Source organism: Hyla sarda, chromosome 11 (assembly GCF_029499605.1).
Source record: "Hyla sarda isolate aHylSar1 chromosome 11, aHylSar1.hap1, whole genome shotgun sequence".
NCBI lineage: Eukaryota > Metazoa > Chordata > Amphibia > Anura > Hylidae > Hyla > Hyla sarda.
Genome location: NC_079199.1, coordinates 100,891,932 through 100,964,020, shown reverse-complemented (window position 1 = coordinate 100,964,020; position 72,089 = coordinate 100,891,932). Strand labels below are relative to the sequence as shown.

Sequence of the window (72,089 nt, the reverse complement as noted above, 5' to 3'; positions counted from 1 at the left end):
GCACAGAGGATTTCAGGACGGCAGCAGCACAGAGGATTTCAGGACGGCAGAGCAGAGGATTTCAGGACGGCAGAGCAGAGGATTTCAGGACGGCAGAGCAGAGGATTTCAGGACGGCAGAGCAGAGAATTTCAGGACGGCAGCACGCAGAGGATTTCAGGACGGCAGCACGCAGAGGATTTCAGGACGGCAGCACGCAGAGGATTTCAGGACGGCAGCACGCAGAGGATTTCAGGACGGCAGCACGCAGAGGATTTCAGGACGGCAGCAGAGCAGAGGATTTCAGGACGGCAGCAGAGCAGAGGATTTCAGGACGGCAGCAGAGCAGAGGATTTCAGGACGGCGGCAGAGCAGAGGATTTCAGGACGGCGGCAGACAGAGGATTTCAGGACGGCAGCGCAGAGGATTTCAGGACGGCGGCGGGGCAGGGGATTTCAGGACGGCGGCGGGGCAGGGGATTTCAGGACGGCGGCGGGGCAGGAGATTTCAGGACGGCAGCGTGTTTTGTTTTATTTAGGGAGGGGGCTGTGACGTATCATCATGTGATGAGAGAAAGGGAATAAGTGACAGCAAGAGGAGAGCTTCACGGCAGCGCGGGGGGAGTCCACAGGGCGGCAGCATCATGTGATGAAGAAAGGAAAATAAGTTGTGGGGGGGGCTTCACAGCAGCACAGAGGATATCAGGACAGCAATGTGTTTGTTACTTAGGGAGGGGACTGTGAGGTGTCATCCTGGAGTAATGTCAGTGTCATGTGAGGAAGAAAGGGGAACAAGTGACAATAGGAGGAATAGATTCACAGCAGCACAGAGGATGTCAGGACGGCAGCAGCACAGAGGATGTCAGGACGGCAGCAGCACAGAGGATGTCAGGACGGCAGCAGCACAGAGGATGTCAGGACGGCAGCAGCACAGAGGATGTCAGGACGGCAGCAGCACAGAGGATGTCAGGACGGCAGCAGCACAGAGGATGTCAGGACGGCAGCAGCACAGAGGATGTCAGGACGGCAGCAGCACAGAGGATGTCAGGGCAGCAGTGTGTTTATGTTCCTTAGGGAGGGGACTGTGATCCTGTGGTGAGTTCAGTGTCATGTGCTGAGGAAAGGAGGAGCAAGCGACAGACGAGCTTCACAGCAGCACAGAGGATTTCAGGATATCGGTGCGGACAGGCTGTTTTGGGGCGATGTTCCTCTTTCCTCCACACATTGTGCTGACATCGCCCCCAGGATAATACGTTCCTTCCCTCCTCCTCACATGACTCTGACCAGTGACGGCTGCTCAGCAGCACAGAGGACTTCAGCACAGGCTCAGGTCTGGGTGGTCCCTGTCTGTTCATACGATGATGTTTATGAGGAGGTTGGGGTTGGAAGGAGCAGCACAGAGGATTTTAGGATAGCAGCGTGTTTAGGATACTCGGGGGGGTTCTGTGACGTATTATCCTGGGGTGATGTGAGGAGGAAAGAGGAGGAAGTTACAGGAGGAGGAGGAGGAGGAGAGCTTCACAGCAGCACAGAGGATGTCAGGATAACAGGGTGTTCATACTGTTTAGGGGACTTTTCCGTATATCCTCCGGGGGGGGGGGGGGGGATGATCCTCTTTCCTCCTCACAGGACACAGACTTCACCCCAGGATAATACGTCACATTCCTCTCCCTAAATGACACAAACCCACTGCTATCCTGAAATCCCCTGTGCTGCTGTCCTGAAGTCCTCTGTGCTGCTGTGCACACGGCTTCTCCTGATCTCACTTCTTCCTCTTTTCTTTTGACAAGTGACCGTTGGAGAAGAGATTCACAGCAGCACAGAGGATTTCAGGATGGTGTTTTATCTTATTTAGAGAGGGGGACTGTGAGGAGGAAAGCGGAACATGTTAGCAGCACAGAGGAATTAAAGGGATACTCCGCCCCCAAAGGATCCTACCCCAGCGGCGGGACCCCCGCGATCTCCCTTCTGCACCCGGCGTTCGTTTAAAGCGTCAGGTGCAGCGCCAGAGGCTCGTGACATCACGGCCACGCCCCCTCAGTGCAAGTTTATGGGAGGGGGCTTGAATTGAGGGGGCAAGGCGTGATGTCACGAGGGGGCGGGGCCGTGTCTTCACGATCCTCCTCATCCCCAGTCATCAGGCGCAGAGCGAAGCTTGGTCCGTGCACAGATGACGGTGCTGCAGGAGAGATCGCGGGGGTCCCTTGGATAGGGGATAAGATGTCTAGGGGCGGAGTACCCCTTTAAGCACAGGCACCTATATAGGTCTGGGTGGTCCCTGTGTGGTGATGAGGAGGAGAATAGAGGCGAGCGGCGCTCACAGGCTGCTGGTGGAAGGAACAGAGTGCACAGCAGCACAGAGGATTTCAGGTTAGCAGTGTGTTTATGTTTAGATAGGGGACTGTGATGTGTCAGCTCCTCCCCTTCACAGCAGCACAGAGGATTTCAGGATAGCAGCGTGTATTGTGATTGGGGGAGCGATGTCAGCACAGAGGATTTCAGGAGAGGATTGTGCACAGATTACCATTGTACAGCGTTGCTCTTCTCAGGATCTCTGCTTGCTGTGAGTGGTAGTGTTTTTTATTTTTTTTAATTTTTTTTTTTATCCAATCAGGTAATAAGGCAGTGTTTTCCCAACCAGGGTGCCTCCAGCTGTTGCAAAACTACAACTCCCGGCATGCCCGGACAGCCAACGGCTGTCCGGGCATGCTGGGAGTTGTAGTTTTGCAGCAGCTGGAGGCACCCTGGCTGGGAAAACACTGATCTAGAGGGTATTCACGTACAGACTGGGTTTACTTGAAGACACAAGGTTATAAAGGCTGCCTGGGCATGCTGGGAGTTGTAGTTTTGCAACAGCTGGAGGCACCCTGGTTGGGAAACGCTGCAGTAAGGAATGTTCTGATTTGTTGACCGCAAGCAGAGACCACGTTTTTGCCTGCGGTCGGGAAACCGCATACGGCCGAAAACGAAGCCGACCGGAGGCTGCGGTTCACTCCGGTCGGCTCATAGACTTGTATTAAATACGGTTCCCGAATACGGCTGAGTGCGGGCGCCGCAATTTAGCCCCGCCCCCCTCCTCCAAACCGTATACGGGAACCGTATTTAAGAAATCGTGGTGTGAACCCAGCCTTAGAGGTGAAGCTCTGTAGCAGCAGTAACTCTAGGAGGCGCTGTTGTCATTGCTGTGAGCTGTAACGCCCCCGCTCTCTCTCGGCAGGTCCTTCTTCTGGCTGGTGTCCGTCCTCTTCTCCTCTCTCATCTGGTTCATCTCCGTCCAGGTCAGTAATAAGGATGACTCCAGCCTGCAGTACGGACTGCTCATCTTCGGGGCCGCCATCTCTGTCCTGCTGCAGGAAGCCTTCCGATACGGCTACTACAGGCTGCTCAAGTAAGTCACCGCACCCATAGAATACCGCCATTCAGTGCATACAATAAACCCCACCCCTTCACCACTGGCAGCAGCACCGTACAACTTTCCTCTACTGGATGAAGCCTTGTCTCCCTACCCACCCCCCAGCACCATCCCTCTCCCTCAGGTAGCTGTGATTAGTCCTGTCCCATCCCCTCCCCACTGGCAATGACATTTCCCCTTCCCCCAACACCTCTCCTCCCCACTGACAGTATTATTCTCCCCCCCCCCCCCACACCTCTCCTCCCCACTGTCAGTATTATTCTCCCCCTCCCCCCACACCTCTCCTCCCCACTGTCAGTATTATTCTCCCCCCCCCCACACCTCTCCTCACCACTGACAGTATTATTCCCCCCCCCATACCTCTCCTCCCCACTGTCAGTATTATTCTCCCCCCCCCCATACCTCTCCTCCCCACTGACAGTATTATTCTCCCCCCACACCTCTCCTCCCCACTGACAGTATTATTCTCCCCCCACACCTCTCCTCCCCACTGACAGTATTATTCTCCCCCCCCCCCACACCTCTCCTCCCCACTGTCAGTATTATTCTCCCCCCACACCTCTCCTCCCCACTGTCAGTATTATTCCCCCCCCCCCCACTGCCAGTATTATTCTCCCCCCACACCTCTCCTCCCCACTGGCTGTATATTCTCCACCCCCACACCTCTCCTCCCCACTGACAGTATTATTCTCCCCCCACACCTCTCCTCCCCACTGACAGTATTATTCTCCCCCCACACCTCTCCTCCCCACTGACAGTATTATTCTCCCCCCACACCTCTCCTCCCCACTGTCAGTATTATTCTCCCCCCACACCTCTCCTCCCCACTGGCTGTATATTCTCCACCCCCACACCTCTCCTCCCCACTGACAGTATTATTCTCCACCCCCACACCTCTCCTCCCCACTGACAGTATTATTCTCCCCCCACACCTCTCCTCCCCACTGACAGTATTATTCTCCCCCCACACCTCTCCTCCCCACTGTCAGTATTATTCTCCCCCCACACCTCTCCTCTCCACTGACAGTATTATTCTCCCCCCACACCTCTCCTCCCCACTGTCAGTATTATTCTCCCCCCACACCTCTCCTCCCCACTGACAGTATTATTCTCCCCCCACACCTCTCCTCCCCACTGGCAGTAACATTCTCCATCAACACAGGAGGGTCAAAATAAGGTTATAGGTTAAATTTGATGGTCTTTTTTTCAACCTTAAAGGGGTACTCCGTTGCCCCGGCATTCGGAACATTTTGTCGCAGCGGGGGGGGGTCGTGACGTCACGGCAACGCCCCTTGTGATGCCACTCCCCCCTCAATGCAAGTCTATGGGAGGGGGCGTGGCCATGACGTCACTACTCCCGCCGCCGGCACCCAGCGTTCTAAATGAACACCGGGTGATGCACTGAGATTGTGGGGGTCTCAGCTAGAACACTTGTGTTGTGGGGGGTTTTGTTTTTTAAATCGACTGGTGCGAGAAAGTTATACAGATCTGTAAATGACTTCCATTTAAAGGGGTGCCCCGGCCCTAAGACATATTATCACTTATACACTTGCATTGAGCAGGCGGGGCGTGATGTCACAAGGGGGCGGACCTCTCCTGCTCTGGACAGTTCCTGACATGGACAGAGGTGTCAGCAGAGAGCAACCTTGGTCAGACTGGAAAGAACTGCACAACTTCCTCTGGAGCATACAGCAGCTAATAAGTATTGTATAAGTTTCTGGCACCAGTTGATTTAAAAATAAAATTGTTTTCCCCCGGAGTACCCCTTTAAAACGTCTCCTTACCCCTGTGACTGATGCTTCTGTTTTCCCTCAGGAAGGCGGACGAGGGTCTGGCCACCATCAGTGAGGACGGCCGATCGCCCATCTCTATCCAGCAGATGGCTTACGGTGAGCAGATCCCCCCTGTAGGATCGGGGTCACCTCAGATCTGGCTCCTGCGCTCATCTTTTGTCCTGTCTCCCTTAGTGTCCGGCTTCTCCTTCGGGATCATCAGCGGAGTCTTTTCCGTCATCAATATCCTGGCAGACGCCGTCGGTCCCGGAATCGTGGGCGTGCACGGAGATTCCCAGTATTATTTCCTAACTTCAGGTAACTTGTATATAAGGCGAAACTTCTGCAGAATTTTTTTTTTTTTATATTTATTTATCAATGTTTTAAAGACACAAAAATCACAAAAATAAGTAAAAAATACAAAGTACACATACAAAAAAATATTCATATACTGCATACAGGGCTTTATTGGGGAAAGAGGCAATTTTATTTTAGACTCTTATTGAAAATATTTTTTTTATACTTTTACCTGTTAAATTATGCTACTGTACATCTGTATTGCAGCATAGTATAATGGTCAGTATTAGAGATGAGCGAATTTACAGTAAATTTGATTCGTCATGAACTTCTCGGCTCGGCAGTTCTCTAATCGGCAGAGTTATTAATGTTTAAATTGACAGTGGTCAGATGTGCACAAAATGCACAGGTCCTGAAGGTGAAAATGGGCTGGGGTTAAAGGGGTATTCCAGGAAAAAACTTTTTTTTTTTATATATCAACTGGTTCCAGAATTAAACAGATTTGGAAATTACTTCTATTAAAAAATCTTAATCCTTTCAGTACTTATGAGCTTCTGAAGTTTAGGTTGTTCTTTTCTGTCTAAGTGCTCTCTGATGGCACCTGTCTCGGGAAACGCCCAGTTTAGAAGCAAATCCCCATAGCAAACCTCTTCTAAACTGGGCGGTTCCCGAGACACGTGTCATCAGAGAGCACTTAGACAGAAAAGAACAACCTTAACTTCAGAAGCTCATAAGTACTGAAAGGATTAAGATTTTTTAATAGAAGTAATCTACAAATCTGTTTAACTTTCTGGAGCCAGTTGATATATAAAAAAAAAGTTTTTTCCTGGATAACCCCTTCAAGTTCCATCTAACGTGATCCGCTGCCTTTTCGAGTGCCGCAGTATCTCACCATCCGCCATTGCTTCCTTGCAGCATTCCTGACCATGGCGATTGTATTCCTGCACACCTTCTGGGGCATCATCTTCTTTGCAGCCTGTGAAAAGCGGAAACCCTTTCACATCGTAGGCGTGGTCTTGAGCCACTTCATTACCTCCGGGTTGGTGAGTCCCTTTGGCGCGGCCTGGACATGCTGGGAGTTGTAGTCGCGGCGACGGTCAGAGAACTTTTTGTCCTCATTTTGTCTTTCTTTCAGACGTTCCTGAACCCATGGTACGAGGCCAGCCTGATCCCTATCTACGTCATCACACTGGGCATGGGAGTATGGGCCTTTGTGGCTGCCGGAGGCAACCACCACAACATACGCAAATGCCTTGCTTGTAAGTAGGGGGGGTGTTTTATTTATTTTTTAGTATTTTTATTTATTATATAAATGTTTTTTTATTTTTTTTTATTATAATTTTTTTTTTTTTTTGGGTGTAATTTCTGTTTCACTATTTCCAAGATCTCTTTTGTTGTCAGCGAATTGGAACATTCTTGTTCACGTTCTTAATACTTCTCACAGCTGAGGGTTCGTTACAAAGTGCCACCAGTCTAAACAATCCATCTGGACTTCAGGTAAAAGGGGTATTCCGGCTTTTTACATCAGGATGGGGATGTATGATCGCAGGGGACCCCCCGCGTTCTCGGTGCAGCCCCCTTCACACCCCTTCCCATAGACATGAATGGAGGGGGGCGTGGCGTCACTAGGGGGCGTGGTCGTGACATCATTTCACTGTCTCCGAGGCAGCGCCAGGCATGGAATGACGGGGGCTGCACAGAGATCGCACAGGACTCCTGCTATCATACATCTTATCCGCTATCCTTTAGATTGGGGATAAGATGTGTAAAGCCGAGATACCCCTTTAGCACATTATACCTGCACTAATACATTGTAACAAACTCTCTGGGAGAATTTCGCTTCAACTTTGTTTAGCTTATAGATCGGTGGACATCCAGATGTTGCAAAACTACAACTCCCAGCATGCCCAGACAGCCAACGGCTGTCTGGGCATGCTGGGAGTTGTAGTTTTGCAACATCTGGAGGGCCACCGGCTGGAGACAAAGCTTATAGATGGTCTAGACTGGATATGTTTTGTAACAATGTTTCAGCTGTGAGAAGTATCAGGTCCGCAGAGGTTTCAGTCACCGGCTCTGATCCAGAATGTTCCCTATATGTAATTCAATCACACGAATACACTTGGAGGTTTGCAGTTCCTTTATAGGGGGCCCAGTAAAGGTGCCCACCTGAGTTAACGTCTGTGGAGGTCTTCAGCACTTGTGATATACAGTGATGGTTGTGGGGATCTTTCTGCACTTATTGTTGTATTGAAGAACACTACATTGATGGCTGATAACAGGGAACAATAGATTGCATGCAACAAAATACCACACTTTAAATGGATACTCCAGATTTTAAAGACTTATCCCCATTCATAGGTCTCTGACCCCCTGCAATCTCCAGAACAGGGTCCCAAATCATGGTCTGCACGTACTTAAAGGGGTGGAAAACTTTAAAAAAAATAAAAAATCAACTGGTGCCAGAAAGTTAAACAGATTTGTAAATGACTTCTATTAAAAAATCTTAATCCTTCCAGTACTTATTAGCTGCTGAATACCACAGAGGAAATTCTTTTCTTTTTGGAACACTGTGCTCTCTGCTGACGTCATGACCACAGTGCTCTCTGCTGACATCTCTGTCCATTTTAGGAACTGTCCAGAGCAGCATAGGTTTTCTATGGGGATTTTCTCCTACTCTGGACGGTTCCTAAAATGGACAGAGATGTCAGCAGAGAGCACTGTGGTCATGACGTCAGCAGAGAGCTCTGGGTTCCAAAAAGAAAAGAATTTCCTCTGTAGTAGTCGGCAGCTAATAAGTACTGGAAGGATTATGATTTTACCAGAGTACAGCACTCGTGTGTCTCTGTCGCACCTATAGACAATGCCTGAAGCCCGCGCCGACCCCATGCAGCTAGGAGATTCGGGTGCTGTTCTGGAGATGACGGAGGCTTCCATAAGGTTGGACCCCCTACATTCAGACAATTATCCCCTTTCCTGTGTATAGGGGATAGGTTTTTAAACATTGGAGTACCCCTTAAGGTTAACTGTCCCCCTCCAAGGAGAACGACCAGAATAAAATATTAGTATCTATATCCCCTCTGCAGGTTTTATGCAGGTGAAATTTTGTAACATGTATTGTATATTTGTCATTTAGTCTCTGTTTTCAAGACCTCTGCTTGCTGTTACTGACTGGAAACACTTAGTGTTTACATTAAAGGAGTAGTCTGGGGAGCTGAGCTTATCAGACACTTATCCCCTATCCACAAGATTGGGGGGGACTGACCGGTGGGACTCCCCTGTGATCTTGTATACGGGGCCCCCATCTATTTACCCGTCCTCAGCACCCTCTGTCCCCCACTTTCCTGGAAAAGCACAAGGGACGGCTTGCTCAGTCAATAACCGGCTGTTGCAGGACTTTGCTGTAGCCAAAGATGGGTAAGCAGACGATGCCCCGTACAGGAGATCATGGGGGTCCAAGCAGTCGGACCCCCCACAATCAGACAATTATCCCCTATCTTGTGGATAAGGAAAAAGTGTTTTAAGTTCAGTTCCCTGGACTACCCCTTTAAGAGAGGGAGCATCAATACATATTCAGTGCTTCTCACACCTGAGGGTTTGCTTCAGATCATTTACAATCCAGGCAAAACCTTATGCAATGTCCGCAGAGGATTTGAAAACGAGAATATCGGACGTCATAAATATGTCCTATCCCTTCAGGAAGTATCTAGAATCCTGAGGCTGCACTTATGATCTCTATAGAGAAACATGTCCTGGTCAGATGGATCCAGATCTATAGAGAAACATGACCTGGTCAGATGGATCCAGATCTCTATAGAGAACCATGACCTGGTCAGATGGATCCAGATCTCTATAGAGAAACATGTCCTGGTCAGATGGATCCAGATCTCTATAGAGAAACATGTCCTGGTCAGATGGATCCAGATCTCTATAGAGAAACATGACCTGGTCAGATGGATCCAGATCTCTATAGAGAAACATGGCCTGGTCAGATGGATCCAGATCTCTATAGAGAAACATGACCTGGTCAGATGGATCCAGATCTCTATAGAGAAACATGACCTGGTCAGATGGATCCAGATCTCTATAGAGAAACATGACCTGGTCAGATGGATCCAGATCTCTATAGAGAAACATGACCTGGTCAGATGGATCCAGATCTCTATAGAGAAACATGACCTGGTCAGATGGATCCAGATCTATAGAGAAACATGTCCTGGTCAGATGGATCCAGATCTCTATAGAGAAACATGACCTGGTCAGATGGATCCAGATCTCTATAGAGAAACATGTCCTGGTCAGATGGATCCAGATCTCTATAGAGAAACATGGCCTGGTCAGATGGATCCAGATCTCTATGGAGAAACATGGTCTGGTCAGATGGATCTAGATCTCTATAGAGAAACATGGCCTGGTCAGATGGATCCAGATCTCTATAGAGAAACATGGCCTGGTCAGATGGAACCAGATCTCTATAGAGAAACATGTCCTGGTCAGATGGATCCAGATCTCTATGGAGAAACATGGCCTGGTCAGATGGATCCAGATCTCTATAGAGAAACATGGCCTGGTCAGATGGATCTAGATCTCTATAGAGAAACATGTCCTGGTCAGATGGATCCAGATCTCTATAGAGAAACATGTCCTGGTCAGATGGATCCAGATCTCTATAGAGAAACATGTCCTGGTCAGATGGATCCAGATCTCTATGGAGAAACATGGCCTGGTCAGATGGATCCAGATCTCTATAGAGAAACATGGCCTGGTCAGATGGATCTAGATCTCTATAGAGAAACATGTCCTGGTCAGATGGATCCAGATCTCTATAGAGAAACATGTCCTGGTCAGATGGATCCAGATCTCTATAGGGAAACATGACCTGGTCAGATGGATCCAGATCTCTATAGAGAAACATGACCTGGTCAGATGGATCCAGATCTCTATAGAGAAACATGTCCTGGTCAGATGGACCCAGATCTCTATAGAGAAACATGGCCTGGTCAGATGGATCCAGATCTCTATGGAGAAACATGGCCTGGTCAGATGGACCCAGATCTCTATAGAGAAACATGTCCTGGTCAGATGGACCCAGATCTCTATAGAGAAACATGTCCTGGTCAGATGGACCCAGATCTCTGTGGAGAAACATGGCCTGGTCAGATGGACCCAGATCTCTATAGAGAAACATGTCCTGGTCAGATGGATCCAGATCTCTATAGAGAAACATGTCCTGGTCAGATGGATCCAGATCTCTATAGAGAAACATGGCCTGGTCAGATGGATCTAGATCTCTATAGAGAAACATGGCCTGGTCAGATGGATCCAGATCTCTATAGAGAAACATGGCCTGGTCAGATGGATCCAGATTATCACCTGATAGAATCTATGCCACAATCAATTGCTGCAGTTTTGAAGGCCAAAGGAAATCCACCATAGCACTAGATGGAGAGATCTAATAATGGGGATTCTCAGTGTAAATAAATGATCATTGCTGTAGATGGTGATAAGAATCCACACAAACACGGGAGGCTTTGGGCCTGTAACATCTCTCAGCATAGAAGTAAGAAAATAATACAATTTTAAGGAACTTCTATATATTTTTAGGTCGTTCTCCTTTAGCATTAACCCCTTTGCTGCCTGCTAGACATGTAGGGAGTGAGGAGAGTCTAGGGCAGTGGTCTTCAACCTGCGGAGCTCCAGATGTTGCAAAACTACAGCTCCCAGCATGCCCGGACAGCCAACGGCTGTCCGGGCATGCTGGGAGTTGTAGTTTTGCAACATCTGGAGGTCTGCAGGTTGAAGACCACTGGTCTAGGGGATGGGAATAGTCTCTTGCAGGCAGCACAGGGGTCCCCGTATATCCCCCACATTTTCCCCATCACCGTCATGTTGCAGGATCAGCCTGCGCCCGAGCCGCTTATGGCTTAGAAGGTAAAACAGAAACTGTTTTGTTTCTGCAGGCGAACGGCAAGAGAGTAACCAGGTTATGGTATATTCTGCTCTTCAGGTGCCCAATGAGGACTGAGGCCCAGCTCAGCTGCCGTGCAGCCACGAACAGACACTAACTGAGTCACCATTCAAGTGCTCCTCTCTCCCAGAAGCCGGCCCCCTCTTTTCTATTCGTCCCCATTCCCATCCCCTCCCCCCTCGTCCCAGACGATAAGACGGACCCGTTGTTCCTCATATTTTCGTTCCTTCAGTTTGCCTCGTTCCTTCAGTTTGCCTCCAGCTCCTTCCGTCCTGTGTGCCGGCTCTGGGCCTACTCAGGCTGTGGGGGCAATCTGGAATTGCTCATCATGTATTGACAACCGGTATAATATATGGTCGACAGACCATGTGCTGCTCCACTGGGATCTTCAAGTGGTCTACGGCTTTTTTTTCTTCTTTACTTTTAATAGTCATCCACGACGAGGGAGGAAGCGGAGAATGGTTTGCTCCAAGGAGGTCTTCGCTTGGTGAATAAGGATTTTTGGACCTTTAAACTAATTTTTTGTTTTTTTTTTATTTTGTTTTGGTTTTTCAGCATTTTCCAATCGCTTTTTTTTGTATGCATTATTCTTCTACCAGGATTTAACTTACTGTAACACTTATTTTACAGAAGGATCATCTGTCCGCACTGACATATTAACAGTACTTACCGAACCTCATAAGATGTGTCAGGATTTATTATGGTGCCGCATCCGAATTATTATAAGTTTCATTTAATTCAGTCTTTTTAGCTTTCTCATAAATGGCAGAGAGCGCCATCTATAGGCTATTTGCTTTAGCTGCCAACGTAGCCTTGGGAGTTTCCATTGTGGAAGCCGAATCCTTTAATTTAAACCTACATAAAATTTGAGTAACTTTGTGAATACTTTGCTTTACTGTTTTTTGTGCCAATTAAATTTTTTGTTATTTTTAATTATTCGGTTCCAGGGCGCCTTTCTGCTGGTTACAGTTGGCAGTTTAGTTCCACCCCATCAGTCATGTGACCTAAGAACTTTTATTGTTTAAAGGGGTACTCCGCTGACTCATTGTTCGGAACATTTTGTTCCGAACGCTGGGTGCCGGTGGTGGGGTTTGTGACGTCACACCACACCCCCTCAATGCAAGTCTATGGGAGCGTGTGTGGCAACTGTCACACCCCCTCCCATAGACTTGCATTGAGGGGCGTGTGGTGTGAGATCACGAGGGGGCGTGGCCGTGATGTCACGAACCCCACGCCAGCGTTCTAAACGAATGCTGGGTGCTGCACAGAGATTTTGGGGTTCCCAGCTGCAGTACCCCCACAGTCAGACATCTTTTCCCCTATCCTTTGGATAGGGGATAAGATGTCTAGTGGCGGAGTACCCTTTTAGGGTACGTTCACACGAGCAGACCCGCAGCGTATTTTACACTGCAGATCCGCCACTGAAGGACCGCTGCGTGGTGGCTTTACATGTGCCTGCACGGAGCGTTGCCGTGTGCGCGTTGCCGTGCATGCGCTTTGTGCTCGCACACATCGTGGGCGCTCCCCCTGCTTCATGAGCTAGGCCGAGAGCTGCCGCGATGTGCAAGTATACTGCGACTCGCACATCCAGTGTGTCTGCTCTTAGCAGCGTATTGTCGCTCTGTGCAGGCGCATGTAAAGCCACCATGCAGGGGTCCATCAGTGGCGGATCTGCAGTGTAAAATACGCTGTGGGTCCGCTCGTGTGAACATATCCTTAAGCTTCCTTAGTGCACTGCTCTTCAGTAGCAGCTTAGCTCCCCCCCCCCATCAGTCATGTGACCTAACAAACAGCTGTTATTGTGTATCTAGCCTAAGCTCCTTCAGCACACTGCTTTTTGGTGTCAGTTTAGCTCCACCCCATTAGTCATGTGACCTAACAGCTTTTATTGTGTAACGCTCCTAAGCTCCCTTAGTGTACCTCCCTTTGGTAGCAGGCAGCATTGTACCACTCCTCTTCATTAGACATCTGACCTAACAGCAGAGTTTTTATTTTGTGTCCATCACCTGGCAACACGGACCGGCCAACCATGTGTACCAAAGCCTCCATCCCCACAGATGCAGTTGGGGGGAGAGAAGTATGTTGAAATTTAACTACCCAGTTAACATCTCCATTTGGTGGGGAGGGGGGGGGAGAGGCTCCACCAGAGGAGCCTGACAATGGTTTATCCCATTGCCTACATGTGGTTGCATTGCCGAGCCAAGCATTCCTGTGTATGGAGGGATTGGGAGTGATGGCTGTCTAATATGTATGCCTACCTTTACTGCCACCTAAGCTCCCACAGTACTTTAATTTTTGGTAACCGACAGTAGTTTAGCTCCATTTCCATAAGGCATGTGACCCAACAGCTAAGCTTTTACCATGTAACTGCCACCTAAGCTCCCACAGTGCACTTCACTTAGGTAACAAACAGCAGTTTAGTTCCACCCCATCAATCATGTGACCTATTAACAGCTTTTACTGTATAACTCACCTAAGCTCCCTCAGTGCACTGCTCTTTGGCAACAGTTTAGCTCCACCCCATCAGTCATGTGATCTATTAACAGCTTTTATTGTGTAGCTCATCTAAGCTCCCTTAGTGCACTGCTCTTCGTTAAGTTTATTCCCATCCGATTAGTCATGTGACCTAACTACTAACTGCTCTTATTGTGTAACTCGCCAAAAAGCAGTGTACTGAGGGAGCTTAGGTCAGTTAAACAATAAAAGCAGTTAGTTAGCTCCACCTCATCAGTCATGTGACCTAAACTGTTACCAAAGGGCCGTGCACTTAGGGAGCTTAGGTGAGTTACCCAATAATAGCTGTTAAGTTAGGCCACATGACTGATGGGGTGGAGCTAAGCTGTTACCTAAGCGCCCCCCCCATACACTGCTTTTGGTAACAGTTTAGCTTCACCCCATCAGTCATGTGATCTATTAACAGCTTTTATTGTGTAGCTCATCTAAGCTCCCTTAGTGCACTGCTCTTCGTTAAGTTTATTCCCATCCGATTAGTCATGTGACCTAACTACTAACTGCTCTTATTGTGTAACTCGCCAAAAAGCAGTGTACTGAGGGAGCTTAGGTCAGTTAAACAATAAGAGCAGTTAGTTAGCTCCACCCCATCAGTCATGTGACCTATTAACAGCTTTTATTGTATAACTCACCTAAGCTCCCTCAGTGCACCGCTCTTTGGCAACAGTTTAGCTCCACCCCATTAGACATGTGACCTAACAGCTAAGCTGTTTACTCGTGTAGCGGTCCCCTGCGCTCCCACGATGCACTGCTCTTTTATTTACAGGAAACCAGCAGAATTTCCAATTTCAGTTTAGACAGGAAGGGAGAAGAAAATATTTTCAAACTCCAAAATCTGTACAAGAGCCGTAAAGCAAAGGATTTATACGGGGGCTCAACATTTTGGGTAGATTTAAATTGGAAATCGGTGTTAGTTTTCTCTTTTATTTCAGGGGGTACCCAAATAAGAGTACCTGAGGAGGTTTTTAGGGGACTTGGTAAAGGTGCTTGTCCCATATGGGCGCTTTTATGGTGGTCATATTGGCTCTTTCCAAGGGTTCCACAGCTTTGAGCCAGTGGTCTCCAAACTGTGTCCCTCCAGTGATTGCAAAACTACAACTCCCAGCATGCCCGGACAGCCAACGGCTGTCCGGGCATGCTGGGAGTTGTAGTTTGGCAATGCTCTATTACAAGTTAAATGCCTGTCTAATCTAAAGTAGATCCATCGCCTGCTTAATATTCATGGTTGAACAAAATGTCCGCCTGCATGTTATGTGTTTAAATCAGCTTTCCCATGGCGACCGGGCTTGGCTCAGCTTTCCCATGGCGACCGGGCTTGGCTCAGCTTTCCCATGGCGACATACACACCAGGTTTCATATTAGCAGAGTGGAATGAGAAATTAAAGCTGAGCTGTGATTGGTTTCTAAGGTCATGTTTGAACAAAATGGCCACCTCCATGTTTCCCATAGCAACAGAGCACAGCTCAGCTTTCCCATGGCGACCGGGCACAGCTCAGCTTTCCCATGGCGACCGGGCACAGCTCAGCCTTCCCATGGCGACCGGGCACAGCTCGGCCCTTCCCATGGCGACCGGGCACAGCTCGGCCCTTCCCATGGCGACCGGGCACAGCTCGGCCCTTCCCATGGCGACCGGGCACAGCTCGGCCCTTCCCATGGCGACCGGGCACAGCTCGGCCCTTCCCATGGCGACCGGGCACAGCTCGGCCCTTCCCATGGCGACCGGGCACAGCTCGGCCCTTCCCATGGCGACCGGGCACAGCTCGGCCCTTCCCATGGCGACCGGGCACAGCTCGGCCCTTCCCATGGCGACCGGGCACAGCTCGGCCCTTCCCATGGCGACCGGGCACAGCTCGGCCCTTCCCATGGCGACCGGGCACAGCTCGGCCCTTCCCATGGCGACCGGGCACAGCTCGGCCCTTCCCATGGCGACCGGGCACAGCTCGGCCCTTCCCATGGCGACCGGGCACAGCTCGGCCCTTCCCATGGCGACCGGGCACAGCTCGGCCCTTCCCATGGCGACCGGGCACAGCTCGGCCCTTCCCATGGCGACCGGGCACAGCTCGGCCCTTCCCATGGCGACCGGGCACAGCTCGGCCCTTCCCATGGCGACCGGGCACAGCTCGGCCCTTCCCATGGCGACCGGGCACAGCTCGGCCCTTCCCATGGCGACCGGGCACAGCTCGGCCCTTCCCATGGCGACCGGGCACAGCTCGGCCCTTCCCATGGCGACCGGGCACAGCTGCACAAACACAGTGTTTCATATTACTAGGCCGGAATGAGAAATGAAAGCTGAGCTGTGATTGGTTGCTAGGGGAAAGCGGTTGCTATGGGCAACTACGAACCTCTTTTTACAATAAATCTCTCCGTAGGTTCTTTTTGCCCTCCTTTTCATGGAGGATCATGTGTAAAAGGGATTGTCCACCCAGGGCAAGACCTTCTATTGACAATAGCCGACCGTGCTACCAGTGTGTCCTCCACAATTGGGTCCTCCAGAGGGAGAGACGCTCTTTAAAGTGTCCGAGCAAGAGAGCAACATCCCCACTAACTCACCGATTCAGAATTAGAAAAACATGGCCGCTTTCTTCCAATAACAGCGCCACTCTTATCTTCAGTTTGCGTGAGGTATTGCAGCTCAGTTCCATTAAAGCAAATTGAGCCGAGTTGTAATACCGCACACAACCTTAGAACAGGGGTGGTGCTGAGGAGAGACTACAGACTGGGATTATCACTATGATAGTGATCTATAGTGCTGTCAGCTCAGGTCACTACCCCAGTGATAGGGCCAAGACATGTGGCCATGATACACCAGACTAAGGCCGTGTTCACATCACGATTTTTACATCTGCTTATTTCATAGAATTTTATACTTAAAGGGGTACTCCGGTGGAAAACTTTTTATTTATTTATTTTTATTTTTTTAATCAACTGTTGCCAGAAAGTTAACCAAATTTGTAAATTACTTCTTTTAAAAATTAATCCTTCCAGTACTTATCAGCTGCTGAATACTACAGAGTAAATTCTTTTCTTTTTGGAGCACAGTGCTCTCTGCTGACATCTCTGTTCATTTTAGGAACTGTCCGGAGCAGCATATGTTTTCTATGGGGATTTTGTCCTATCCTGGACAGTTCCTAAAATGGACAGAGATGTCAGCAGAGAGCACTGTGGTCATGATGTCAGCAGAGAGCTCTGTGTTCCAAAAAGAAAAGAATTTCCTCTGTAGTATTCAGCAGCTAATAAGTACTGGAAGGATTAAGATTTTTTTTTTATAGAAGTAATTTACAAATCTGTTTAACTTTCTGGCACCAGTTGATTTAAAAAAAAAAAAATTGATTGATTTTAATTGATCGAAACGCACAGCGATGCAATTTACATAGACAATAATTTTTTTTTTAAAAGTACAGGATTTAAATTGGGACGAAAAGTCGTGACTATCCGACGTAAAAACGGGACTAAACGGGTCCAGGCGTTGCTTAGAAGTCAATGGATACGTCTAGATCAGTGTTTCCCAACCAGGGTGCCTCCAGCTGTTGCAAAACGACAACTCCCAGCATGCCCGGACAGCCTAAAACTGTCCGGGCATGCTGGGAATTGTTGTTTTGCAACAGCTGGACGCACCCTGGTTGGGAAATGTGTACAATGGCCTTATGACTCTCTGTTGACTCCGGATGTCAGAGGAGAGATCAGTCGAGCAAGTGTCCCCCTGCAGAATAAAATGTCTATGCGGGGATGGGGAGTGCATGCTGGGAATTGTTGTTTTGCAACAGCTGGACGCACCCTGGTTGGGAAATATGTGTACGATGGCCTTATGACTCTCCGGTGACTCCGCATGTCAGAAGAGAGAAGGGTCGAGCAAGTGTCCCCCTGCAGAATAAAATGTGTATGCGGGGATGGGGAGTGCATTCTGGTAGTTGTTGTAGTTCTGCAACAGCTGGAGGTCTCATATATTCGTATATGTAGACTTTTAAGAAAAAAATTGCCATGCTCTGGCGGCCCATGTTCACACGCTGTTTTTGGAGACGTTAGCGGTTGCAAAAAAACGGACCAAAAGCAAAAAATAAATAAAAATTAAAAAATGAATTTAAATAGAGCACTAAAAACAGTGTGTGAGAGCTGCCTATAGACTGTCCCCTTTGACCCTCAGTTCCCAATGTACTAAAGGCTACAGGCGCTCAAGCTGCCTTGTACGTGTTGTGCATATTTTTTAAACCCTTAAGGACGCAGCTCATTTTCACCCTATGGACGCAGCACTTTTTCTTTGCAATTCTGACCACTGTCACTTTATATATTAATAACTCTGGGGATGCTTTTACCTTTTTTATTCTGATTCCGAGATTTGTTTTTTCGTGACCTATTCTTTAACATAGTGGTAAATTTTTGTCATTATTTGCATCCTTTGTTGGTGAAAAATCCCAAAATTTCATGAAAATTTTGAAAATTTTTCATTTTTCTAACTTTGAAGCTCTCTGCTTGTAAGGAAAATGGATATTCCCAATAAATTATATATTGATTCACAAATACAATATGTCTACTTTACGTTTGCATCATAAAGTTGAGATGTTTTTACTTTTTGAAGACATCAGAGGGCTTCAAAGTTTAGCAGCAATTTTCAAATTTTTCCCGAAAAATTTCAAAATCTGAATTTTTCAGGGACCAGTTCAGTTTGAAGTGGATTTGAGACCTTTTCTGTGATAAATACCCCATAAATTACCCCATTATAGAAACTAAACCCCTCAAAGTATTCAAAATGACATTCAGAAAGTTTAACCCTTTAGGTGTTTTAGAGGAATAGCAGCAAAGTGAAGGAGAAAATTCAAAATCTTCATTTTTTACACTCGAATGTTCTTGTAGAGCCATTTTTTGAATTTTTACATGGGGTAAAAGAAAGAAAGAAAGGAAATACCTCATGTATATGTAAAGTTCTCTGAGGGTGCACTAGGGGGCTCAGAAGGGAAGGAGTGACAATGGGATTTTGGAGAGTGAATTTTGCTCCAATGATTTTTGGGGTGCATGTCACATTTAGGAAGCCCCTATGGTGCCAAAACAGCAAAAAAAAAAATACATGGCATACTATTTTGGAAACGACACCCCTCAAGGAATGTAACAAGGGGTCTAGTGAACCTTAACACCTCACAGGTGTAACGACTTTTCGGTAAAGTCTGATGTGTAAATTATTTTTTTTTTGTTCACTAAAATGCTGGCTTTTCCACAAATTTTACATTTTTGAAAGGGGTAATAAGAGAAAATGTCGTCCCCACCCCCCCCCCCCCCCCCCCAAATGTGTAACTCCATTTCTTCTGAGTATGGAAATACTCCATGTGTGGATGTCACGTGCTCTGCGGACGCACTACAATGCTAAGAGAAGGAGCTCCATTGGGCTTTTGGAGAAAGGATTTGTTTCGAATGGAAGTCGCGGGCCATGTGCGCTTACAAAGCCTTCATGGTGCCAGAACAGTGGTAACACCCCCCCCCCCCCCCCACACACACACACGTGACCCAATTTTGGAAACTACACCCCTCACGGAATGTAATAAGGAGTGGAGTGAGCATTTACACCCCACTGGTGTTTGACAGATCTTTGGAACAGTGGGCTGTGCACATGAAAAATTACATGTGGGGTGTAAATGCTCACTGTTCCCCTTATTACATTACATGAGGGGTTTAGTTTCCAAAATGGGGTCACATGTGGGGGGGGGGGTTCCACTGTTCTGGCACCATGGTGGCTTTGTAAACACGTGGCCTTCAATTCCGGACAAATTTTCTCTCCAAAAGCCCAATCGCGCTCCTTCTGAGCATTGTAGTTTGCCTGCAGAGCACTTTACATCCACATATGGGGTTACAAATTTTGGGGGGCTCTTTTTCCTATTTTTGCTTGAGAAAATGAAAAATTTAGTGAAAATTATCATTTTCTTTTTTCATTTTCCCATCCAACTTTAAGGAAAATTTGTCAAACACCTGTGGGGTGTTATGGCTCACTATACCCCTTGTTATATTCCGTGAGGGGTGCGGTTTCCGAAATGGGGTCATATGTGGGTATTTATTTTTTTGCGTTTGTCAGAACCGCTGTAAAATCAACCACCCCCGTGCAAATCACCAATTTAGGCCTCAAATGTACATAGTGCGCTCTCACTCCTGAGCCTTGTTGTGCACCTGCAGAGCATTTTACGCCCACATATGTGGTATTTCCATATTCAGGAGAAATTGCATTACAAATTTTGGGCTTTTTCTTTTTACCTCTTGTGAAATGAAAAGTGTGGGGCGACACCAGCATGTTAATGTAAAAAGCAAAACATTTTTTTACACTAACAGGCTAGTTAGACCCCAAATTTCCTTTTCATAAGAGGTAAAAGGAGAAAAAGCCCCCCAAAATTTGTAGTGCAATTTCTCCCGCGTACGGAAATACCCCATATGTGGCCCTAAATTGTTTCCTTGAAATACGATAGGACCCTGAAGTGAGAGAGCGCCATGCGCATTTGAGACCTAGATTAGGGATTTGCATAGGGGTGGACTCGGATGCAAGGGTTGGGGGTGGCGGGGGCTGGGGGAATGATTTTAGCAGACATCTCGGTCCGATCTCTGACCGGCTAGTGCCAGGGACCGAAATTCCCACGGACGTACCTGTATGCCCTGTGTCCTTAAGGGGTTAAATCTTAATTATTTTTATTTTTTTTAAACCTTTGACAAAATCCAAAGACTTTTTGTTGTAGTTCTCCACAGCCAAAGTCCGACTATGCATTGCAGTGTGTACGGCCTCGTCCTGTCCGCAGCGAATCAACGCGTTCAATTTGATCACTACTGTTTTTACAGTCCTGCAATACATTTCTCCAATAAAAACGAGTTTCTTGGTTATGTCGGTGTATTGATCTGTGAGTGCAGCTCTGGAGTATAATACAGGATATAACTCAGGATCAGTACAGGATAAGTAATGTAATGTATGTACACAGTGACCTCACCAGCAGAATAGTGAGTACAGCTCTGGAGTATAATACAGGATATAACTCAGGATCAGTACAGGATAAGTAATGTAATGTATGTACACAGTGACCTCACCAGCAGAATAGTGAGTACAGCTCTGGAGTATAATACAGGATATAACTCAGGATCAGTACAGGATAAGTAATGTAATGTATGTACACAGTGATCTCACCAGCAGAATAGTGAGTACAGCTCTGGAGTATAATACAGGATATAACTCAGGATCAGTACAGGATAAGTAATGTAATGTATGTACACAGTGATCTCACCAGCAGAATAGTGAGTACAGCTCTGGAGTATAATATAATTACATGTAAAGGCTAAAATGCTCTCCAGAAATAAAATATCCCCTTTTCCATGCTAGCAAGACTCCAATAATATAATCTGTAATGAATGTGGATGCCCCTTTAATAACCCATACAGCTTGTGCAGGTCAATAAAACCATCAATATATGTCTTTATTGTAGGATTTTACTATTTAATACAAAATCATCAGACACAGGAATGACACATAGATGTCACAGACAGACAAGAACACGACACGAAAAGACTCATTAATACTGGTTTTCTGGGAATTTCTATGTATTGCAGAGGCCGCTGGCACATAAAGAGTTAAATCTCACATTGTAGATTATAAAACTCCCCCCCCCCCCCCCCCCCCCCAAAAGCTAAAAGGCACTTTTTTACATTAGGTAGTCATGGACAATTGAAAGATTGCTTATACATGCCTACTAGAGCAGTGTTTCCCAACCAGGGTGCCACCAGCTGTTGCAAAACTACAACTCCCAGCATGCCTGGACAGCCAAAGGCTGTCCGAGCATGCTGGAAGTTGTAGTTTTGCAATGGCAGGAGGCACAATGGTAAGGAAACACTGCTGTAGTGGACATGTATAAGCAATCTTTTGATAGCTCATATAGATCAGTGTGACACATTTGTATGACATTGATCCATTACATCAGCAGTCTATTGCTACAGACTGCCATAGGTGGTCATGGCGGTCCGCCAATAACGCATGGCGAATGCTGTTTACATGCCGCTGTCAATTAAAAGCCTTCTACAGAGATTGCTCCTTACACCTTTCATACCAAAGGACAGGGCTGCATGTACCGAGATCATCCAGCAGCACAGAGCATTTCAGGAGAGCAATATGGGCTTGCTGGGTGTTGTAGTTTTTCAACGGCTGGAGGCACAATGGTAGAGAAACACTGCTCTAGTGGACATGTATGAGCAATCGAAAGATTGCTCATACGGATCAGTGTAATCCTAATGTATGACATTGATCTATTACAGCAGCACTCTATTATTGTCCGGGCATTCTGGGAATTGTAGTTTTGCAACGTCTGGAGGCACGATGGTAGGGAAACACTGCCCTGATAGATATGTATGAGCAATCTTTCGATTGCTTATATAGATTAATGAAATACTATTGTATGACATTGATCTATTACATCGGCACTCTATTGTTGTCTGGGCATGCTGGGAATTCTAGTTTACAATGTCTGGAGGCACAATGTTAGGGAAACACTCCTGTAGTGGATATGTATGAGCAATCGAAAGATTGCTCATATGGATCAGTGTAATACTATTATCTGACATTGATCTATTACATCGGCACTCTATTGTTGTCCAGGCATGCTGGGAATTGTAGTTTTGAAATGTCTGAAGGCACAATGGCAGGGAAACCCTACTTTAGTAGATATGTATGAGCAATCTTTCGATTGCTTATACAGATTAGTGTAATATTCTAAAATATAGTGTAATACTCTGACATTGATCTATTACATCGGCACTCTATTACTACAGGCTGTCATAGGCGGTCATGGAGGCCTAGATCCAGTCACTGCACCGCCAATGACGGGCGGCGAAAATGTACATGAGGACAGGGCTGCATGTACTAAGATCACCCAGCAGCACAGAGCATTTCGGAAGAGTAATATGGACATGCTGGATGTTTTAGTTTTGCAACATCTGGAGGCACAATGGTTGGGGAAAACTCTGCTCTAGTGGATTGTATGAGCAATCGAAAGATTGCTCATACTGATCTGTGTAATACTATTCTATGACATTGATCCATTACATCGGCACTTTGTTGCTACAGGCTGTCATCGGCATCGCAATGACGGGAGGCAACCACCAGAGGCACCCCGGTTGGGAAACAGTGACCTAAATAATGCCCAAATGTGTCCATAAATCCTCATATGACTTGATACGTTGCGGAACAGATCACTGCAGGTCTCTGCCATCTTGCACACAGTACACGAGGTTCTAGCTCCAATAAGCAGGTAGTGGCGGTGTCCCCTGATTATACCGTAATAACATTGCAGATGTCCGTGTAATGTTCCTTTTGCACCGTAGGCCAAGAGTTTGTTTTGTAAATGCAGCATTTTCAGAATAAAAAAAAAAAAAAAAAACTTCACAGATTCCATACTGGGTCCTTTAAAAAAAAAAACGCCACCTTTCCGATTCACACCTTGACGACCCCCGAGTGCGGCGAGAGACCCCCTGAGGACTCCGCTCTGTGTTTCCTGCCAAAGATTAAAATGGAAAGTGATGTCACTGACTGCAATACCGTAAATGACCTGCAGGTGGCGGTGCAGAGCCATTCATTTTGCTATTGACACCGTATGGCGGTGTGTTAGTGTCACATTGGAAATCTAATCAATGGCAGAATGGTTGCAGAATGAAATACGATATACCGCTATATGGCGTCTAGTTTCATTGTAGGGGGTTATTTTTAGCAGACGGATTCTACTCCTCTTTCTCTACTTTACGTTCTGATATATAAAGGCAATAAAAAAAACGGGCCGCACATCGCAGTTGCTAAAAAAAAAAAAAAAATTAATAAAAAAAACTTTAAAGGGGTACTCCGGTGGAAAACTTTTTTTTTTTTTAATTGACTGGTGCCAGAAAGTTAAACAGATTTGTAAATTACTTCTATAAAAAAAATCTTAATCCTTCCAGTACTTATTAGCTGCTGAATACTACAGAGGAAATTCTTTTTTTTTTTGGAACACAGAGATCTCTGTCCATTTTAAGAACTGTCCAAAGTAGGAGAAAATCCCCATAGCAAACATATGCTGCTCTGGACAGTTCCTAAAATGGACAGATATGTCAGCAGAGAGCACTGTGGTCATGATGTCAGCAGAGAGCTCTGTGTTCAAAAAAGAAAATAATTTACTCTAATATTCAGCAGCTAATAAGTACTGGAAGTATTAAGATTTTTTAATAGAAGTAATTTACAAATCTGTTTAACTTTCCGGAGCCAGTTGATTTAAAAAAAATAAATAAATAAAAGTTTTCCACTGGAGTACCCCTTTAAAACTATTTTAATATACACTTTTTGAGAAATTTATTAGGGCGCATGTGCACTACGGAATATTCACACAAACATTCCACGCGTGGCAGGCACCGCCGTAATGATTCGGCGCTATGACCGCGTGGAACTGTGTTACCGTCAATGGGGACGGCTCTCCGTAATTCGAATTTCCGGAAGGGGAATTCACCAGTGTGCCCGGTGCGGCAGAATCCCATTGAAGACAATGGGACGCTGCTGCATCGGAATCTTCGATTCCGATGCAGCAGCGTCCCATTGTCTTCAATGGGATTCCGCCACACCGTGCACACTGCTGAATTCCCGCTGTAGAAATTCTATGTTCCGTAGTGTGCATGGGCCCTTAGATGATCCTCATCTCTTGTCCACAAAGTGTCTTCAGGAGAACCTAACTTTCCATGAAGGTCCTTATGGGAGTTGACGCCGTGTCATACGTTATGTCTCCTGCGGTGGCGCTGCAGAAGGCTCCCTAGACAATAAACTAGGGGGTATCTAGAGAACCCTGTAACATCTCTCTCTGCTTTCCTATCCCATCATCCCCTTCTTTGATTGACAGGCAAACCACTCCTGGCCCTGCTGCATTCTCGCGCATGCGCAATGAGCTAGCCAGCTTCAGCCCCTTACTTCATCGCGCGCATGCCATCACTGTCAATTCGCTAGACTGTGATCTTACCCCACTCTAGCTTCTGTTCCAGCTGACAGTGATGACGCACGCGTAGTGAAGTATGGGGCTGAAGCTAACAAGCGCACTGCGCATGCGCGAGAATTCAGCAGGGCTCTGCCGGTCAAGCAAAGAAGGTGAGGGCTCTTACAGGAGCCTTCTGACTCTGAGGCTGGTGGAAGGTTCGGTGGGGCCGCGTTGGACTTGTGATAGTCCACATCCTTGTGCAATTTTTATGCAGCACAGACTCGCGAAAAACTAACAATCCTTACCTGACTTGTTTGACGATAAAGTACACGACCATGGCGAGACCCAGCATCCCCAGGAACGACCCGAAGACGACTCCGAGAGTTTTACCTTAAAGGAGGGAAAAAAAAGAATACACCTGTTAAGAGACGGAAAAAGCGGGCTGCGCATGCGCACCAGTGGGGACCATTCCCACCAGTAGTAATACAAATGGATAGGAGACATTACCTGTAGTCCACATCCGTTCTGTGAAAGAGAAGAAAAGTTACAAATATATATAAAAATAATAATATATAGGTATATATATATTAATCAACTGTAAATTCAATTATAAAATAAATGTAAATGTCAGAAATAACATAAATAATAAATGTAATGTAAATGTAATAAATACTAATAAATAATTTAATTATATTATTTATTACATTTACATTACAAAAAAGGTATATAGATACTGGGATAATGGAGTAATGGTATATAGATACTGGAGTAATGGTATATAGATACTGGAGTAATGGTATATAGATACTGGAGTAATGGTATATAGATACTGAAGTAATGGTATATAGATTCTGGAGTAATGGTATATAGATACTAGAGTAATGGTATATAGACACTGGAGTAATGGTATATAGATACTGGAGTAATGGTATATAGACACTGGAGTAATGGTACATAGATACTGGAGTAATGGTATATAGACACTGGAGTAATGGTATATAGACACTGGAGTAATGGTATATAGACACTGGAGTAATGGTACATAGACACTGGAGTAATGGTACATAGATACTGGAGTAATGGTACATAGACACTGGAGTAATGGTATATAGACACTGGAGTAATGGTATATAGACACTGGAGTAATGGTACATAGATACTGAAGTAATGGTATATAGACACTGGAGTAATGGTATATAGACACTGGAGTAATGGTATATAGATACTGGAGTAATGGTATATAGATACTGGAGTAATGGTATATAGATACTGGAGTAATGGTACAGTATATAGATTCTGGAGTTATGGTATATAGACACTGGAGTAATGGTATATAGATACTGGAGTAATGGTATATAGATACTGGAGTAATGGTATATAGATACTGGAGTAATGGTACAGTATATAGATTCTGGAGTAATGGTATATAGACACTGGAGTAATGGTATATAGATACTGGAGTAATGGTATATAGATACTGGAGTAATGGTATATAGATACTGGAGTAATGGTATATAGATACTGGAGTAATGGTATATAGACACTGGAGTAATGGTATATAGATACTGGAGTAATGGTATATAGATACTGGAGTAATGGTATATAGACACTGGAGTAATGGTATATAGACACTGGAGTAATGGCTGGGATCCTGGTCCTTTATCCTCATTACATTGATCCTGTTGGTGAGTGCTGAGGACCTGGACCTTCTCTCTGATGACTTTGTAGACATGAAGGACCTTATTAAGGACCATATTACAGGGGTTGGTGGGGAGGTGACTTACGTATCATAAAGGAGGAGTATACAGTCCTCTGGTTTATAGGCTGAGGACCCCGGATGTTCCTCTGCAGGACATGTGCGGGTGCACTGTGTGCGGTAGAATAAAGCATCGTCTGGAGCTTCTCCATCTACAACACAAAAGGAACAGATGGTAACAATGGCCGCCAGTCCCCACCTGTATCCATGGCTGAGGCCTCACCTGAGACGCCGAGATCTGGACCTTGTTGTAGAACACTGTCCACACCACGCTCTGGTAACACGGCGGCGTTGTCAAGGAACCTCCATAGCGGAAATACTGGTCCAAACCCTCGGGAAGCAGCTCCGCAACGTTAAAGGATGGAATAGGCACATTCTGGTCTGCAGGAGACAGGAACGGGGTTATAATGACCCAGCAGAGGGCCCCTAACTCCACCTGCTCTAGAACCACATGTGAGCTGCAGAGGGCCCCTAACGCCACCTGCTCTAGAACCACATGTGAGCTGCAGAGGGCCCCTAACTCCACATGTGAGCTGCAGAGGGCCCCTAACTCCACCTGCTCTAGAACCACATGTGAGCTACAGAGGCCCCTAACTCCACCCGCTCTAGAACCACATGTGAGCTGCAGAGGCCCCTAACTCCACCTGCTCTAGAACCACATGTGAGCTGCAGAGGGCCCCTAACTCCACCTGCTCTAGAACCACATGTGAGCTGCAGAGGGCCCCTAACTCCACCTGCTCTAGAACCACATGTGAGCTACAGAGGCCCCTAACTCCACCTGCTCTAGAACCACATGTGAGCTGCAGAGGCCCCTAACTCCACCTGCTCTAGAACCACATGTGAGCTGCAGAGGGCCCCTAACTCCACCCACTCTAGAACCACATGTGAGCTGCAGAGGGCCCCTAACTCCACCCGCTCTAGAACCACATGTGAGCTGCAGAGGGCCCCTAACTCCACCTGCTCTAGAACCACATGTGAGCTACAGAGGGCCCCTAACGCCACCTGCTCTAGAACCACATGTGAGCTGCAGAGGGCCCCTAACTCCACATGTGAGCTGCAGAGGGCCCCTAACGCCACCTGCTCTAGAACCACATGTGAGCTGCAGAGAGCCCCTAACTACACCTGCTCTAGAACCACATGTGAGCTGCAGAGGGCCCCTAACGCCACCTGCTCTAGAACCACATGTGAGCTGCAGAGGGCCCCTAACGCCACCTGCTCTAGAACCACATGTGAGCTGCAGAGGGCCCTAACTCCACCTGCTCTAGAACCACATGTGAGCTGCAGAGGGCCCCTAACGCCACCTTCTCTAGAACCACATGTGAGCTGCAGAGGGCCCCTAACTCCACTTGCTCTAGAACCACATGTGAGCTGCCGAGTTCCCCTAACTCCAACTCTAGAACCACATGTGAGCTGCAGAGTGCCCCTAACTCCACCAACTCTAGAACCACATGTAAGCTGCAGAGTGCCCCTAACTCCACCTGCTCTAGAACCACATGTGAGCTGCAGAGGGCCCCTAACTCCACCTGCTCTAGAACCACATGTAAGCTGCAAAGGGTTCAACCTATAGGGTCTACAACAGCGCTCCACTAAGTATGATCATGTATGAGATGACAGTACAGGGTGGACACACTACAGGGCCGGCTCCACAAATAGGCAAAATAGGCAGCGACCTAGAGCGCCCGCTTGATGGGGGCACTGTTCTTCCCTGCGCAAGGTTTCTCCAGGTCCTGATAGCCACTAAGCTGTCACCCCAGTAGTAAGGAGATTACATGAGGAGGAGTTTTGTTACAGTGTGTCACCCCAGTAGTAAGGAGATTACCTGAGAAGGAGGTTTGTTACAGTGTGTCACCCCAGTAGTAAGGAATTACATGAGGAGGAGGTTTGTTGCAGTGTCATCCCAGTAGTAAGGAGATTACATGAGGAGGAGGTTTGTTACAGTGTGTCACCACAGTAGTAAGGAGATTACATGAGGAGTTTTGTTACAGTGTGTCACCCCAGTAGTAAGGAGATTACATGGGGAGGGGGTTTGTTACAGTGTGTCACCCCAGTAGTAAGGAGATTACATGAGGAGGGGTTGTTACAGTGTGTCACCCCAGTAGTAAGGAGATTACATGAGGAGGAGGTTTGTTACAGTGTGTCACCACAGTAGTAAGGAGATTACATGAGGAGGAGGTTTGTTACAGTGTGTCACCCCAGTAGTAAGGAGATTACATGAGGAGGAGGTTTGTTACAGTGTGTCACCCCAGTAGTAAGGAGATTACATGAGGAGGAGGTTTGTTACAGTGTGTCACCCCAGTAGTAAGGTGATTACATGAGGAGGAGGTTTGTTACAGTTTGTCACCCCAGTAGTAAGGAGATTACATGAGGAGGGGGTTTGTTACAGTGTGTCACCCCAGAAGTGAGAATACATGTGGAGGAGGTTTGTTACAGTGTGTCACCCCAGTAGTGAGATTACATGTGGAGGAGGTTTGTTACAGTGTGTCACCCCAGTAGTGAGATTACATGTGGAGGAGGTTTGTTACAGTGTGTCACCCCAGTAGTAAGGAGATTACATGAGGAGGGGGTTTGTTACAGTGTGTCACTCCAGTAGTAAGGAGATTACATGAGGAGGAGGTTTGTTACTGTGTGTCACTCCAGTAGTAAGGAGAATACATGAGGAGGAGGGTTTGTTACAGTGTGTCACCCTAGTAGTAATGTAAGGCGTGTCAATGGGAGGAGTCAAGGGGGCAGCAAAATTATCTTTTGCCTAGGGTGACAAAAATCCTTGCCCCAGCCCTGGTTCACTGCATTTTCCTACATTCTCCAAACTTTGGACCTGCAACATCTGGATGGCCACAGTTTAGAGACCACTGCCCGACGTGTTTTACTACTTGGAGGTTATGAGTCGGCGTCAGCAGAGGACTACCATTCAGGAACCATAGGTGGCCCCACTGCTCTCCAACACAAGACCCCATAGCAAGGTAATCACCAGTTTCCACACTACAGATTATATATATTAGTGCACAATGCTTATACTTAATGGGGGCCAATCCTATTGACAGGTCGTCTAAGGGTAAGGAACACGCTACAAAAGGCGGTATTGTCCACCTCCGGAGCGTTCATTATTGTTCACGTTAATAGGATTTCTGAGAAGCCCTTTATTACATGTATGGAACATAAGAAGCCACAATACCGGACAATGTCCGCATAACCTCAGACATTACAGGGGGCAATAGGCAGCCCCCATGATGATGATGGTCCAGAGGGATTAAAAGGGGTATTCCAGTAAAAAAAAAACAAAAAAAAAAACTTATTTTCATGTCAACGGGCTCCATAAAGTTAAACTGGCACCAGAAAGTTACACAGACTTGTAAATTACTTCTATTAAAAAATCGTAATCCTTCCAGTACTTATCAGCTACTGAAGTTGAGTTCTTTTCTGTCTGACCACAGTGCTCTCTGCTGACACCTCTGTCTGTCTCAGGAATTGTCCGGAGCAGGAGAGATTTTCCATGGGGATTTGCTCCTAATCTGGACAATTCCTGAGACAGACAAAGGTGTCAGCAGAGAGCACTGTTGTCAGACTGGAAAGAACAACTCAACTTCAGCAGCTGATAAGTACTGGAAGGATTAAGATTGTTATTTTTTTTTTGTAAATATATATAATAAAAAAAAATCTTAATCCTTCCAGTACTTATCAGCTGCTGAAGTTGAGTTGTTCTTTTCTGTCTGACCACAGTGCTCTCTGCTGACACCTGTGTCCATTTTAGGAACTGTCCAGAGCAGGAGCCAATCCCCATAGCAAACCTCTCCAGCTCTGGACAGTTCCTAAAATGGACAGAGGTGTCAGCAGAGAGCACTGTGGTCAGAAAGAAAGGAAATTCAAAAAGAAAATAACTTCCTGTGGATCATAACAGCAGCTGATAAGTACTGGAAGGATTAAGATTTTTTAATAGAAGTAATTTACAAATCTGTTTAACTTTCTGGCATCAGTTGATATTTTATTTTTAACTAGAATACCCCTTTAACATTCTCATACAACACATGGCAGGTCCAAGCTCTATCACTTAGTCCCTAATCCATTGTTTTCCAACCAGCGTGCCCCCAGCTGTTCCAAAACTACAACTCCCATCATGCCCGGACAGCCTTCGGCTGTCCGGGCATGATGGGAGTTGTAGTTTTGCAACAGCTGGGGGCACGCTGGTTAGGGAACACTGCGCCTATTCCCTAATATAGCCATATTGAAACTGCATACAGATTTATCACTGAGTTCAATTGGAAAGATGTATGCAGCGAGGACCTCTAGTGGTGACAGCCGGCAGTAAGAATTTATACTCTATAGGCAGCCCCATGATGATGATCCAGAGGGATTAACAGTCTCATACAACACATGGCAAGAGCTCAATATATGTAATATAAAAGGGGTGGAGCTTCAGAAGGGGTGGAGCCATATCACATGTGCCTTCTTACCTGCATAGGTGACCTTATCCAGGTAGTTAATGATATTCCCATAGGCTGCATTATCCTTGCTTCCTGTCTGTTAAATGGGATGAAGGCAAAAAAAAATATTTAAATCAAACATGGCTGTTATGTTCCACGTCTGTCCTTTAGTTACGAATAATAATGCCGCTTAACTCTACTAAAGCAAATGGAGCGGAGTCAGTAAATCTGCAGTACCCACTGTATGCATTGCAGTGTCTGCTCCTCTGCCTGTGACATTGTTCCACACAAGGCAACATGCTGTAACCACACCTCATTCTCCCTAAATGTCCCTATAAATATATATATATATATATATATATATATATATATATATATATATATATATATATATATATATATAATATGTATGTATATGATCAGGGGATGGGAAAGCCGCTGTAGGGGCTGGTCAGAGGTGATTACATCATTCAGGGGCGGGGCTTGAGCTCAGAGACAAGATCCAGCTACACTTTCTGAGACAGAGGAAGCTGATGTGTTGTCCCCCCTGGAGTGAGTGAGGAGTCGGGGAGCTGCTAAGACAACACCACACTGGCAAAAAGAGGACTACACAACTTTTTGTCAGGAGAGGGGGAGGAGCCAGGGAGCTGCTGGGACAACACTGCACTGACAATGAGAGGACTACACAACTTCCTGTCAGAAGAGAGTAAGGAATCGGGAGCTGCTGAGACAACACCACAATGATAATCAGAGGATTACACAACTTCCTGTCAGAAGAGAGGTAGGAACTGGGAGCTGCTGAGACAACACCACACTGAAAATGAGAGGACTACAAAACTTCTTTTGAGGAGAGTGGGAGGAGACAACACCACAATGAAAATAAGAGCACTAAACAACTTCCTGTCAGAAGAGAGGGAGAAATCGGGAAGCTGCTGAGACAACACCACACTGACAATGAGAGGACTACACAACTTCCTGTCAGAAGAGGGGGAGGAACCGGGAGCTGATGATACAACACCACACTGACAACGAGAAGACTACAAAACTTCTTGTGAGCAGAGAGAGAGGAGACAAGACCACACTGAAAATGAGAGGACTACACAACTTTCTGTTAGGAGAGAGGGAAAAGCCGGGAAGCTGCTGTTACAACACCACACTGGTAATCAGAGGACTACACAACTTCCTGTCAGAAGAGAAGGAGGAACAGGAAGCTGCCGAGACACCACCACACTGACAATGAGAGGACTACACAACTTCCTGTCAGAGGTTATTGTAAGCACAAACTTGCCGAAGCAATAAAAATTTGTAATAACACTGTCAGAAAGTTACGTATCATGTAAATTATGTTGGTTGCCCTTGGAAACAGACAACAATATAGCGGCACCAAGTTTTTAGACATGTGACACACTAGCCGAGCTGTAACTCCCACAATGCACTAGGCTCCAGATTTCGTCTGCAGATACTTTTGTTTGTCTCACCTCTATCAGGATCCCCAGTACGGCCAGTCCTTTCGGTTTACTTTTGGCCTCGTTGATGTCCGGAAACATGTCCGAGTTGTAATGGACGATGTGGAGCTGGATTATGGGAAAAAACAGACAATAGAAGTCATTGCCGAAACATCAAACCCACAATCCATTGCTATTAAAAAATAAAAAATACATGCACGCTCGGCTGAACTGAGCATACATATGTATAAGGGTTATTTGGAGACATAGCTGATTAAGCTATGTATAGGGGTAGCTCGCTCAATCATTTAGTCCCTAATCCAGTGTTTCCCAACCAGTGCGCCTCCAGTTGTTGCAAAACTACAACTCCCATCATGCCTGGACAGCCGAAGGCTGTCCGGGCATGATGGGAGTTGTAGTTTTGCAACAGCTGAAGGCGCACTGGTTGGGAAACACTGCCTATTCCCTAATATAGCCATATTGATACTGCATACAGATTTCTCACTGAGTTCAATTGGAAAGCTGTATGCAGCGAGGGCCTCTAGTGGTGACAGCTGGCAGTAAGAATTTATACTCTGTAGCTAATAGGAAAAGCATAGGATTTGGTACTTTGCATCTATGATCTCTATGAATTCCGAGTTTATTTAATGCACACATTGTGACCCATAGTAAGAGCATAGGTGACCGCCATCATGAGGACTACTCACTTATTAACCCTGTAAGCCCAGGACAAAGAGAACGTGCCACGAAGGGAATGATATATAGGAGGGATGAATCTATTTGTCTTCTGTTAGTGGATGTGGAGGGGAACTTTTGCTGACACTGCTGTCTGAGCGGTTACGTATTCTTTGTCCTGAGAGCTCGTAAGCACATTCCTGGTCCCTGCGGCTTTATAATCCTTATGGGGTTAGTGAACGAGAAAATTGACCTTCTGTGAAGCGGAGCAGGTTAACCTTTTCTACAGGGCGACCAAGTGTGCAGACACAACACTAAACCCTGTACCCCCAAAAAATTATAGGGGCCCAAAGAGGTAGTACAGGGTAAGAGGCTGAGGTAACTAGACACTGATCCAGAGTTATATCCTGTATTATACTCCAGAGCTGTACTCACTATTCATTACATTACTTATCCTGTACTGATCCTGAGTTATATCCTGTATTATACTCCAGAGCTGTACTCACTATTCTGCTGGTGAGGTCACTGTGTACATACATTACATTACTTATTCTGTACTGATCCTGAGTTATATCCTGTATTATACTCCAGAGCTGTACTCACTATTCTGCTGGTGAGGTCACTGTGTACATACATTACATTACTTATCCTGTACTGATCCTGAGTTATATCCTGTATTATACTCCAGAGCTGCACTCACTATTCTGCTGGTGAGGTCACTGTGTACATACATGACATTACTTATCCTGTACTGATCCTGAGTTATATCCTGTATTATACTCCAGAGCTACACTCACTATTCTGCTGGTGAGATCACTGTGTACATTACATTACTTATCCTGTACTGATCCTGAGTTATATCCTGTATTATACCCCAGAGCTGTACTCACTATTCATTACATTACTTATCCTGTACTGATCCTGAGTTATATCCTGTATTATACTCCAGAGCTGTACTCACTATTCTGCTGGTGAGGTCACTGTGTACATACATTACTTATCCTGTACTGATCCTGAGTTCTATCTATCCTATACAACTCAGCTTCAGGATTGCTCTGTACTGAGGGGCAAGAGGCACTGAAACAGCTGTGAACAGATGGGTCACTTCTTCAGGGGTAGGTTATTCTGGCTTGGCTTATTAAATCGCTAGTCATATTCTGAGGCTCCTTAAATGAGAACTGGGCATGTAGGATGAAGAAACATTTTAGCTGGAATTCTCCTTTAAGGAAAGCTACTTCCATGTATTGTAGGTAGCACTGATGTACTGTAGGCAGCACTGATGTATTGTAGGTAGCACTGATGTACTGTAGATAGCACTGATGTACTGTAGGTAGCACTGATGTACTGTAGGCAGCACTGATGTACTGTAGGCAGCACTGATGTATTGCAGGTAGCACTGATGTACTGTAGGCAGCACTGATGTATTGTAGGTAGCACTGATGTACTGTAGGCAGCACTGATGACTGATGTACTGTAGGCAGGACTGATGTACTGTAGGCAGCGCTGATGTACTGTAGGCAGCACTGATGACTGATGTACTGTACGTAGCACTGATGTACTGTAGGTAGCACTGATGTACTGTAGGCAGCACTGATGTACTGTAGGCAGCACTGATGTACTGTAGGCAGCACTGATGTACTTTAGGCAGCACTGATGACTGATGTATTGTAGGTAGCACTGATTTACTGTAGGTAGCACTCATGCTATTAGCACATAGCCTCCATGTTTGCATTTCATAAGTGTGAATCCTGGCTGACCGAGCACTTGGCAGGGAGGACGGATAAACATTTCCTACAAAGAATTAGTTGAGCTGAACTTAGTGCTGCAAACCGTGTGATAAGATTATGGGCTCCAGCACCACACGACCGCCCTGACATTCTCATATCTCTACCCACAATTCTAAGGGAAGGTTTAATCCGTCACCTTTCACTTCTGTGTTAGGAGATATTACTGCCAAATGGCCATGAGAGGAAAATATCACGGTCCACTTAGGAGCAGTATTATGGTAGTTATATTCTTGTATATAGGAGCAGTATTATAGTAGTTATATTCTTGTATATAGGAGCAGTATTATGGTAGTTATATTCTTGTATATAGGAGCAGTATTATAGTAGTTATATTCTTGTATATAGGAGGCAGTATTATAGTAGTTATATTCTTGTATATAGGAGCAATATTATAGTAGTTATATTCTTGTATATAGGAGCGGTATTATAGTAGTTATATTCTTGTATATAGGAGCAGTATTATAGTATTTATATTCTTGTATATAGGAGCAGTATTATAGTAGTTATATTCTTGTATATAGGAGCAGTATTATAGTAGTTATATTCTTGTATATAGGAGCAGTATTATAGTAGTTATATTCTTGTATATAGGAGCAGTATTATAGTAGTTATATTCTTGTATATAGGAGCAGTATTATAGTAGATATATTCTTGTATATAGGAGCAGTATTATAGTAGTTATATTCTTGTATATATAGGAGCAGTATTATAGTAGTTATATTCCTGTATATAGGAGCAGTATTATAGTAGTTATATTCTTGTATATAGGAGCAGTATTATAGTAGTTATATTCTTATATATAGGAGCAGTATTATAGTAGTTATATTCTTGTATATAGGAGTAGTATAATAGTAGTTATATTCTTGTATATAGGAGCAGTATTATAGTAGTTATATTCTTGTATATAGGGGCAGTATTATAGTAGTTATATTCTTGTATATAGGAGCAGTATTATAGTAGTTATATTCTTGTATATAGGAGCAGTATTATAGTAGATATATTCTTGTATATAGGAGCAGTATTATAGTAGTTATATTCTTGTATATAGGAGGCAGTATTATAGCAGTTATATTCTTGTGTATAGGAGCAGTATTATAGTAGTTATATTCTTGTATATAGGAGCAGTATTATAGTAGTTATATTCTTGTATATAGGAGCAGTATTATAGTATTTATATTCTTGTATATAGGAGCAGTATTATAGTAGTTATATTCTTGTATATAGGAGCAGTATTATAGTAGTTATATTCTTGTATATAGGAGCAGTATTATAGTAGTTATATTCTTGTATATAGGAGCAGTATTATAGTAGTTATATTCTTGTATATAGGAGCAGTATTATAGTAGTTATATTCTTGTATATAGGAGCAGTATTATAGTAGATATATTCTTGTATATAGGAGCAGTATTATAGTAGTTATATTCTTGTATATAGGAGGCAGTATTATAGCAGTTATATTCTTGTGTATAGGAGCAGTATTATAGCAGTTATATTCTTGTATATAGGAGCAGTATTATAGTAGTTATATTCTTGTATATAGGAGCAGTATTATAGTATTTATATTCTTGTATATAGGAGCAGTATTATAGTAGTTATATTCTTGTATATAGGAGCAGTATTATAGTAGTTATATTCTTGTATATAGGAGCAGTATTATAGTAGTTATATTCTTGTATATAGGAGCAGTATTATAGTAGTTATATTCTTGTATATAGGAGCAGTATTATAGTAGTTATATTCTTGTATATAGGAGCAGTATTATAGTAGTTATATTCTTGTATATAGGAGCAGTATTATAGTAGTTATATTCTTGTATATAGGGGCGGTATTATAGTAGTTATATTCTTGTATATAGGAGGCAGTATTATAGTAGTTATATTCTTGTATATAGGGGCAGTATTATAGCAGTTATATTCTTGTATATAGGAGGCAGTATTATAGTAGTTATATTCTCGTTCCTAAAGGGCAGTATAGTAGTTATTATTACAGTGGTTACAGTTGTGTCCACAGGGGGCAGTATAACATCATACCTCTGCAGGAGAAATGTTTCCATCCAGTTGGTGCTCAGACCCCTCGGGATTAGTTATGCTCCCCCAGTGTAGGTGAAGCTGGACCGCAGTGTAGTTATTCGGGAGTCCGTGGAGACGCATAGATGACGGTAGGGAGAGTTTCACTGGAGTTAAGAAGAACAGATGTGATCATTTATTAGGTTATTTTTACCAGACCTCCTGCCCAATTGTAGGGCCCTGTATTTCCCATAAGGCCTCTCACTTTCCCTTTTCACTCCAAATCTCACCAATAGAAGACTTAGGATAAAAAGAGACTTTACCCTGGCGTCCCCAGGGGAGGGATGAGGGGACAGGTTATGGTTTGTTTTCCCCACAATTCCCTTTATTATGTTCGGCTTCATTTCCATTCCGGCTGGTTCCCTTCTTCTCCCACCTTTCTCACCCAACGTTGTCATCTCTCTTTATCATTGTCCCTTCCCCCCTCTCCTGTACAGCAGCTTCTCCTCCTCGCTTCGTTCTCATCCTTTACACCCTCATTCAATGCCACTTTTTATCGCCCGCACTTCCCCTGCCACACACTATTCTGTCCTTTCACAAAGTGACGATTGTCCCCGTGGCCGCATCTCCTGACAGAGCCTCCCGGCTGGGCTCCCTCCTCCCGGATCTAGGCCAGCGAAGCCTTTGTCCTTGTCCTCCTGTGCCAAAATCAACCAGCGAGCGATATGTCACCAGCCTCGTCTCATCCTCACATAGTTGTGATGACTTTACGATGCCCTTCTCCCACCCAATCCTGTCATCAGAACGGTTAACGAGGGGAACATCAACAAGATCCACCTCGTGCACTAAGCCTGACCCCCCCCAACACCTGACTCAGCTCCTCCAAATGTTCCTTATGTCTGTCCAAAAAGCTTCTATTTATAAGACACATCCGAACTGGAAACAATACGAGGCATCAGCTCATCCAAAGCCGTTCCTACACGTTCCACTAAACTGTGGGGGAACAAGGTCACGGTTGAGGGGTCACATTGGCCTCCAGTCTTCACTCCAGCTTCCACTGTATCGTGTCCCCAGGGGCCTTACCCATACCTTGTTCTGGCCCAAACAATCTGAGGAATCAGTCTTTCCAAAGTCATTCCTACACAGTTCACTAAACTGTGGAGGAACAAGGTCACAGTTAAAGGGGTACTCCGCTGCTCAGCGTTTGGATAAAACTGTTCTGAACGCTGGAGCCGGCGCCGGGAGCTTGTGACGTCATAGCCCCGCCCCCTCATGACATCACGCCCTGCCCCCTCAATGCAAGTCTATGGGAGGGGGCGTGACGGCCGTCACGCCCCCTCCCATAGACTTGCATTGAGGGGGCGGGGCTATGACATCATGAGCTCCCAGCGCCGGCTCCAGCGTTCGGAACAGTCTGTTCCAAATGCTGAGCAGCGAGGTACCCCATTTAAGGGGTAACGTTGGCCTCTAGGAGCTCCAGGCTTCTCCTTTGCTTGCTTTACCCCTATATATATAAATATAGGAGCCTCCATTGTGTCTTGTTCCATAGGGCCTACACAAACCTTGGTCTGGCCAAAACAATTAGAGGCATCAGCCTATCCAAGGCCGTTCCTACTAAACTGTGGAGGAACAAGGTCACAGTTGAGGGGTCACATTGGCCTCCAGGCTTCTCCTTTGCTTGCTTTACCCTTATATATATATATATAAACATAGGAGCCTCCACTGTGTTTTGTCCAACAGGGCCTACACAAACCTTATCCTGGCCCATACAAGGAATCAGCTTATCCAAACCCATTCCTACACGTTCCACTAAACGGTGGAGGAACAAGGTCACGGTTAAGGGGTCACATTGGCCTCCAGGCTTCTTCTTTACCATTATTTAAAAACATAAGAACCTCCACTGTGTCGTGTCCCCAGGGGCCTTACCCATACCTTGTTCTGGCCCAAACAATCTGAGGAATCAGTCTTTCCAAAGCCATTCCTACACGGTTCACTAAACTGTGGAGGAACAGGGTCACAGTTAAAGGGGTACTCCGTTGCTCAGCGTTTGGATAAAACTGTTCCGAAAGCTGGAGGCGGCACTGGGAGCTCATGACGTCATAGCCCCACCCCCTCATGTCGTCCCATCCCATAGACTTGCAATGAGGGGGTGGGGCTATGACGTCATGCGCTCCCGGCGTCGGCTCCAGCCTTCGGAATAGTTTGTTCCAAATGCTGAGCAGCGGAGTACCCCTTTAAGGGGTCACGTTGGCCTCCAGGAGCTCCAGGCTTCTCCTTTGTTCTCTTTACCCTTATATAAAAGTATAGGAGCCTCCACTGTGTCTTGTCCCATAGGGCCTACACAAACCTTGGCCTGGACTGTGGTAATACATTATCTGTGGACTTGGACAGCGATGTTCCACAATGACGGTGTCATCCTCTCTCATGGCGGATAACAGAACAATTGCGCTGAAGTTCACAGCAAGTACAGATAAGAGAGTCTTCAGGGTTACGGTGGCCGTACACCTTCTGCAGCTGTCGGCATGAAAGATGGTTTCTCCACAGCCATTGTTTTGTTAGTCCGGGAAGGAAGTTTAATGGTGACTACTTTCCATCCTAATAATCAGTAGGTCATAGAGCAGCCCCCGCCTAAAGGGGTATTCCAGGAAATCAACTGGCTCCAGAAAGTTAAAGGGGTACTCCCCTGGAAAAAAAAACATTTTTTAAATCACCAGGTATCAGAAAGTTAAACAGATTTGTAAATGACTTCTATTTAAAAATCTTAACCCTTCCAGCACTTATCAGCTGCTATATGTTCCAGAGGAAGTTCTTTTCTTTTTGAATTTATTTTCTGTCTGACCACAGTGCTCTCTGCTGACACCTCTGTCTATATCAGGAACTGTCCGGAGCAGGAGAGGTTTGCTATGGGGATTTGCTCGGGCTCTGGACAGTTCCTAAAATGGACAGAGGTGTCAGCAGAGAGCACTGTGGTCAGACAGAAAAGAAATTCAAAAAGAAAAGAACTTCCTCTGGAACATACAGCAGCTGATAAGTACTGGAAGATTTTTAAATAAAACTCATTTACAAATCTGTTTAACTTTCTGGCGCCAGTTGATTTAAAAGAAAAATGTTTTCCAGTAGAGTACCCCTTTATACAGATTTGTAAATTGCTTTTATAAAAAAAAAAAAAATCTTAATCCTTTTAGTGGTTATCAGCTGCTGAAGTTGAGTTCTTCTTTCCTCTCTGACAATAGTGCTCTCTGCTTGTCTCTGCAACTGTCCGAAGCATTAGAGGTTTACTATAGGGATTTGCTCCTGCTCTGGACAGTTCGTCAGTCAGACAGAGATGTCAGCAGAGAGCACTGTTGCCAGACAGAAAAGAACAACTCAATTTCAGCAGCTGATAACTACTGGATGGATTAAGATTTTTTTTTTTTTATAGAAGTAATTTACAAATCTGTTTAACTTTCTGGAGCCAGTTCACATAAAAAAAAAAGTTTTATACTTCCTATAAGTGTAAAACCTTAACCAAAAACACTTATCCTCTATCCATACGTGAGGGGGGGTCTGACCAATGGGGATCCCCCACGATCTCAAAATGGGATCCCTGAGTCTCCCAGCCACTGGAACCCTCACAACGTCTCGATAACCAGAAGGGAGTGGTCAATGAAGGAAGACGTCTGTTCTCTATACCAGTGTTTCCCAACCAGGGTGCCTCCAGCTGCTGCAAAACTACAACTCCCACCATGCCCGGACAGCCTTTGGCTGTCCGGGCATGCTGAGAGTTGTAGTTTTGCAACAGCTGGAGACACATTGGTTGGGAAACACTAGTCTGTAATATCTATGGAGGCTTTCAATGATAGACAAGTACAACACCTGGCCTTTTTTTTAGCAGACGCCTTATACAATGAATTGTTTGGAGGTATGCCATTCTATTCCAGTGAGAGAATCGGGACCCCTATTTCTGGGATGCAATGGGGCCCCGTGGTCGGACCCCCCAGCAATTGTACATATATCAGTGGACTCACCCCTTTAAAGAGTTTCCTGTTTTTTACTGTTTTGTAACCTCATATACAATTCCTATAAGGGCCCATTCACACTAGGAAATCACCCTCCAGACATATTGCAGGCGGAAACTCCGCTGGCTGCAGGCGGTAGGACTGCGCGGACATGCGCCGTTACTTGAGTTTCCACGACGGTGGGAAAGGTGGAGCAGGATCCCACTGAAAACAATAGGAGGCTGCTCCACAGGAATTTGCGAGCAGAATCTGCTTTGAAATTCCGTATTGTGAATCAGGAACGTGCACAGATAATTTTGGGGGCAGCGGCTGAACTAAAAAAAAAAAAAAAGTGCACTTCTTATAATTATTTATATAAATGCCCATATAGTGATGCCTGACTGCCCAGGACACTTATAGGAGGAACATCAAAAGGGCAGGGGCACGAGACCCCTTTCTAGTCAACCTGTGCATGTCCCTGCTGTGAATGGGCCCTAATGGTCTGCACAGTGAGGTAAGTGGACAGCGTAAACCTTATGTACAGTAGGAAAGAGTCATAAATAACGGGGGCTGCTATATACAGCAGGATGGACAATTAACCCTCGATAAACAACGTCTGAACCAAGAACAACAACTGTCGTTTCCTGGCTCCATTGTGTCTGGACATCAGATGGTAAACGTGTGTGGACTGCGCCAAATAAAGCATCGCTTATCATATATAAGCTGATAAACTGGAAGTGCCCATTGCGACGACTCTGCGGACTTTGCTTAGCATCAGCCCATATTTGTTCAGACATCTTAGCTACATAAAGGCCAAACATCCTGATCCTATGTGTGTGCGAGGATCCTGTGAGAGCGCTGGGTCATTTGGGGGACAGACTTAAAGGAGTACTCCCAAGGATAAGGGATAAGTGTCTGATCGCAGGGAGTCTGACCGCCAGGACCCCCACAATCTCCTGCCCAGTGCCCCGTTATGAATGGAGCCGTGTCGTCCATTTTGCGAAGCGGTGGCCAACAAGCCCCATCCATGCTTCTCTATGGGAGACCCAAAGATACAGGAGTACAGCACTCCGGCTCTTCCATAGAGATGCACGGAGGGGGTCGTGTCAGCCACCGATTTGCGTGATGGGCGACACGGCTCCATTCAAGAGGAGAGCCAAGGCACCGGGCAGGAAATCGTAAGGGTCTCACTGCAATCAGACACATATCCTCTATCCTTGGGAGAGGGGATAGATTTTCCTAACTCGGAGTACTCCTTATACCTGGCCAAACACATTAGGTAAGTGTCCTCGGAACCTGGGACTGGTTGGCCATCCAATCTGTATGAGGGCCCCTGGACTGGACATGTTGGATTAGACCATGGAGCTCCAAGTGACATGTCTTTTCTTTTTAGTGCCCTTTCCCTACTCCCATAAAGTCAATGGAAGCGGGGCTTTGGGCAGTGGCATCACGTCGCTTTGGATGTGGAAATCAGCTTGTTTTCTGGGTCCCCGTGTGTTGTCTTCTAGAGTCAACCTATTACTATATGTCCAATGGAGTTTCCTTCATACTCAACCAGTGAATGTCTTAGATCAGCAATATTGGATGATCAGTAGGGATCCCAGCAGTTGGACCCCACCAGATACTTGGACTTGTGATCAGTAGAGATCGCCGCAGTTGGTTCCCACCAGATACTTATCCCCTATCCTGGTGGGATAATGGCTTTAAGGTCAGAGCAATACTGACCAGTATCCAAAAATATCCAAGAGCAGATGTGGGGTCATCTTAAATGACCATAGGCCATGGGGCACCTCAGGGCATGACCTTTACCTTCACGAGGTCCAGCCTTAATTGCAGTTGACCTTTTGTTTCCTTTCCAAGCATGCTGGTTGAGACATAAGGGAATTATTGGCAGTGAAGTAAGATCAGCATGGAGGTGATGGCCAAAAAAAGCCTTCAGAGCTTCCTGCAGTAGATCCACCTTTATAAATTCCACTTCCAAAAAACAGCGCCACCCTGTCCACATGTTGTGCATGGTATTGCAGTTCATGTGAACTAGAAGGAGCGATGGCCCGGCACTGGCAGGACTAGGGTATATGAATTATGAGCAGGGGAAAGGACTGGGGTCTCCCAAAATTAAAGTGGTCCCGGAGGTGCAACGTCCACAAAGAACTTTAACAGCTTAGAGGCAAGAAAGAAATGAGACTGCACTAGCCATCCAACACCGTTTTATTCAGTCATATAAAGGTGCAGGCGGTGGAGAGAGGAAAACCAGAACAGGCTGTTTCACGCTGGACTGCGCTTCTTCAAGCCGGTATACCAGCTTGAAGAAGCGCAGTCCAGTGTGAAACAGCCTGTTCCGGTTTGCCTCTGCCTCCACGTTGGATGGTGAGTGCAGTCTCATTTCTTTCTTGATTCTAAGGTATTGCAGTTTAGTTTCATCACTTTGATAGAGCTCGGCTGCAATACCAAAGAAAACCCAGAAAAGGGGGGAGGGCGCTGTTTCTGGAAGAAAAGCGGCCAAGTTTATCTAAAAGAGAATTATTCAATACAAATGTTCACTGCTCAGAAGGAAAGAAAATCCATTAAAAATCTGGATGGGATCCATGTGGTGGGTGTAACTTGGTAATTCGGTCTCATAGGAGAAGATGACAAAGCATCTTTATCCCAGACAAATAATATATCTTTCACTTTGGTATGAAAAAAAAAAAAGAGAATAATCTGAATTTGGGGAAAAACACCTAAAAATCACAATGAGCGGCCAGATGCCTGTCTGCGGCTATTCACTGAATATTATGTAATATTATTAAAAGCATGATAACACTGTATGAACATAGAATAATGTTCTCTTCATGACTACAGATCCCACATAATACCACCATAGATCTCCTGAATAATACCGCCATAGATCTCCTGAATAATACCGCCATAGATCTCCTGAATAATACCGCCATAGATCTCCTGAATAATACCGCCATAGATCTCCTGAATAATACCGCCATAGATCTCCTGAATAATACCGCCATAGATCTCCTGAATAATACCGCCATAGATCTCCTGAATAATACCGCCATAGATCTCCTGAATAATACCGCCATAGATCTCCTGAATAATACCGCCATAGATCTCCTGAATAATACCGCCATAGATCTCCTGAATAATACCGCCATAGATCTCCTGAATAATACCGTCATAGATCTCCTGAATAATACCGTCATAGATCTCCTGAATAATACCGTCATAGATCTCCTGAATAATACCGTCATAGATCTCCTGAATAATACCGTCATAGATCTCCTGAATAATACCGTCATAGATCTCCTGAATAATACCGCCATAGATAGATCTCCTGAATAATACCGCCATAGATCTCCTGAATAATACCGCCATAGATCTCCTGAACAATACCGCCATAGATCTCCTGAATAATACTGCCATAGATCTCACTAATAATACCGCCATAGATCTCCCGAATAATAACGCCATAGACCTCCCGAATAATACCGCCATAGATCTCTTGAATAATACCGCCATAGATCTCCTGAATAATACCGCCATAGATCTCCTGAATAATACCACCATAGATCTCCTGAATAATACCACCATAGATCTCCTGAATAATACCACCATATATCCCCTGCATTATGCCACTATAGATCTTCTGAATAATACCGCCATAGATCATCTGAATGTTGGCCCTATAGATCTCCTGAGTATTAGCGCCATAGATCTCCTGAATAATACCACCATAGATCTCCTGAATAATACCACCATAGATCTCCTGAATAATACCACCATAGATCCCCTGCATTATGCCACTATAGATCTTCTGAATAATACCGCCATAGATCATCTGAATGTTAGCCCTATAGATCTCCTGCGTATTAGCGCCATAGATCTCCTGAATAATACCGCCATAGATCTCCTGAATAATACTGCCATAGATCTCCCGAATAATACCGCCATAGATCTCCCGAATAATAACGCCATAGATCTCCTGAATAATACCGCCATAGATCTCCTGAATAATACCGCCATAGATCTCCTGAATAATACCGCTATAGATCTCCTGAATAATACCGCCATAGATCTCCTGAATAATACCGCCATAGATCTCCTGAATAATACCGCCATAGATCTCCTGAATAATACCGTCATAGATCTCCTGAACAACACCGCCATAGATCTCCTGAACAACACCGCCATAGATCTCCTGAATAATACTGCCATAGATCTCTTGAATAATGTCGCCATAGATCTCCTGAATAATACTGCCATAGATCTCCTGAATAATACCACCATAGCTCTCCTGAATAATACCGCCATAGATCTCTTGAATAATACTGCCATAGCTCTCTAGAATAATACCGCCATAGATCTCCTAAAAAATAGTGTTATAGCTTTTTTGAATAATACCACCATAGATCTCCTGAATAATACCACCATAGATCTCCTGAATAATACCACCATAGATCTCCTGAATAATACCACCATAGATCTCCTGAATAATACCACCATAGATCTCCTGAATAATACCGCCATAGATCTCCTGAATAATACCGCCATAGATCTCCTGAATAATACCACCATAGATCTCCTGAATAATACCACCATAGATCTCCTGAATAATACCACCATAGATCCCCTGCATTATGCCACTATAGATCTTCTGAATAATACCGCCATAGATCATCTGAATGTTAGCCCTATAGATCTCCTGAGTATTAGCGCCATAGATCTCCTGAATAATACCACCATAGATCTCCTGAATAATACTGCCATAGATCTCCCTAATAATACCGCCATAGATCTCCCGAATAATAACGCCATAGATCTCCTGAATAATACCGCCATAGATCTCCTGAATAATACCGCCATATATCTCCTGAATAATACCGCCATAGATCTCCTGAATAATACCGCCATAGATCTCCTGAATAATACCGCCATAGATCTCCTGAATAATACCGCCATAGATCTCCTGAATAATACCGCCATAGATCTCCTAAATAATACCGCCATAGATCTCTTGAATAATACTGCCATAGATCTCTTGAATAATACTGCCATAGCTCTCTTGAATAATACCACCATAGATCTCCTGAATAAAACTGCCATAGATCTCCTGAATAAAACTGCCATAGATCTCCTGAATAATACCACCATAGATCTCCTGAATAATACCGCCATATATCTCCTGAATAATACCCCCATAGATCTCCTGAATAATACCGCCATAGATCTCCTGAATAATACTGCCATAGATCTCTTGAATAATTCTGCCATAGCTCTCGAAAAATAATACCACCATAGATCTGCTGAATAATACCGCCATAGATCTCCTGAATAATACAGTCATAGATCTCCTGAATAATACTGCCATGGATCTCTTGAATAATACCGCCATAGATCTCCTGAATAATACTACCATAGATCTCTTGAATAATACTACCATAGCTCTCCTGAATAATACTGCCATAGATCTCCTGAATAATACCACCATAGATCTCCTGAATAATACCGCCATAGATCTCTTGAATAATACCGCCATAGATCTCCTGAATAATACCGCCATAGATCTCTTGAATAATACTGCCATAGCTCTCTAGAATAATACCGCCATAGATCTCCTAAAAAATAGTGTTATAGCTTTTTTGAATAATACCACCACAGATCTCCTGAATAATACCACCATAGATCCCCTGCATTATGCCACTATAGATCTTCTGAATAATACCGCCATAGATCATCTGAATGTCAGCCCTATAGATCTCCTGAGTATTAGCGCCATAGATCTCCCGAATATTACTACCATACAGGACACATATGGGTCAGTTACCTGTGTGCCCATTGTTGGTGAGGGTGAATGGGGCTCCCCCTGGAGTGTTGTACCCCTCTGGACGTATGGGAGGTAAGGTCCCATTATAGGACACGTCTGCCGTCTTAATGTTGATCGGAGATTGTGCTGCGCCACCACAGTCTGGGAACGACTCGGCCCAATGTTCCGGCCCATGGTCACCTGTAAAGAAAACCATAAATACAGGGAGAAGATGAATAGATTGTTCTACCACGTTATTGTCTATGCAGCCACCATGGGCTCGGGCTGTTACTGAGGGGAAGAGGGAGAGAAAAGGATCAAGAGAAGATAGATATGAGATACACACAGCCATGGCCGTAAATGTTGGCGCCCCCGAAATGTTTCTAGAAAATGAAGTATTCCTCACAGGAAAGGATTGCAGTAACACGGGTTTTGCTATACACATGTTTATTCCCTTTGTGTGTATTGGAACTAAACCAAAAAAAGAGGAAAAACAGCAAATTGGACATAATGTCACCAAACTCCAAAAATGGGCTGGACTAAATTATTGGCACCTTTCAAAATTGTGGAAAAATAAGATTGTTTCCAGCATGTGATGCTTCTTTATACTCACCTGGGGCAAGTAACAGGTGTGGGCAACATAAAAATCACACCTGAAAGCAGATAAAAAGGAGAGAAGTTCACTTAGTCTTTGCCTTGTGTGTCTGTGTGTGTGCCACACTAAGCATGGACAACAGAAAGAGGAGAAGAGAACTGTCTGAGGACTTGAGAAGCAAAATTGTGGAAAAATATCAACAATCTCAAGGTTACAAGTCCATCTCCAGAGATCTAGATTTGCCTTTCTCCACAGTGCGCAACATTATCAAGAAGTTTACAACCCATGGCCCTGTAGATAATCTCCCTGAGCGTGGACAGAAGAGAAAAATTGAAAGGCGTCAATGCAGGATAGTCCGGATGGTGGATAAGCAGCCCCAAACAAGTTCCAAAGATATTGAAGCTGTCCTGAAGGCTCAGGGAGCATCAGTGTCAGCGCAAACTATATGTCAACATTTAAATGAAATGAAACGCTATGGAGGAGACCCAGGAGGACCCCACTATGGAGGAGACCCAGGAGGACCCCACTATGGAGGAGACCCAGGAGGACCCCACTATGGAGGAGACCCAGGAGGACCCCACTATGGAGGAGACCCAGGAGGACCCCACTATGGAGGAGACCCAGGAGGACCCCACTATGGAGGAGACCCAGGAGGACCCCACTATGGAGGAGGCCCAGGAGGACCCCACTATGGAGGAGGCCCAGGAGGACCCCACTATGGAGGAGACCCAGGAGGACGCCACTGCTGACACAGGGACATAAAAAACAAAGACTACATTTTGCCAAAATGAACTTGAGTAACCAAAATCCTTCTGGGAAAACGTCTTGTGGACAGATGAGGCCAAGATAGAGCTTTTTGGTAAAGCAAATCATTCTACTGTTTACCGAAAACAGAATGAGGCCTACAAAGAAAAGAACACAGGACCTACAGTGACATAGGCCAAGTTGGAAGGCCAAGTTGTATGTACACAAGTCTATTATAGATCATTGTGCTCTGGGCACTTCTAAAAAAAACAAAGACTTTATAAAAAACAAAGACTACATTTTGCCAAAATGAACTTGAGTAACCAAAATCCTTCTGGGAAAACGTCTTGTGGACAGATGAGGCCAAGATAGAGCTTTTTGGTAAAGCAAATCATTCTACTGTTTACCGAAAACAGAATGAGGCCTACAAAGAAAAGAACACAGGACCTACAGTGACATATGGGGGAGGTCAGTGATGTTTTGGGTGTTTTGCTGCCTCTGGCACTGGGGGCCTTGAATGTGTACAAGACATCATGAAATCTGAGGATTACCAATGGATTTTGGGTCGCACTGTACAGCCCAGTGTCAGAAAGCTGGGTTTGTATCCGAGATCTTGGGTCTTCCAGCAGAACAATGACCCCAAACATACGTCAAAAAGCCCCAGAAATGGATGACAACAAAGCGCTGGAGAGTTCTGAAGTGTCAGCAATGAGTCCAGATCTAAATCCCAGTGATCACCTGTGGATAAATCTTATAATTACTGTTGGGAAAAGGCGCCTTCCAATAAGAGACCGGGAGCAGTTTGTATAGGAAGAGTGGTCCAACATTCCGGCTGAGAGGTGTAAGAAGCTTATTGATGGTTATAGGAAAAGTGGTCCAACATTCCTGCTGCGAGGTGTAAGAAGCTTATTGATGGTTATAGGAAGAGTGGTCCAACATCCCGGCTGAGAGGTGTAAGAAGCTTATTGATGCTTATAGGAAGAGTGGTCCAACATTCCGGCTGAGAGGTGTAAGAAGCTTATTGATGGTTATAGGAAGAGTGGTCCAACATTCCGGCTGAGAGGTGTAAGAAGCTTATTGATGGTTATAGGAAGACACTGATTTCCGTTATTTTTTCCAAAGGGTGTGCAACCAAATATTAAGTTAAGGGCGCCAATAATTTTGTCCAGACCATTTTTGGATTCTGGTGACATTATGTCCAATTTACTTTTTTTCCTCCTTTTTGGTTTAGTTCCAATACACACAAAGGGAATAATCATGTGTATAGCAAAACCTGTGTTACTGCAATCCTTTCCTGTGAGGAATACTTCATTTTCTAGAAAAATTTCAGGGGTGCCAACATTTACGGCCATAACTGTAGATAGATATGAGATATATAGATAGATAGAAAGGCCCTGTATAGTTTTGGGCAGGTGGTGACCCCTCCCTCTTCTCCCCTTGGTCACTGTGATCTATATCCGTCCTGTAGAATGTATAGATCTATATATATATCTGTTCCTCCAGGCCTGACCCTACATGTGGGGGGTCACAGGTAACATTTGCTGACTCGGGCTGTACCATCCTCTCACACCGGGGGAGACATACAGTCAGTCACTCTACAAGTGTATTATATCATCCTTAAAGGACAACTCCACCTAATTGGAAGGCCAAGTTGTATGTACACAAGTCTATTATAGATCATTGTGCTCTGGGCACTTCTGCCTCCTCATCCTCTATTCAGGAAGGAGAAATGTAGTCACCATAAATATACAGAACAGACAGCTAACAGTGGGGGAGAGAAGTCTCCTCAGAGACAGCTAAAGATTGGGGCCAGTCTAAGGTTATGGAGACGCTTCACCACCAGCCATCATCTTAGTGAGGAGTCTACTTTTGAGTGGCCAAGTGTTCAATTTCCTTACAGCACCCCCACTGGAGTAATTAAGTATTACACGCTGCCCATTCAGATCAGTGGGACAGGACAGGTCCTCCTGAGCGAGAGACCTTCGTTGTAGCTACTCTCCTTTCTAGATGAGGATCCTGAAGAAAGGACCCCCCCCCCCTCCACTAACTCTCCATTCTAGATCCTGAACAATGGACCCCCCCCCCCCCTCCACTAACTCTCCATTCTGGATGAGGATCCTGAACAAAGGACCCCCCCCTCCACTAACTCTCCATTCTAGATGAGGATCCTGAACAATGGACCCCTCCACTAACTCTCCATTCTGGATGAGGATCCTGAACAATGGACCCCCCCCTCCACTAACTCTCCATTCTAGATGAGGATCCCGAACAAAGGACCCCCTCCACTAACTCTCCATTCTGGATGAGGATCCTGAACAATGGACCCCCCCCCCCCTCCACTAACTCTCCATTCTAGATGAGGATCCCGAACAAAGGACCCCCCCCCCCTCCACTAACTCTCCATTCTAGATGAGGATCCTGAAGAAAGGACCCCTCCACTAACTCTGCATTCTAGATGGGGATCCTGAACAACGCCCCCCCCCCTCTCCACTAACTCTCCATTCTAGATGAGGATCCTGACCAATGGACCCCCCTCCACTAACTCTCCATTCTAGATGGGGATCCTGAACAACGGCCCCCCTCCACTAACTCTCCATTCTAGATGAGGATCCTGAACAACGGCCCCCCCTCCACTAACTCTTCATTCTAGATGAGGATCCTGAACAAAGGAACCCCCCTCCACTAACTCTCCATTCTAGATGAGGATCCTGAACAAAGGCCCCCCCCTCCACTAACTCTCCTTTCTAGATGAGGATCCTGAACAAAGGACCCCCCTCCACCAACTCTCCATTCTAGATGAGGATCCTAAACAAAGGACCCCCCTCCACTAACTCTCCATTCTAGATGAGGATCCTGAACAAAGGACCCCCCCCCTCTACTAACTCTCCATTCTAGATGAGGATCCTAAACAAAGGACCCCCCCCCCTCCACTAACTCTCCATTCTAGATGAGAATCCTGAACAAAGGCCCCCCTCCACTAACTCTCCATTCTAGATGAGGATCATGAACAAAGGACCCCCCCCCCCTCCACTAACTCTCCATTCTAGATGAGGATCCTAAACAAAGGACCCCCCTCTCCACTAACTCTCCATTCTAGATGAGGATCCTAAACAAAGGACCCCCCTCCACTAACTCTCCATTCTAGACGAGGATCCTGAACAAAGGACCCCCCCTCCACTAACTTTATATATTTCCTATGTGGTGGGGGGTTCTTCCCCTCTCTACATATAACAAAGGGGACGATTATGTGAATTAGGCGGCGGAGAGGTCATCACAGAAACAAGTGAAGCAAAGGTATTATTTACTAGAGGGAGAACATGAAAATTATGGCTTCCTTAGAAGGTGAAGGACATTGCTTCCATGTAACCTTGGCCAATCGGGGGCAGGGGTCCAAAATACTACAGAATCCTAGAGAGGAGAGAGCAGGTTCATCAGCAGCGCAGAGTATTTCAGGGAACATGGCTGCTGACCCTATGGGAGTCAATGAGACATCCGCTCACGTGATCTTAATAACCCCTTGACGTCTAATACGTCTTAAATTTTTTGCATGTTCATTTTTTTTCTAGGACCATCTAGAGGACCACAAGGGCTTGTTTTAAGCGGGACCAATTGCACTTTATGATGACATCATTAATTGTGCCATATCATCTACTTCAAAATAAAAAGAATTATATATTTGTGAAAAAATGCAATTTTACAAACTTTGGGGCCTTTCATGCACTTTATGACACATTATCTCTATTCTGTAGGTCCATACGATTACAACGATACCCAATTTATATATATTATTATTATTATTATTATATTATTATTATTATATTATTATTATATTTTATATTATATTATTTTTATTAGATTATTATTTTATATTATATTGTATTTATTATTATTATTATTATTATTTTTTTTTTTTTACATTTTTCAAACTTTTTTGTCCTTCTAGCTCAGTTTGTCTCAACCAATGTGCCTCCAGATGTTACAGAACTGCAACTCCCAGCATGCCTGGACAGCCAAAGGCCATCTGGGCATGCTGGGATTTGTAGTTTTGCATATTAAAAAAGAAAAAATTTAATTGTTTTTTTTCTAGTCCCTCAGGGCAGTGTTTCCAAACCAGTGTGCCTCCAGCTGTTGTAAAACTACAACTCCCAGCATGCCTGGACAGCCACTACCTTTGGGGACTTGTATGAGCAATCTTTCGATTGCTTATACAGATCAGTGTAATACTATTGTATTACTCTGATCCGTTACATTGGCACTAGAGTCTTGGAGGCCTGGATCCAGCCACGGCACCACCAATGACATGCACAATCGATGTTTTCATGCCGGCTACAGAGGTTGCTACATGTACGTAAGGACAGGGCTACACGTACCAAGACCATCCCGCAGCACAGAGCATTTCAGGAAAGTAGTGTATCCACCGAAATGGTGTCAGTGAGGACAATTATCACCTCATAAATAGCCAATTTACGTGTCTGTGCAGCCGCCATAGAAACGTCTCATTATAGAATTTCCCACAATCACCTCTTTAGATCCCATTGTGCCATAGAAGTGCCAATCTGAACGGCCCACCCCCCTCTCCCCCGATATACACAGCCCACCTTATAACCTCTCATCCCATTACCAATTCAATGGGAATTCTTTGGGAAAATCCAACACTAATAGGCAACCCCACCCCCATCCAAGATTTTATGGTTGCCCCCCCCCCCCCACCTCCTGCATTGTTGATGTTGGCACCAATTGAAGAGGGGGGTACAGTTTATGGCCGGTGGACCATTTACATCTGAATGGCCCCCTTTCTCTAGTTAATCTGAATTCAGGAAATAATCTCGGGCTTGTAAAGGAATAGAAAATTGGCCTCTTCCCTTGTGTGGACTCAATAACCCCCCCCCATGACCCCACTCATGACCCCCCCCCCCCCCACACACACACACACACCTTCCCCCATATCAATTATACACTTATGCCAGGAATGTTGCTATTAGTGCAGGACGGCCATGGCACATCCCAGCTCCATATCACCTTCACAAGGGTGTCCTAAATATAGAAAGAGGCCAAAAATAGTGCCGAGACCTGTCACGTTGTAGGCCAGAGAGTGAGAAGCATCGTTGTCTAGACTGGAAAGGTAATGGAGGGAAGATAAGCGCCCGATACGGCGTGCCAATCGACAACGTACAAAAGGGATCTTTCTTATACCACCCAACTGGATCCTTCGTGTCGCCGCTCACTTCCATTATTGTTGGCAGCACAAAAGGTGTGACCGGCTGAAGAGTGAAAGTTCTCAGAGGTGTCTGGCAGCGGCTTACTCCCCTTTCCGTACTCGGGGAACATGCACTTTTGGCCGAGTCAATCATGCATGTGTATGGACTGAGGATAGAGAGAAACAGATGTCAGCCGAAGTGTACGGCCGGCATTAGTAAGGTTGCTTTTTTGGGGCCTATAAGGTCCACCTGGTCTTGGAATGGATGAACTGCTGACCCTACCTCAATCTTTGCCTTAAAGGGGTACTCTGGTGGAAAACACTTTTTTTTTTAAATCAACCGGTGCCAGAAAGTTAAACAGATTTGTAAATAATTTCTATTAAAAAAATCTTAATCCTTCCAGGACTTTTTAGCAGCTGTATGCTACAGAGGAAATTCTTTTCTTTTTGAATTTCTTTTTTGTCTTGTCCACAGTGCTCTCTGCTGACACCTGATGCCCGTATCAGAAACTGTCCAGAGCAGGAGAAAATCCCCATAGCAAACCTATGCTGCTCTGGGCAGTTCCTGACACAGACAGAGGTGTCAGCAGTGAGCACTGTGGACAAGACAAAAAAGAAATTCAAAAAGAAAAGAATTTCCTCTGTAGTAGACAGCTGCTAAAAAGTACTGGAAGGATAACGATTTTTTAAATAGAAGTCATTTACAAATCTGTTTAACTTTCTGGCACCAGTTGATTTAAAAAAAAAAAAAAAAATTACCCCTTTAACCTTTAGGCACCTTGGACCCTTCTCGAATATTTACTTAGGGGGTTTGCAGCACAGTCCTGTCATTCTGGACATTGGTGGTGGTCCAAGCTCATGGTGTGACCTACCTTGTATCTATGACATGTAAAAACATCATTTTTGGCCCATCCTCATCTTGTAAACCTTTAGACACCTTGGACAGTGCTCTGTAGGGTCACCACCTGGCCGGTATTTTACCTGCACAGCCAGTATTATGGCCACCCTGACAGTGTTTTTATATTAAAAATTCCGGCAATGCAATGGGCGGTGTTTATCCAACCAATCCTCCAACTCCCAAAATGTTGCACCATATACTATACCAGTGTTTCCCAACCAGAGTGCCTCCAGCTGTTGCAAAACTACAACTCCCAGCATGCCCGGACAGCCCGGAGGCACCCCTGGTTGGGAAACACTGACCTATACTATATACTACTATATAGTCCAACATGCTGGTAGTTGTAGTTTTGCAACAGCTGGAGGCACCCCTGGTTGGGAAACACTGACCTATACTATATACTACTATATAGTCCAACATGCTGGTAGTTGTAGTTTTGCAACAGCTGGAGGCACCCCTGGTTGGGAAACACTGACCTATACTATATACTACTATATAGTCCAACATGCTGGGAGTTGTAGTTTTGTAACAGCTGGAGGCACCCCTGGTTGGGAAACACTGACCTATACTATATACTACTATATAGTCCAACATGCTGGGAGTTGTAGTTTTGCAACAGCTGGAGGAACTCCTGGTTGGGAAACACTGAGCTATACTATATACTACTATATAGTCCAACATGCTAGGAGTTGTAGTTTTGCAACAGCTGGAGGCACCCCTGGTTGGGAAACACTGACCTATGCTATATACTACTATATAGTCCAACATGCTAGGAGTTGTAGTTTTGCAACAGCTGGAGGCGCTCTGGTTGGGAAACACTGACCTATACTATACACTACTATATAGTCCAACATGCTGGGAGTTGTAGTTTTACAACAGCTGGAGGCACCCCTGGTTGGGAAACACCGACCTATACTATATACCACTATATAGTCCAACATGCTGGGAGTTGTAGTTTTCGTTCGGGGCAGCTGCTGAGCCACAGGCTGTATCAGGGCATGCTGGGAGTTGTAGTTAGTAACTAACTGCAACTCCCGAATTTGCCCAAAAAAAAAAAGCGATCAAAAAGTCACATCGGAAACAAAATGGTCGTGTTAAAAACTACAGATCGGGGCTCAAAAAAATGATCCCTCATACAGGCCCCGTATAAGGAGAAATATAAAGCTATAGGGGTCAGAATAGGACAAAGTGTCCCCCGCATATGTGTATCCTGTGATGTCACGCATATATAATTAATTATGCAAATTAGCATGGCCGGTATTTTTTCAAGAAAGGTGACAACCCTAGAACCTAGTGCACAGAGATTTACTTCGAAGGTGCCAAAAAGGGTTTGCGGTGCAGTCCTGTCATTTTGGGCCAAGCTCATGGTCCTCACCAATGTGACCTTATACCTTGTATCTGTGACATCTCAAAAGATCATTTCGGTCCATCCGCACCTTGTAAACCTTCAGGCACTTTGGACACTGCTCATAGATTTACTTAAAGGGGTACTCCGCTGAAAACCATTATGATTATTATTATTCATTTTTTTTTTTTTTTAATCAACTGATGCCAGAAAGTTAAACAGATTTTACTTCTATTAAAAAAATCTTAATCCTTCCAGTACTTATCAGCTGCTGTATGCTCCACAGGAAGTTGTGTAGTTCTTTCCAGTCTGACCACAGTGCTCTCTGCTGACACTTCTGTCCGTGTCGGGAACTGTTCGGAGCAGGAGAGGTTTGCCATGGGGATTTGCTCCTGCTCTGGACAGTTCCTGACACGGACAGAGGTGTCAGCAGAGAGCACTGTGGTCAGACAGACAACTTCCTGTGGAGCATACAGCAGCTGATAAGTACTGGAAGGATTAAGATTTTTTAGTAGAAGTCATTTACAAATCTGTTTAACTTTCTGGCAACAGTTGATTTAACAAAATTAATTAATTAATTAATTAAAAAAAATTCCAGGGGACTACCCCTTTAAAAGGTGCTGAAGGGGGTTTGCAGCACAGTCCTGTCATTCTGGACATCGGTGGTGATCAAAGCTCATGGGTGACCTTGTACCTTGTATCTGTGACATGTCAGAAGGTCATTTTTTGGGACGTGTTCCTCCATTAAAAAGGTGGACGAATTCTATGTCTCCTGGTCCAAACCACAGGTCCACCTGTCCCGATGCCACCTGACAAGGGTTAACCTGGATGATCTCTGTTCTATTGGGGTCAATGACCCTTTTGGATGTTGCTCTTCTAGGTCCACACAAGGTATAAAGTATTAATTAAAGTATCATCAGGTATCACTTCTTACCTGTATATGTCCACGAGGAACCTGGAAGAAAACAAACACAAAGTTTGGGTTATTCTCTTCGCACACATCAGATTTCTAGGTTCTACAGATGATACCACAAAAGAGAAGGATATCTGGTCTATGTAAGCCTTAAAGGGGTATTCCAGGGAAAAAATACTTTATATATATCAACTGGCTCCATAAAGTTAAACAGATTTGTAAATTACTTCAATTAAAAAAATCTTAATCCTTCCAATAATTATCAGCTGCTGAAGTTGAGTTGTTGTTTTCTGTCCGGCAACCGTGCTCTCTGCTGACATCTCTGTCTGTCTTGGGAACTGCACAGGGTAGAAGAGGTTTGCTATGGGGATTTGCTTCTACTCTGGACAGTTCTCGAGACAGGTGTCATCAGAGAGCACTTAGACAGAAAAGAACAACTCAACTTCAGCACTGGAGTACCCCTTTAAATGCCCCAATACCTTGCCCACTAAACATGTTTTTTTTCCATCCTTGACATTTATAATAGGGTAAATGATGGCTTTATAGCAAACAGCCTGACGCTGAGTGACCAGTTATTGTGATGATTATATTTTTATCGAAATTGCTTACCCTGGCCATGTTACTGACCCCTGAATGCCCATCGATATCTATAACCTCAAATGCCCTAATGGGGCATATGCTGTGGAATACCCTATTCCTTATGTGGGGGGGGGGGGGTTTGTTTGCTATTTTTGACACTGTACAAGCTACAGTAGTGGTCTTGGAACGTTGGACCTCTAGATGTTGCGTCATCTGGAGGTCCACAGTTTGGAGAACACTGGATTGGGCTTCTACAGTCATGGCCGTAATTGTTTGGGGCTGCTTATCCACCATCCGGACTATCCTGCGTTGACACTGATGCTTCCTGAGCCTGCAGCTTGAATATCGTTGGAACTTGTTTGGGGCTGCTTATCCACCATCCGGACTATCCTGCGTTGACACTGATGCTCCCTGAGCCTGCAGCTTGAATAGCGTTGGAACTTGTTTGGGGCTGCTTATCCACCATCCGGGCTATCCTGCATTGACACTGATGCTCCCTGAGCCTGCAGCTTGAATATCATTGGAACTTGTTTGGGGCTGCTTATCCACCATCCGGACTATCCTGCGTTGACACTGATGCTTCCTGAGCCTGCAGCTTGAATATCATTGGAACTTGTTTGGGGCTGCTTATCCACCATCGGAACTATCCTGCGTTGACACTGATGCTTCCTGAGCCTGCAGTTTGAATATCGATGGAACTTGTTTGGGGCTGCTTATCCACCATCCGGACTATCCTGCGTTGACACCTTTCATCAATTTTTTTCTTCCGTCCACGCCCAGGGAGATTAGCTACAGTGCCATGGGTTGTAAACTTCTTGATAATGTTGCGCACTGTGGACAAAGGCAAATCTAGATCTCTGGAGATGGACTTGTAACCTTGAGATTGTTGATATTTTTCCACAATTTTGGTTCTCAAGTCCTCAGACAGTTCTCTTCTCCTCTTTCTGTTGTCCATGCTTAGTGTGGCACACACAGACACACAATGCAAAGACTAAGTGAACTTCTCTCCTTTTTATCTGCTTTCAGGTGTGATTTTTATATTGCCCACACCTGTAACTTGCCCCAGGTGAGTATAAAGAAGCATCACATGCTTGGAACAATCTTATTTTTCCACAATTTTGAAAGGGGCCAATAATTTTGTCCAGCCCATTTTTGGAGTTTGGTGACATTATGTCCAATTTACTATTTTTTCCTCCTTTTTGGTTTAGTTCCAATACACACAAAGGGAACAAACATGTGTATAGAAAAACCTGTGTTACTGCAATCCTTTCCTGTGAGGAATACTTCATTTTATAGTTTTTTTTTTTTTTTTTTACTTTTAGAGTGCCCCCATTGGTGTTCCCATCGGCCTCTGTTGGTCTAGTACAGTGTTTCTCAACCAGGGTGCCTCCAGCTGTTGCAAAACTACAACTCCCAGCATGCCTGGACAGCCAAAGGCTGTCCAGGCATGCTGGGAGTTGTAGTTTTGCAACAGCTGGAGGCACCCTGGTTGGGAATCACTGGTCTAGTAAATGATCAGTCAGGTGACACATTACACACAATCGGTCAGCTATTCTGCACGTGTCATCGGTCACTCAGTTTAATTATAATCTAATGATATTGTTGTATCCGAAAAAACTTTTTTCTTGCCTATATATTTAGTTCTGGACAATTCTACTTTTAAAGGGGTACTCCGGTGGAAAACTTTTTTTTTTTTTTTTTTTTTTTAAATCAACTGGTGCCAGAAAGTTAAACAGATTTGTCAATTACTTCTATAAAAAAAAAATCTTAATCCTTCCAGTACTTATTAGCTGCTGAATACTACAGAGGAAATTCTTTTCTTTTTGGAACACAGAGCTCTCTGCTGACATCACGAGCACAGTGCTCTCTGCTGACATCTCTGTCCATTTTAGGAACTGTCCAGAGCAGCATATGTTTTCTATGGGGATTTTCTCCTACTCTGGACAGTTCTTAAAATGGACAGAGATGTCAGCAGAGAGCAAAGTGCTCGTGATGTCAGCAGAGAGCTCTGTGTTCCAAAAAGAAAATAATTTCCTCTGTAGTATTCAGCAGCTAATAAGTACTGGAAGAATTAAGATTTTTTTTATAGAAGTAATTTACAAATCTGTTTAACTTTCTGGCACCAGTTGATTTAAAAAACAAACAAAAAAAAGTTTTCCACCAGAGTACCCCTTTAATAGATCGTAAGAATGTGATCACTGAGGTCACTGGAGTCACTGAGGTCTCAATGCTCTGAGGTCACTGGGGTCACTGAGGTCTCAATGCTCTGAGGTCACTGGGGTCACTGGGGTCTCAATGCTCTGAGGTCACTGGGGTCTCAATGCTCTGAGGTCACTGGGGTCTCAATGCTCTGAGGTCACTGGGGTCTCAATGCTCTGAGGTCACTGGGGTCACAATGCTCTGAGGTCACTGGAGTCTCAATGCTCTGAGGTCACTGGAGTCTCAATGCTCTGAGGTCACTGGGGTCTCAATGCTCTGAGGTCACTTGGGGTCTCAATGCTCTTAGGTCACTGGGGTCACTGGGGTCTCAATGCTCTGAGGTCACTGGGGTCACTGGGGTCTCAATGCTCTGAGGTCACTGGGGTCTCAATGCTCTGAGGTCATTGGGGTCACTTTGGTCTTAATGCTCTGAGGTCACTGGGGTCTTAATGCTCTAAAGTCACTGGGGTCTTAATGCTCTGAGGTCACTGGGGTCTCAATGCTCTGAGGTCACTGGGGTCTCAATGCTCTGAGGTCACTGGGGTCTCAATGCTCTGAGGTCACTTGGGGTCTCAATGCTCTTAGGTCACTGGGGTCACTGGGGTCTCAATGCTCTGAGGTCACTGGGGTCACTGGGGTCTCAATGCTCTGAGGTCACTGGGGTCTCAATGCTCTGAGGTCATTGGGGTCACTTTGGTCTTAATGCTCTGAGGTCACTGGGGTCTCAATGCTCTGAGGTCACTTGGGGTCTCAATGCTCTTAGGTCACTGGGGTCACTGGGGTCTCAATGCTCTGAGGTCACTGGGGTCTCAATGCTCTGAGGTCACTGGGGTCTCAATGCTCTGAGGTCACTGGGGTCTCAATGCTCTGAGGTCACTTGGGGTCTCAATGCTCTTAGGTCACTGGGGTCACTGGGGTCTCAATGCTCTGAGGTCACTGGGGTCACTGGGGTCTCAATGCTCTGAGGTCACTGGGGTCTCAATGCTCTGAGGTCATTGGGGTCACTTTGGTCTTAATGCTCTGAGGTCACTGGGGTCTTAATGCTCTAAAGTCACTGGGGTCTTAATGCTCTGAGGTCACTGGGGTCTCAATGCTCTGAGGTCACTGGGGTCTCAATGCTCTGAGGTCACTGGGGTCTCAATGCTCTGAGGTCACTGGGGTCTCAATGCTCTGAGGTCACTGGGGTCTCAATGCTCTGAGGTCACTGGGGTCACTGAGGTCTCAATGCTCTGAGGTCACTGGGGTCTCAATGCTCTGAGGTCCCTGGGGTCTCAATGCTCTGAGGTCCCTGGGGTCTCAATGCTCTGAGGTCCCTGGGGTCTCAATGCTCTGAGGTCACTGGGGTCTCAATGCTCTGAGGTCACTGGGGTCTCAATGCTCTGAGGTCACTGGGGTCTCAATGCTCTGAGGTCACTGGGGTCTCAATGCTCTGAGGTCACTGGGGTCTCAATGCTCTGAGGTCACTGGGGTCTCAATGCTCTGAGGTCACTGGGGTCTCAATGCACTGGGGTCTCAAATCCACTAGCCAGCGTTTAGAACATTTAGTTCCAAATGCTGTGCGCGCGCTGTGGCGGTCGGCCACACCCACTCGTGATGTCACACCACGCCCCCTCAATGCAAGTCTATAGGAGGGGGCGTGGCTGACCGCTGCAGCGTGCACAGCGTTCGGAACTAAGTGTTCTGAACTCTGGCCAGTGGAGTACCCCTTTAATAAAGCCGCCATAAAACATGGAAATAAAACCCTGTAAACTTATGTTCACACCTACAAAATTAACAAGCGGAATTTCTGCAGAGGAAAATCAGCAGCAGATTTAGTGCAGACCGATTGTAGTCAACAGGTAGCGACACAATCTGCAGGTGTGAACATACCCTAAAGGTACAAACAGCAACTTTTATTTGGTACAACAGCAGACAGTATCACACATGATAGGCTTAGATACACTAGTTCAGCAGACAGTATCACACATGATAGGCTTAGATACACTAGTTCAGCAGACAGTACCACACGTTAGGCTTAGATACACTAGTTCAGCATACAGTATTACACATGATAGGCTTAGATACACTAGTTCAGCAGTAAGTACCACACTGTAGGCTTAGATACACTAGTTCAGCAGACAGTACCACACGTTAGGCTTAGATACACTAGTTCAGCATACAGTATCACACATGATAGGCTTACATACACTAGTTCAGTAGACAGTACCACATGTTAGGCTCAGATACACTAGCTCAGCAGTAAGTACCACACGTTAGGCTTAGATACATTAGTTCAGCAGACAGTACCACATGTTAGGCTTAGATACACTGGTTCAGCAAACAGTATTACACATGATAGGCCTAGATACACTAGTTCAGCACACAGTAAGTACCACATGTTAAGCTTAGATACACTAGTTGAGCAGACAGTACAACATGTTAGACTTAGATACACTAGTTCAGTAGTAAGTACCACATGTTAGGCTAAGATACACAGGCTAAGCAGACAGTATTACACGATAGGCCTAAATAAACTAGTTCAGCAGACAGTACCACACGTTAGCCTTAGATACACTAGTTCAGCAGACAGTACCACATGTTAGGCTTAGATACACTGGTTCAGCAAACAGTATTACACATGATAGGCCTAGATCCACTAGTTCAGCAGTAAGTACCACACTGTAGGCTTAGATACACTGGTTAAGCAGACAGTAACACATGTTAGGCTTAGATACACTAGTTCAGCATACAGTATCGCACATGATAGGCTTAGATACACTAGTTCAGTAGACAGTACCACATGTTAGGCTCAGATACACTAGTTCAGCAGTAAGTACCACACATTAGGCTAAGATACACTAGTTCAGCAGACAGTACCACACGTTAGGCTTAGATACACCAGTTCAGCAGACAGTATCACACATGATAGGCTTAGATACACTAGTTCAGCAGACAGTATCAAACATGATAGGCTTAGATACACTAGCTCAGCAGACAGTACCACACGTTAGGCTTAGATACACTAGTTCAGCAGAAAGTACCACATGTTAGGCTTAGATACACTGGTTCAGCAAACAGTATTACACATGATAGGCCAAGATACACTAGTTCAGCACACAGTAAGTACCACATGTTAGGCTTAGATACACTAGTTCAGCAGTCAGTACAACATGTTAGACGTAGATACACTAGTTCAGTAGTAAGTACCACATGTTAGGCTAAGATACACAGGCTAAGCAGACAGTATTACACATGATAGGCCTAAATAAACTAGTTCAGCAGACAGTACCACACGTTAGGCTTAGATACACTAGTTCAGCAGACAGTATCACATGTCAGGCTTAGATACACTGGTTCAGCAAACAGTATTACACATGATAGGCCTAGATACACTAGTTCAGCAGTAAGTACCACACTGTAGGCTTAGATACACTGGTTCAGTATCATTGTTTGGCCTATCATGTATTATACATGATAGGCCTAGAATTAGATACATTACTTTGCATACAGTATCACACGTGGGGGGGGGGGGGGGGCATATCTAAAAAGTGACTTTCCTGTCTGTCAAACCCAGATGTAGTAGAGAAAAGTTTGTCATTTGCTTTTCAAAGGATTTACAGTTCACAAAGTGCGCAAAGATAACCGCGCAGAGCTCTGCTACATCTGCGCACACGCAGCACGGTGACAACCTGAGCTCGGTGATTCCTGACGGTTCTCTTAACCTTGTCTTGGAGGCCATTGTCCTTATACAGAACAATGTGACTTTTTCGGAGAATGCTGCAGCGGCCCCCCATACGCTCCCCCGTGTGCCTCCCTGGCAGAGCGTGGACTTTCCCACACAGAACAAAGCGGTGGCATCATTGTGAATGGACAGAGACCATCTGGCCGGGCACCAGCGGTGCTGACTGTACAGAAGGACCCTCCTCATCTTCTCATCCTCCTCTCCAGACAGTAAGGGGTTAAACCCGAACCGCTCTGCAGCATTCTAATACACACTCACGGAACTCTCAGAGAGACCAACTGTCGCTGTTGCCCGTAGCAACCGCTGCTTAGATTTCAAATCCTGTGATTGGTTGCCAAAGCCTTGTCAGTTCCTTGTCCTTTTCAAGATCTCTGCTTGCTGTCATTGAATGTGAATCATTGAATGGAATCCGATCCCGCTCCTGGGTTTGTCGCTGTGTATCGGCGTAGCTGGTCAACCCCTTCATGGGAGTGGTCTCAAAACGGTGGCCCTCCGGATGTTGCAAAACTACCGCTTGCTGCCCAGGCATGCTGGGAGTTGTAGTTTTGCAACAGCTGGAGGCACACTATTTAGGAAACACTGTCCTAGGACAAGGGTATCCAACCTCCAGCCCTACAGCTAGTTGTAGTTTTGCTATAGCTGGAGGGATGCAGGTTGGATACCCCTGTCCTGAGACAGTGTTTCCAAAATAGTGTGCCTCCAGCTGTTCCAAAACTACAACTCCCAGCATTCCTGGACAGCCAATGGCTGTCTGGGCATGCTGAGAGTTGTAGTTTTGTAATAGCTGGAGGGCGGCAGGTTGGATACCCTTTTCCAGGGGCAGTGCAGACATTACAGAACCACAAGTCCCAGCATGCCCAGAAATTGTAATTTTGCTATAGCTGGAGGGCTGTTGGTTGGATACTCTTGTCCTAGGGCACTGTTTCCTCACTAGTGTGCCTCCAGCTGTTGCAAAACCACAACTCCCAGCTTGCCTGGACAGCCGTTGGCTGTTCAGGCATGCTGGGAGTTGTAGTTTTGCTATAGCTGTAGGGCTGGAGGTTAGATACCCTTGTCCTAGGACAGTGTTTCCTAAATAGTGTGCCTCCAGCTGTTGCAAAACTACAACTTCCAGTATGGCCAGACAGCCAACGGCTGTCCGGGCATGCTGAGAGTTGTAGTTTTGTAATAGCTGGAGGGCGGCAGGTTGGATGCCCTTGTCCAGGGGCAGTGAAGACATTACAGAACCACAAGTCCCAGCATGCCCAGAAATTGTAGTTTTGCTATAGCTGGAGGGCTGTTGGTTGGATACTCTTGTCCTAGGGCACTGTTTCCTCACTAGTGTGCCTCCAGCTGTTGCAAAACCACAACTCCCAGCTTGCCTGGACAGCCGTTGGCTGTCCAGGCATGCTGGGAGTTGTAGTTTTGCTATAGCTGTAGGGCTGGAGGTTAGATACCCTTGTCCTAGGACAGTGTTTCCTAAATAGTGTGCCTCCAGCTGTTGCAAAACTACAACTTCCAGCATGCCTGGGAGTTGTAGATTTGCTATAGCTGGAGGAGCGGCAGGGTGGATACCCTTGTCCTGGGGCAGTGTTTTTTCCCTAGTGTGCCTCCAGCTGTTGCAAAACTACACCCCTCCTTCTGGGCATGCTGAGAGTAGTAGTTTTGCAACAGCTGGAGGCACATTAGTTAGAACACACTGTCCGGACATGCTGGGAGTTGTAGTTTTGCAACATCTGGAGGGCCACATTTTGGAGACCACTGCCGTCTTAGCGAACGTAGAAAAGTTCCAAAGTTTAATCCGTCCCCCTCCCCAAGATCCGAAAGTTTAATCTCCATGACGACGTTAATTAAGAATCCTGGAAGATTAACGTCTGGAAGATAATAAAACAAAAAACTGCGGCACAACACAAGGGGCGACGTTATAAACAGCTACTATACATGGCGACAAACACAATGGCAATAATCTATAAGAGAAGCTGCTGCGCCGTCCACTTACTGGAATCCTGCTTTCCCAGACTCCTGAATGGTACAGGCTAAAGATACTGATGTATCAGAGCTGTGTGCAGTGATATAGAGGTGTCCTGAAGCTTGGACACAGTGAGCTCTGCTACATCCTCTATGACAGTGTTCTATGACAGTGTTTCCCAACCAGGGTGCCTCCAGCTGTTGCAAAACTACAACTCCCAGCATGCCCGGACAGCCAAAGGCTGTCCGGGCATGCTGGGAGTTGTAGTTTTGCAACAGCTGGAGGCACCCTGGTTGGGAAACACTGCTCTATGATATGTGAAGATTGCGCACAGTGAGCTCTGCTACATCCTCTATGATATGTGAAGGAGACTGCAGAGGAGATCACCTACCTGCTGACTGTGTGATGGAGGACGGAGAGGAGATCACCTACCTGCTGACTGTGTGATGGAGGACGGAGAGGAGATCACCTACCTGCTGACTGTGTGATGGAGGACGGAGAGGAGATCACCTACCTGCTGACTGTGTGATGGAGGACGGAGAGGAGATCACCTACCTGCTGACTGTGTGATGGAGGACGGAGAGGAGATCACCTACCTGCTGACTGTGTGATGAAGGACGGAGAGGAGATCACCTACCTGCTGACTGTGCGATCCTCAGGAGGAGTATATAGAGGATCCTATAGGGTGACATGTCTGCGGGGGATGGGGATCCGCACTATGACGAGGACTTTTCTGGTCCAGCAGCTTTTACACCGACCTCATCCACAGTCCCAGCTCTTTATAAGGTGGTCCTGGGGGGCCGGGTCTGAGGGACGGGGCTGGGGGCCAATCAGCTGGAGGAGCCCAGGGATGGTGTGTGGTGCCACTGCTTGTCACATTGTGAGACACAAACACTGCACGTACACACGGTATAGACACACTATATACAATAGACACACTATATACACTACACATACACTATACTACACTATATACACTACACATACACTATACTACACTATATACACTACACATACACTATACTACACTATATACACTACACATACACTATACTACACTATACTACACTATACTACACTATATACGCACTATACTACACTACACATACACTATACTACACTATATACACTACACATACACTATACTACACTATATACACACTATACTACACTATATACACTACACATACGCACTATACTACACTATATACGCTACACATACACTATATACACACTATACTACACTATATACACTACACATACACTATATACACACTATACACTACACATACGCACTATACTACACTATATACGCTACACATACACTATATACACACTATACTACACTATATACACTACACATACACTATACTACACTATATACGCACTATACTACACTATATACACTACACATACACTATACTACACTATATACACTACACTACACTATATACGCACTATACTACACTATATACACTACACATACACTATACTACACTATATACACACTATACTACACTATATACACTACACATACACTATACTACACTATATACGCACTATACTACACTACACTATATACGCACTATACACTACACATACACTATACTACACTATATACACACACTATATACACTATACTACACACACTATACTACACTAAATACACTATACATAAACTACACATACACTATACTACACTAAATACACTATATACTACACTATATACACACTATACTACACTAAATACACTATATACACACTATACTACACTAAATACACTAGACTACACTATATACACTACACATACACTATACTACACTATATACACACTATACTACACTAAATACACTACACATACACTGTACTACACTATGCTACACTATATACACCAGACAACAATATATACACTATATACACACACACACTATACTACACTAAATACACTATACTACACTATATACACTACACATACACTATACTACACTATACATACATTATACTACACTATATACTCACACAAAATTACACTAAATACACAAGACTACACTATATACACTAGACTACACTAAATAAACTATACCACACTATATACACTAGACTACACTATATACACTAGACTACACTATATACACTACGCTATATACACTATATACACTAGTAAACACTATATACACTAAGCTAGATACACTATATACACTAGACTACATTATATACACTAGACTACACTATACACACTACGCTATATACACTAGACTACATTATATACACTAGACTACACTATATACACTATATACACTATGCTACACTATATACACTATGGGGGAGATTTATCTAAACCTGTCCAGAGGAAAAGTTGCCCAGTTGCCCATAGCAACCAATCAGATTGCTGCTTTCATTTTTAACAAGGCCTCTGCAAAATGAAAGAAGCGATCTGATTGGTTGCTATGGGCAACTGGGAAACTTTTCCTTCACAGATTTTGATAAATCTCCCCCTACATACACTAGGCTGCACTATATACACTAGACTGCACTATATACACTAGACTGCACTATACTACACTATATACACTAGACTACACTATATACACTAGACTAAACTATATACACTAGACTACACTATACTACATTATATACACTAGACTACACTATATACACTAGACTACACTAGACTACACTATACACACTAGACTGCACTATACTACACTATATACACTAGACTACACTATATACACTAGACTACACTATATACACTAGACTACACTATATACACTAGACTAAACTATATACACTAGACTGCACTATATACACTAGACTAAACTACACTACACTATATACACTAGACTACACTATATACACTATATACACTAGACTACACTATATACACTAGACTAAACTATATACACTAGACTAAACTATATACACTAGACTACACTATACTACATTATATACACTAGACTACACTATATACACTAGACTACACTATATACACTAGACTACACTATATACACTAGACTGCACTATACTACACTATATACACTAGACTACACTATACTACACTAGACTGCACTATACTACACTATATACACTAGACTAAACTATATACACTAGACTGCACTATATACACTAGACTGCACTATATACACTAGACTGCACTATACTACACTATATACACTAGACTAAACTATATACACTAGACTGCACTATACTACACTATATACACTAGACTACACTATATACACTAGACTGCACTATATACACTAGACTGCACTATATACACTAGACTGCACTATACTACACTATATACACTAGACTGCACTATATACACTAGACTGCACTATACAACACTATATACACTAGACTACACTATATACACTAGACTGCACTATATACACTATATACACTAGACTACACTATATACACTAGACTAAACTATATACACTAGACTGCACTATATACACTAGACTGCACTATACTACACTATATACACTAGACTGCACTATACAACACTATATACACTAGACTGCACTATATACACTAGACTGCACTATATACACTAGACTGCACTATATACACTAGACTGCACTATATACACTAGACTGCACTATATACACTAGACTGCACTATATACACTATATACACTACACACACTATATACATGAGACATACGCTATATTCACTACACATACACTATATACATTAGAAAGACATTATACTAGAGATACTACACATACTTCATACACTACACATACACACTATACATGCACAATATACTACACTATACTACACATACACACTACACTATATACACTGCACACTATACTACAGACACTAGACATACTACATACACTATACGTATTTACTATACTACACATACACACTACACTATATACACTGCACATACACTATACTACATACACTAAACATACACACTATACATGCACAATATACTACATACAAACTACACTATATACACTAAACAGACGCTATACATACACAATATACTACACTATATACGCTATACTACATACACTACAGTATATACACTGCACACTATACTACACACACTACACATACACACTATACTGCATACACTACTCATATAAACCATACTGCATACACTACACATACACACTATACTACATACACTACACATACACACTATACTGCAGACACTACTCATATAAACCATACTGCATACACTACACATACACACTATACTACATACACTACACATACACACTATACTGCATACACTACATACACACTATACTGCATACACTACACACTACACACACTTCACATACAGACTACACTACATACACACTATACTACATACACTACACTACTACATACACTAGACACTACACTACATACACACTATACTACATACACTAGACACTACACTACATACACACTATACTACATACACTTCACATACACACTATACTACATCCACTACACATACACACTATACTACATACATTACACTACATACAAACTACACTACATACACACTATACTACATACACTACATACAAACTACACTACATACACACTATACTACATACACTTCACATACACACTATACTACATACATTCTATACTACATCCACTACACATACACACTATACTACATACACTACACTACATACACACTATACTACATACACACTATACTACATACACACTATACTACACATACACTACATACACACTATACTACACATACACTACATACACACTATACTACATACACACTATACTACATATATTCTATACTACATCCACTACACATACACACTATACTACATACACTACATACATTCTATACTACATCCACTACACATACACACTATAATACATTCACTACACTACATACACTACACATACACACTATACTGCATACACTACTCATATAAACTATACTACATACACACTATACTACATACACTACACATACACACTATACTGCAGACACTACTCATATAAACCATACTACATACACTACATACACACTATACTACATACGCTACACACTACATACACACTATACTACATACACTCCCCATACACACAACACTACATACAGACTATATTAAATACTACACTACATACACACTATACTACATACACACTATACTACATACACACTACACTACACATATAGTAAATTACCCCAATATATACAGTAGAAATACACACTAAACACCATTATACATGCAGATTACACACCATTATGTATACACACTATACACCATAATAGATAGACACTACACACTATAATACATACACACTACACCATAATACATGCACACCATAATACATACACATTACACACCATGATAAATACACACTACACCCCATAATACATACACAGTACTCACTATAATACATGCACACCATATAGAAACAGCAGCAGCATCCCCATATGTAGTAATAGTAGCTGCAAAAGCCCCCATCGGTAGTAATTGTAGCAGCAAAAGCCCCCATAGGTAGTAATAGTAGCAGCAGAAGCCCCCATAGGTAATAACAAAAGCAGCAGAAGCCCCCCACCCCCCAGGTATTATTATAGCAGCAGTAGAAGCCTCCTAGGTAATAATAGCAGCAGCAGAAGCCCCCCCTAGGTAATAATAGTAGCAGCAGACCCCCCCCCCCCCCAAGGTAATAATAGCAGCAGCAGAAGCCCCCAGGTAATAATAGCAGCAGCAGAAGCCCCCCCCCCTAGGTAATAATAGTAGCAGCAGAAGCCCCATTAGGTGATAATAGTAGTAGCAGAAGCCCCCATAGGTAGTAATAGTAGCAGCAGACCCCCCCCCCCCCAAGGTAATAATAGCAGCAGCAGAAGCCCCCCAGGTAATAATAGCAGCAGCAGAAGACCCCCCCCCCCCCCCATAGGTAATAATAGTAGGAGCAGAATCTTCCCATAGGTAATAATAGTAGGAGTAGAATCTTCCCATAGGTAATAATAGTAGCAGCCTATTGCTGATTTAAAAAAAGAACAAAAAACAACAAACATACTCACCTGGTCCTATGTAGTCCACTACGCGGTGTGAGAAGGTGAAAGGCACGGTGATTGATGGGCGATACGTGTCACCAAGGCTCCTGGACTTGGTGAAGTAAGAGCCGGTATTTATTCAGTGTCTATGCTGCGGTGCAGACTGACACTGTGGCCGTAGTATGGCTGGAAGGCCAATCCGGGACGGCGCTTACTGGGAATGATCAAGTGTAGGATGGGGGTCATTCCCCACAATCCAGGCCGCCTTTTGTTGGCCTTAAAGGCAGCCTGCTTCACCAGCTGAGGGGGATTTGCTAGTTGCTGCACAAACACCTAAGGAATACAGGTGGACTTTTGTTACGTTTTTCTTTGAACTGTATCTAAGACTGTTGTTGCTGTTTACCAAGTGTGAATAAAACACGGAACTTTTGATTTGAGAAGTACTGTTTCCTTGCCTCTATACTGCAACCGCACCTGTCTGCAAGAGCGAGTCATCACATTTGGAGGATGCGGACAACGCAGTGAGGTCAGCGATTGTGTTGCAGCATGCTGTTGCTAAGAACCGAGACTGGGATAACCCGTTGGAGTTGTTGCTAGGGGCAACAATCCTGCCGACAAGTGACTGACAGTACAGTGGGAGTGTTTTCTCCAGAGAGTCAAGGCAAAGCAGTGTTCCAGTGACCGCAGTGTTGCCAAAATGGAGGCTGTTATGAAAGCACTCATGGAGGCCAACAAACACCAGCAGGAAACCAACCGGCTACTGCTACAGCACATGATGGCGCTACAAACGGCAGTGACAACCCGGGCCGCCCCTGATGCCCGGAAAGCCATATGGACGGCGATCCCCAAGATGACATGGCGGTCTTTCAGAAAGTGGCCACAAGGGAAAAGTTACCCTGGAACCAGTGGGCTGAGGCCATCGCACCGTTCCTGACGTTGGGGTCCCAGCTGGCATATTTTGACTTGCCCAACGACCAGTTTGCTGATTATTACACCGTCATGGGTGAGATCCTGGCAAGACTGGGGGTAAATGTGTGGGTCCGGACCCAGCGGGTAAGGCAGTGGGAATATAAGCTGGCTGAGCCTGTCCGGCTGCAATATAATGACCTATTACAACGCCTGCAGAAGTGGCTGCAGCCGGAGGTGTTGAGTCCCACTGCCATGCTGGACCAACTCCTGGCCGATATGTTCTGGAGGGCTCTGCCTTACTCCCTCCAGAAATGGCT

At 44.8% G+C, this 72,089-nt stretch overlaps 2 protein-coding genes across 3 annotated transcripts in view; one reads left to right on the top strand and one right to left on the bottom strand.

The window, feature by feature from the left end:
* The window catches only part of APH1A (aph-1 homolog A, gamma-secretase subunit), a 14,489-nt gene extending 1,655 nt beyond the window's left edge, over positions 1-12,834 (top strand). The window contains exons 2-7 of one of the 2 annotated variants that reach the window (XM_056545968.1): positions 3,195-3,365; positions 5,205-5,278; positions 5,357-5,479; positions 6,374-6,501; positions 6,594-6,717; positions 11,416-12,834. In XM_056545968.1, coding sequence (XP_056401943.1) covers positions 3,195-3,365; positions 5,205-5,278; positions 5,357-5,479; positions 6,374-6,501; positions 6,594-6,717; positions 11,416-11,480 — 685 coding nt within the window. In that variant the 3' untranslated portion in view covers positions 11,481-12,834. The remainder of the gene's footprint in view (positions 1-3,194; positions 3,366-5,204; positions 5,279-5,356; positions 5,480-6,373; positions 6,502-6,593; positions 6,718-11,415) is intronic. The other variant, XM_056545969.1, reaches the window with a different exon arrangement.
* Positions 12,835-21,569: 8,735 nt separating this feature from the next.
* CA14 (carbonic anhydrase 14) lies at positions 21,570-65,822 on the bottom strand. Its single transcript, XM_056547161.1, has 11 exons — positions 65,503-65,822; positions 56,440-56,460; positions 46,748-46,927; positions 36,977-37,119; positions 32,518-32,613; positions 31,070-31,136; positions 26,845-27,002; positions 26,650-26,773; positions 25,373-25,390; positions 25,171-25,255; positions 21,570-23,431 (listed from the first exon to the last, which is right to left on the bottom strand). The coding sequence occupies exons 1-11, from the start codon at positions 65,555-65,557 to the stop codon at positions 23,371-23,373; spliced, it is 1,008 nt and encodes a 335-aa protein (XP_056403136.1). The 5' UTR covers positions 65,558-65,822; the 3' UTR covers positions 21,570-23,370.
* Positions 65,823-72,089: the final 6,267 nt, after the last annotated feature.

What these genes read in the sequence shown, in the direction of transcription:
- CA14 (XM_056547161.1), bottom strand. Translation starts at nt 65,557, where the DNA reads ATGTCACCCTATAGGATCCTCTATATACTCCTCCTGAGGATCGCACAG. An exon ending in GAGGATCGCACAGTCAGCAG is followed by an intron (nt 56,461 to 65,502) that starts GTAGGTGATCTC and finishes GTTTTCTTCCAG; the next exon opens with GTTCCTCGTGGACATATACA. An exon ending in TTCCTCGTGGACATATACAG is followed by an intron (nt 46,928 to 56,439) that starts GTAAGAAGTGAT and finishes TTTTCTTTACAG; the next exon opens with GTGACCATGGGCCGGAACAT.